The sequence below is a fragment of the Garra rufa genome, chromosome 4 (assembly GCF_049309525.1).
Source record: "Garra rufa chromosome 4, GarRuf1.0, whole genome shotgun sequence".
NCBI lineage: Eukaryota > Metazoa > Chordata > Actinopteri > Cypriniformes > Cyprinidae > Garra > Garra rufa.
The window spans coordinates 54,879,529-54,947,489 of record NC_133364.1 but is presented as its reverse complement, the minus strand read 5'-3'; the positions used below and the strand labels follow the sequence as shown (position 1 = coordinate 54,947,489).

At 38.1% G+C, this 67,961-nt stretch overlaps 2 protein-coding genes across 2 annotated transcripts; one reads left to right on the top strand and one right to left on the bottom strand.

Moving 5' to 3' along the window:
• The first annotated feature begins 8,906 nt into the window (after nucleotides 1–8,906).
• On the top strand, nucleotides 8,907–18,103 carry LOC141334163 (polyunsaturated fatty acid 5-lipoxygenase-like). Its single transcript, XM_073839294.1, has 13 exons — nucleotides 8,907–9,094; nucleotides 9,211–9,289; nucleotides 10,056–10,175; nucleotides 10,314–10,423; nucleotides 10,811–10,977; nucleotides 11,095–11,226; nucleotides 11,338–11,541; nucleotides 11,722–11,808; nucleotides 12,186–12,355; nucleotides 12,457–12,572; nucleotides 13,108–13,208; nucleotides 13,308–13,478; nucleotides 13,849–18,103. Exons 1-13 carry the CDS (start codon nucleotides 8,923–8,925, stop codon nucleotides 14,026–14,028), a joined length of 1,809 nt encoding a protein of 602 aa, XP_073695395.1. The 5' UTR covers nucleotides 8,907–8,922; the 3' UTR covers nucleotides 14,029–18,103.
• Nucleotides 18,104–55,584: 37,481 nt separating this feature from the next.
• LOC141334165 (uncharacterized) lies at nucleotides 55,585–58,175 on the bottom strand. Its single transcript, XM_073839297.1, has 2 exons — nucleotides 58,026–58,175; nucleotides 55,585–56,751 (listed from the first exon to the last, which is right to left on the bottom strand). The coding sequence occupies exons 1-2, from the start codon at nucleotides 58,108–58,110 to the stop codon at nucleotides 55,766–55,768; spliced, it is 1,071 nt and encodes a 356-aa protein (XP_073695398.1). The 5' UTR covers nucleotides 58,111–58,175; the 3' UTR covers nucleotides 55,585–55,765.
• Nucleotides 58,176–67,961: the final 9,786 nt, after the last annotated feature.

Sequence of the window (67,961 nt, the reverse complement as noted above, 5' to 3'; positions counted from 1 at the left end):
AATGTATACATACATTTTCATACATACATACATACATACATACATACACGCATATACATATAAATGTGGCAATCACTTGCTGCCACCTATTTGCATTTACTTTCATATTTAAAAGTATCTTATCCTTTACCATTTTACTGGAAATAGGCAAAAATGAAAGAAAAAAAGACCTGGAATTTAAATAATTTTAGTATGCAGTAACTCTATTCATATAAACCTCTCCTAGGTTACGTATGTAACCATGGTTCCCTGAGAAGGGAGCGAGACACCACGTCCCCTAGGGCTCGCTATTGGGGAACGCCGCCGCGTGACTCGTGTCTGAAGAATGCGAGAACGTCGCTGCTGGTACTTCTAATTCCTAGTTCTATGGGAACAGACCACAACCCTGATGGCGCGTTACGCACAACACCACGTGCAGACAAGCGGACGTGTCCGCAGGCAGATATGAACGTAACCTTCCCAACGCCCCACAGGGATGCCAGTTGTACTGAAGCAGGGGGGGGGGGGGGGCGGAGCACATGAGATATTTTACATGTGGAATGAGAGTAATTCGATATATCCATAGGAGTCTAGGGATACACGAGGGAGACCACGGCCTTCTGGCTGACTGAGGGAAAAAATACTGAGACATGTTGCCACAACCTGCGGGGCGAAGGAGAACTACTCCTTCTAGTCAGGAAATACTCCGCTCTAGGCTGACTGCGGGGCATGGAGGACCCAGGATGCCGGAGGGAACATCTGGGAAATAGCGCACAGATCCTCGTAGGAGTGGCGCAGCAAGCCAGCACCAGCCGGTCTCCCGTTCACCTGATGTCTATGTTAAGACACGGGAGGACACGGCCTCTACGCCGAGTTTATAGAACCTGGCGAAGGTATTGGGTGTCGCCCAACCCGCAGCTCTGCAGATGTCTGTTAGAGAGGCGCCATGAGCCAACGCGTAGGACGAAGCAACACTCCGTGTGGAGTGGGCTCGAAGTCCTAGGGGGCATGGCTCTCCCTGGTATAAATAGGACAGGGAGATGGCTTCAACCACCCAATGGGCCAACCTCTGTTTGGAGACAGCGTTCCCTTTCTGCTGACCTCCGAAACAGACAAAGAGCTGCTCGGTGCGTCTAAAGGGCCAAGTGCGGTCCACATATGTATGTAGAGCACGAACTGGGCACAGTAGCGCAGAGGCTGGGTCTGCCTCCGCCAGGGGTCCTGTCCAGGAGCCCGATGCTGCTTGCCCGTTGTATATAGCACCCCAACCCATGGTCTCATATGAAGCAAGCCCAGCGGCGTTACCACGGCTGCAGCTGCCATATGCCCCAGGAGCTTCTGAAATGTTTTGAGAGGAACCGCTGTTTTGTGTCTGGTTGATTCCAGACACTTCAACACTGAGAGCGCGCGCTCGGTGGTGAGGCGGGCTGTCATATCGACCGAGTCCAGCTCCACACCAAGAAAAGAGATCCTCTGCACTGGGGAGAGTTTGCTCTTTACTTGGTTGACCTGAAGGCCCAGACGGCTGAGGTGCTGAAGCACCAGGTTCCTCTGTTCGCACAACAGATCCTTCGAGTGTGCTATGAGAAGCTAGTCATTGAGATAGTTGAGGATGCGAAAGCCCGTCTGCCAAAGAGGGGACAGGGCTGCCTTCGCGACTTTCGTGAAGACGCGGGGAGAGAAGGACACGCCAAATGGGAGAACTTTGTACTGATACGCTCGACCCTCGAAAGCAAACCGAAGGAAGGGCCTGTGTCGAGGAAGAATCGAGACATGAAAGTATGCATCCTTCAGGTCGATGGCTGCATACCAATCCTGGGGGCGGATGCATGTGAGCATGCACCTTGTCATGAGCATTTTGAACGGCATCCTGAGAAGGGACGGGTTCAGGGCCCACCGCTCTTTTTGGGCACAATGAAGTAGGGACTGTAAAACCCAGACCTCATCTCGGCTGGAAGGACAGGCTCGATTGCGTCCTTCGCTAGTAGGACTGCAACCTCCATACGCAGGACAGCGGCATGTGTGTCTGAGTGAACAGTAGTGTGTAAAACGCCTCTGTACCTGGATGGACGCCTGGCGAATTGAATCGCTTAGCCGAGACGTACCTTCCGTGTCAACCACTGCGAGGGGCTGGGAAGCTGAAGCCAGGTCCCCAGCCGAGTCGACAGGGAGCGGGTCTCCCAACTGAGGTGGTTGAGATCCTTCTCCAATCCAGAGCTCCCTCTACGAGGAAACTGTATGGCCTTAAGTGGAACTTGTTTGCGAGATGCGAGGGACAGGCAGAGGCGGAGGCCCTGGTGGCAGGATGGTCTGCTTCTGGACCGTGGAGAACTGCTGGGCGAAGTCTTCCACGGCGTCGCCGAATAGGCCGCCCTGGGAGACAGGAGAGTTGAGAAAGCGAGCTTTGTCGGCCTCTGCCATCTGAGCCAGGGTCAGCCACAGGTGTCGTTCCTGGACCATGCAGGTGGACATCACCTGACCCAGGGAACGTGGCGTGACCTTTGTGGCCCGGAGGGTGAAGTCGGTGGCGGTGCGGAGTTCTTCAAATGTCCCTTGGTCAGGACCACTCTCGTGCAGCTGTTTGAGTGCCTGCGCCTGGTACTCAATGGCATGTAGGGCAGTGGTAGCCATGGCATGTAGGGCAGTGGCAGCCTGTCCAGCGGCGTGGAAAGTCCCCCCAGGTGGCAGCGGTGCACCGCGACAGTGCGCTCAACCTGGGGGATCGTCACGTACCCCCGGGCTGGCCCGCCATCGAGAGTGGTGAGGGGAGAGGAGCTGGAGTTCGACATCAGCCTCCGAAGGGGCTGCGTCCGCAGGGTGTGCTGCACCAACGGGGAACCAGGAAGTATAAAGCACGTGCGTTTGAAACCCGCGGCAGCTCTTTTAGGAATGAAGCGAGCGCCGCAGGGCGCGGGGATTATGGTCCGAGACGCGGCGTCTCGTTCCCTCAGGGAAATAAGGTTACGATAGTAACCCGAGACGTTCCCTTCCGGGAACTCGAGCCGCGTCAGGAACGCTATGGGGAACGAGACTACCAACGCCCCCATAATTTCCAAGCCCTGCGCAGTGTCTGTGCCACCAGGGTGGAAAGAAGAGAGCCATTGTCTAGCATTACGCGGACAAGAGGCCCTGTAGTCCTCGGCCCTCGGGCACACGAGGAAAGGTAGTCTTCCTCTGTCTGGTCGCCAGCCAGAACGAGAGGTACTCCGCGGCCCTCAGGCACATGCAGAGTCTTAGTCCTTTGTCTGGGAGTTAGCCAGAACAAGAGGGACCGAATGACCACTGTCTAGCACTCGGCGGACAGATGGTGTGTGAAATCCCCGGTCCGTAGACCCACGAGGACTGTGAGCTTGACCTCGAGGCTCCTCGGCCCTCGGGCACACGAGGAGTGGGTGATCCTTTGCCTGGGGGTGCAGCCAGAGCAAGAGGGATCCAAGGCTCGGCCTGTGCTACGCCAGGACGCGAGAGATAAGGCCATTGTCGGCATACCGCAGACAAGAGGGCACTGCAATCCCCGGCCCTCGGGCTCACGGGGAAGACAGTAGGGGCCTCTGCCTGGTAGCCAGCCAGTGCATGAGGCACTCCTCGGCCTTGTACTAAGGCTGACGAGGAGTCTTAGTCCTTGGTCAGGTAGTTTCCGGAACCAGAGGGACCGCATTACACTCGGTCTGATAGCATACTGCGTCAGAACACGAGGACAAGTAAGCCATTGTCTAGCATACCGCGGACAAGAGGGCTGTAAGGTTCTCGGCCCGCAGGCACACGAGAATAGAGACCTCCGCCTGGTTCGCCGGCCAGTGCAGGAGGCACCCCTCGGCCCTCGGGCACACGAGGAGTCTTAGTCCTTTGTCTGGGGGTTCAGCCATGACAAGAGGGACTGAAAGCTCGGTCTGAAAACAGCATCAGAACGCGAGAGTAAGAGCCTTTGTCTAGTTTCCACGGACAACAGGCTAAGTATTTCTTTGTTTGTTTTGCAGATCTCTTTATTTTGGCGAACTAACTTCTCTTCCTTCCGCAGAAAGAATGCGCCTTGAGAAGTCTTCTCCTGGCTAGGGAGGTGGCTGACTCTCTAGGCCTAGCGCACTAGGCCGAGAGCACAGCAGAGCCTGGAGCGGCTCTGAGGTCAAGCTCATAGTACCTGACAAATGTCAGGGGCGAGGACCAACCCGCAGCATTGCAGATGTCCTGTATGGGGACACCTGCTGTCAGAGCTCTCGAGGCACTCAGACCTCGAGTGGAGTGAGCCTTGAGTCCCAAAGGAGAAGGGAGACCAGCGGACTCGTAAGCAGTAGCTATGGCATCAATGATCCATCTACTAATAGTAGGTTTTGAAGCCGGGCTCCCCCTCTTAGGGGGGCCGTAACAGACGAACAGTTGCTCTGTTTTACGCCACATGGCAGCTTTCTGGACGTATGCGTCTAAAGCTCTGACTGGGCACATGCAATTTAACTTCCTGTGACTCGGCTCCACGAATGGAGGAGGATGAAACGCTTGCAGCGTTATCGGCTGCGGTGCTAGGGAAGGGACCTTCGGGACGTACCCGACCCTGGGATAAAGAAAGGCCTTGGCCATCCCTGGGGCAAACTCTAAATGAGAGGGGGCCACTGAAAGGGCCTGCAGGTCCCCAACTCTCTTGAGAGAGGTGAGTGCTAACAGAAGCGCTGTTTTTATTGTGAGTGTGCGATCTGTAGACTCCTCTATGGGCTCGAATGGGGGCTCACATAGAGCTTCTAGCACCACAGCCAGGTCCCACGTAGGGACCCTTGGTGTCACTCGAGGCCTCAGCCTGAGTGCACCGCGGAGGAACCGTATGACCAAGGGTTCTCTGCCCACTGAGAGGCCACCTAGAGGGGCGTGGTAGGCACTTATAGCCGCCACGTAAACCTTCAGGGTGGAGTGAGCTAGCCCTGCAGAAAGGCGAGACTGTAGGAACTCCAGAACTGTACCAACCGGGCAGTTGACTGGGTCTAAGTGGCGCTCGCGGCACCATCTCGCAAACAAGTTCCACTTAAGGCCATACAGTTTCCTCGTAGAGGGAGCTCTGGATTGGAGAAGGATCTCAACCACCTCAGTTGGGAGACCCGCTCCTATGAGTTGCGCCCCCTCAGGGGCCATACCCATAACCTCCACTTCTCTGGGTGGGGGTGGCAAATTGCGCCCCCAGCCTGAGACAGGAGGTCCCTCCTGACGGGAATCTCCCATGGAGAGCCGTCGAGGAGAGATACCAGGTCCGAGAACCATACTCGTGCCGGCCAGCGCGGGGCTACTAGTAGCAGCCGCACTTGAAACCGACGGACCCGTTCCAGAACTCCCGGGAGCAGAGCGAGAGAAAACTCTTCAGAGCCTGGAATATGGCCAGCATCTCTAGGCGATTTATGTGCCAGGAGAGATGGTGATCGCTCCACAGGCCTTGGGCTGAGCGGCCACTCATGACCACTCCCCATCCGGTAAGGGAAGCATCTGTCGCTAGCGTGACGTGGCGACAAGGAGCTCCCAGAACCGGACCCTGAGAGAGGAACCAGGGTTTCTTCCACATGGCCAAGGCACGTAGGCCGCGCTGCGTGACCTTGATCTTGCGGAATGGGTTTCCCCTCGGGGAAAACCCCCTGGTCCTGAGCCACCACTGCAGTGGTCTCATGTGCAGCAGTCCAAAAGGTATCACGTTGGAAGCGGCCGCCATAAGACCTAACAGTACTTGGAACTGTTTGACAGTGAGTGACTGGCCTAGCTTGACCGCATTTACTGCAGTCAGTATGGAATCGATACGAGCAGGTGACATTCGTGCCTGCATGGTAGTCGAATCCCACACCACGCCTAGATAAGTGGTCCTCTGTAATGGAGAGAGCACACTTTTCTTGGCGTTGAGTCTCAACCCCAACTCTTTCATGTGAGTGAGAACAGCACCTCGATGCTGAACCGCTAACTGCTCCGAACTGGCTAGGATGAGCCAGTCGTCTATGTAGTTGAGTATGCGGATACCCTGGAGTCGCAGAGGAGCCAGCGCAGCATCCACACACTTCGTGAAAGTTCGGGGTGAGAGAGCTAGGCCGAAAGGAAGTACTCTGTATTGGTAAGCTTTGCCCCTGAAAGCGAACCTGAGAAACTTCCTGTGTTGAAGAAGGATGGAGACGTGAAAATATGCGTCTTTTAGATCTATCGTGACAAACCAGTCCTCGGACCTGATTTGTGACACGACCTGCTTGACAGTGAGCATTCTGAACTTCAGTTTTCTGACTGAGCGGTTTAGAAGCCTGAGATCTAAGATGGGCCGAAGCCCCCCATCCTTCTTCGGAACAATGAAGTACCGGCTGTAGAACCCGGATTCCCTGTCTTGAGGAGGGACCACCTCAATGGCCTCCTTCCTCAGAAGAGTTTCTACTTCCTGTTCCATTACCAGACCCTGCTCTGGGCTTACTAATGTTGGAATTACCCCGCTGAAAGGTGGCGGCTTGGCGCCGAACTGAATAGCATAACCTTTCTCTACAGTACGCAGGACCCACATTGAAACATTTGGCAGTAGTTTCCACGCTGCCAGAAAGTTTACTAAGGGTACCAGCCTCTCGAGACTGGTGTCTGGAAAGAACTAACTCGGAGGCCTGTAACAGCGAACTGGCAGGACACTCCTGAGCTAGCTCCTCTGAGGACCCCCGCAGGGGTTGCGAACTCTCCAGGGCCGCTACGTTTCCGGGCGGAACAGCTAGAGGATGTTCGCGGGAGATCGCCGTGCCCTGTAACACTGGCAGGGTTAGCTGACTTATCTCCTGAGGGCCACGAGGGGGTTTGAAACCCGCACCTAAGGGTACGGTGCAAACCTGCTCGAGAGGGGCTGCCCTCAACGGGCCTGAGCCACAACTGTCAGGGCCGTTTAGCCGAGGACCTCTTCGACTGAAGAACGACCCTCAGGTCGGGCTTCTTTGAAGAGGCCTTTGGCTTAGAGCGTCGCCGTCCCCGCCCTCTAGGCTGGGCCGGAGGGGTACGGGTTGCGACACTCTGTTTTTGTGCCTCACGGTACGAGGAGCTCGTACACGGCTGGGGCTGCTCCCGTCCAGCAGCCCCAGAGGAGTACACTCGGCGAGGGAGGAAGGTCCTGAACGCCGCCGCCTGCTTGCGAGCCTCCTGGTGCCTGGCGACAATCGTGTCGACCGAGGCACCGAAGAGGCCAGATGGCTGCAAGGGGGCGTCCAAAAGTGTGACCCTGTCCTTCTCTTTGACTTCGGACAGGGTCAGCCAGAGATGCCTCTCAGAGCGAGATCTGCAGTACGTTGCATCTCTGACACATTCACTTCCTCACCATCGCTCAACTCCTTCAGCAGGTCGGCTTGGTAGGCTTGTAAAACTGCCATTGAATGAAGGCATGAACCAGCCTCACCTGCTGCCGTGTACGCCTTGCCCATCAAGACTGATGTAACCTTAAGCGGCTTTGTGGGCAAGGGCGGAGCCTTCAGGGACGACGCCGAGCCGGGTGAGAGATAGCCCGCAAGCGTCTGCTCAACCCGTGGCATCGTCCTATAACCGCACTCCTCCGCGCCCGCCACGTTTCCATAATTCTCGGCGGGGTTAAACAGGCGGAAGGAGTACGGCTTCTCCCACGATCTAGAGAGTTCTCTGTGTAGATCGCGGAAGAAGGGAAGACTCCGCTTAGGGGGTGCTGACTGTGTCCGCAGGAAGCGCTCATCCAAAGCGCTTCGCTGCGGCTCATAAGATCTTATCTCTTCCGCGGGCCAAGCGATGTTTAGCTTGGCTACAGCGTGAGTCAGCACCTCCAATAGCTCCTCGCAGTGAGGCGAACGAGATGGCGGTTGTGGCTCATGTTCCAGACCCCCGGTGTCAACCTCCTCAGAGGAAGACAGCAGGAGCTCTGGGATCCCCTCCCGGGGGGAAGTAACCGCAGTGCGGGCTTCCACATCCAGGAGGAGATCGCTCGATCCACTGAGTGAGGGCGGAGATAGGGGTTCACCCGTCTCCATACCCTCCAGCAGATCGAGCTGCAAACCCCACGAGTGCAGCCGCCGCTCCGCCTCGGCGGAAGCGGGGCCAGACCCGCGGGGAACGCTGGTGAAAGCCCCCTCCTCGAAGAGGGCTTTCCGGGAGCGAAGCACCCGCACTGGAAGACGCTCACAGTGCGGACAGCCAGCCTTTTCGAGGGCTGACTGTGCGTGCTCCGCCCCCAAGCAAACCACACATAGACTGTGTGTATCCCCACCAACAATGAAACGTTGGCAGGGAGGAACACACCGTCTATGTGGGCGCTTAACCGCCAAACTCTTTAAAGGTTGTTTTGAAGCCATTACTCAAATAAAAGTGTACCAAACTGGGCACGAAAAACAGCAATGACTTCGACAGAGACAGACACAGAGCGCTCTCGCTGAATGACATTCCTTTGTTATTGCTGAAGAGTGGACATTTTTCTTCTGCGATCTACAGATGTACCATGTACTTTTCTTTAAGCCTGAGGCTTTTGGTGTGAAAAGGCTTTTACATTGGCCAAAAATAGAACTTTTTATATTAAAAACAAACAAGCAAGCCCTGCCCAGATATAAAAAGTAATGCAAAAGTAACATAGTTACTTTCCATAAAAAATAACTAACTAACGTAATTACAGTAGTTAATGTTTTATGGAGTAACTCAATATTGTAATGCAATACGAAGTAACTTTTTCCCAACACTGGATATTGCGGTTAGTATCTGCCTATTTCTGCTTTGCCAATAAATAGATTTATCAAGGTTTTATTATGTTAACCAGTGAGACAGACAGACCTGTTATGAGACTGGTCTTGTTAGATACTTTAGGGCATGCCAAAAACAATGATACCGATTGCGCCATAGCTGGCTAAACTTGCTGTTTTGAGCTTTCTTGAAAAATCTGCTTTTTTGAATACCCCCACCCCACACTTAACATTTCTAATAAATGTTATCTTTAAGGAGTTCACCCTTTATATCAGTATGGAGAAGAACATGGGGAGAATTGTCTGGGTAAAACTTGAAAAGGATCATGGCAATCATCCGTGGTTTTGTAAGCGTATCAAAGTGCAAACACCCCACGAAGACTGTGTTGAGTTCCCCTGTTATTGCTGGTTAGATGATGAAAAGGAAGTGATGATCCGAGAAGGCACTGGTATGTGCAGATGTTTATAATGAATATAATTATTATTGCTATGTTTAAAATGTAGTTGTGATTAAATCATGTCTTAAATGCTGTCCTACAATTTATTTCTTTATGTGTTCATTTAGCTCAACTGCCTCAGGCTGACAGCGACTATTTTCAAGAGCACAGAAAACAAGAACTGGAATTTAGACAGAAAAAATTCAGGTTTGATACAAGATTTTTTGGGTTCTTTTTTCAAATACAGCTTCGAGTGCTTGACACAAAAATTGGTCTTGTGAACAAATGTTTTGTATGTGTTTTATGGCCTTATTTCAGTAACATAAAAATGTTTGTTTTTCACTAACCACGCATAACCATTACTTTCTCAAAAAATCAATCATGTTGCTCACATTATTGTAGCCCAGTTTGTGCTGAATACAGTTAATTCAAATATTAACCATGTATATGTTTATAAGCAATTGAAAAAGCACAGATGTCTCCAAAACACCCTCAGACCCCAGAGGGATAAGCACTGCATCTGTAATTAGCATTTAAGACTAGAAAATATTCACCTGTACTATATGAATTTGGAGTCAGTGGAAGAAAAATTCCAGGAGATGAGGAAAAAACACTTACTTTCTCACATTGCCCAACATTTTTCTGGGTTCCAATTAGCCAGTTTGACAAAGACACCACAGCCTTCGCTTACATATTTGCAGCTGTTGCTTTGACCTTTTCACAAATAATGTTCACTTTTCTATATCTAGAAATAAATAGTTCTGACTTTTTACAAGCTCTAACGCATAAGGGAATTTTGGGCTTAGACAAGGAGTATTTCCATTCAACTCAATGGAAGCACAGTATTTGAACAGGACACTGGCCTGGATCTTTGATTCTTAGGCACTCGGTTCTGGTTCTGGAAAAAACACCCCACCTTTAAATTTAATTCTTGGTGTAACTGTACAAGTAAATGTTGTTGTTTTTCTTGAAGATGGACAGAGTGGGGCACAGGCTTCCCGAGGAGCATAGATGCAAAAGTGGATGACCTTCCTAAAGAAGTTCAGTTTGATGCAGAAAAACAATCAGAGTGGAATTGGAATTTATTAGAAGTGTAAGTTTGGGGACTGTGCCATGGCCACAGTCCTTGTTGATTTGTTACAGAGATTTTTCCAGAATGAAATTCAGCACAATGCAATAGCATACCAATAGTGCTCATGTTTCTAATTATGCTGTATGAATTATGTTTCAGGTCTGTGGAACTCAAACTTGATAAATTAAAGGGTTTATTCAAGTCCTGGAAAAACATTGCAGACATGGAAAGCATATTTGGCCCTTTAATAAAGGAGAACACAGTACAAGGTTTGGATGATTTCATCCTCTGTCAAGAATGTTTGTTCCCTTTCAAAAAGAGCTTAGATATAATGCTAAAAGAATGCCTCTTGGAAGTGTTTACATGAACACTAAATCTGAACATGGACACACTGCACTAATATGTAATATGATATAATGATTTGCACATACTACTGCCAACACGGCCTCTTTTCGTTGTCTTAAAGAGCAGACTTAACATTTATCTGTTTATTTGGTCCTAACTCGGAGACGATGATTATATGAACCATTGTACTGTATTAGGATGTAAGAACAAAAAAAATAAATAAATAAAAATACAGTGCCCTCCACTAATATTGGCCCCCTTGGTAAATATGAGCAAAAGTGGATGTGAAGTTTCTCCTTTTGTCTGGACAGAGATTGTGATGCAGGACTGGAATAAGGATTCCATGTTTGGCTATCAGTTTTTGAACGGCTGCAATCCTGTCATGATCAGAAAGTGCATGCAACTGCCAGACAAATTCCCAGTCACCCATCAGATGGTCCAGAGCAGTCTGAATAAAGAACTACAAGAGGAATTACAGGTCAGAAACATTACGATATAAATCACTTGCTTGCTTGCTTGTATTGTGACAACATTTTACGCATTTCAGATTACATAAAAGACTCAAATCTGGGTTCTTTTGTATGCTTGTTTACAGGCAGGAAACATCTACATAGTGGATTATGAAATACTGAACAATGTGCAAGCAGCCAAAGGCCGCTATGTGACTGCACCCATCTGCCTACTGTACAAGAATGAATGGGATCAAATGTTGCCAATCGCCATTCAGGTATCTGTCTCATAATCTGTATCACATGAAAACAATTAACTAAAATTAAAAGTTGTCTTGCAGTGAATTTACCCACTAAAGTCTTGGTTGTCTTTATTAAATCCGATTCAGCTGAGTCAAACCCCAGGGGAAATGAGCCCAATCTTTCTCCCAAGTGATAATGAATACGACTGGATGCTGGCCAAGATGTGGGTGAAATCTTCTGACTTCGTTGTACACGAGCTGGTCATACACCTCCTCAAGACACATCTGGTGTCAGAGGTTTTTGAAATGGCCATGTACAGACAGCTGTCCACAGTCCATCCTGTTTACAAGGTACCTGTATTTTAGCTAAAGAGGTTGAGGTTTCATGTACGTCAGTTTATTGATGAAGGGTTGCTGGTTCTAATATCCTGCTTTTTCAACTATATGGTTTAATGTTAACCAAAAGCATTAAATATTTATTTTATTTTATAAATTTACTGCACGTTTAAATGCATAATTTGCTTCTTACAGTTGCTGATGCCTCATGTTCGTTTCACAATCGCAATCAACGCAGAGGCCCGTGAAAAGCTCATCAGTAAAAACGGGATCTTCAGCAGGGTAGCTTTGAAGCTTATGTATTATTTCTATACATAGACAACATCTTATTAGGATACAAAGAAATTTTATTTAGATTTGATTATTGTGTGTTTGTCTGGCAAGCCTTCATTTTTGTCTAATATAGATTACAGATGCACCCAATCTTCATCATGACAAAACTGAATCATTATCTGAGCTTTTGGTTTGGGATATTGTGACTTTTTGCTGAATCCTCTTCATACATACATAGGCATCATTAAAAGTTGTTAGCTGGTGTTTGCTTTAATAGACTCTGTAAACCAACAGATCTATGTAGCTTCTAAATCACTACAAATGCAAAAACATCCACCAGAATAAAATTTCACCAAAAGAGTTAACTGTATTCTTGGTATCCAAAGGTTACTAGCTTGAGTGAAGATGGGATGGGGACACTGATGCAGAATGCCATGAAGACTTTAACCTTCAAGTCCTTGTGCCTTCCTGAGGACATAAAAGCTCGAGGTATTGAAGATATACCCAAATACTATTATAGAGAAGATGGCATGAAGATCTGGAAGACATTAAACCGGTAGGTGGTTTCAACAGTTCAGTTTCCATGCAAATTAGTCCACATGCGTGTCAGTGAAAATATTTGACACCCAGAGTATTTTTCTTTCTATCTTTCTTTAGCTTTGTTTCCGATGTGGTCAACATCTACTACAAAAGCGATGAGGTGGTTCAAGAAGATGTGGAGATTCAAAGATTTGTTAAGGACGTTGCCTGCTCTGGCATGAATAATTCTGACAGTGAGTACTTGTTCAACTTATCAAAATGTCAGTGTGTGTTTGCCTGTGCAAGCCCGCATGGTTGTTTGTAATATATATTTGATATGTATCTTTGTGTGTATCAAGCAGTGTTAGGGAAGGTTACTTTTAAAAATACAGCATTATATGCAAAGACAATATTGAGTTCCTCCTAAAGAAGTAACTAATTATGTAACTTAGTTACTTTTTATGGAAAGTAATGCTTTACATTACTTTTGCATTACTTTTTAAATCTGGGCAGGGCTGGGTTGTCTGTTTTGAATTTAAAAAGTTCTATTTTTGCCTAATTTAAAAGCCATTTCATACCAAAAGCCTCAGGCTTATAGAATAGTACTACATTCCCATCTGTATAGTAGACTGCAGAAGAAGAAAAAAAGGAAAAAGTATTGCATTACTTTACTATTTACTTGGAAAAAGTAATATTATTTAACTTGCGTTACTTGCATTGCCCCAACGCTGGTATCAAGTCACCTTTAAATGTGTGCACAAGTTAAATGCATACTGCCACTGTTTACAGACTTTCCCAAGTGTTTGGAATCTCGAGAGCAGTTAGTCGAGTACCTGACTGTCGTCATATTCACAGCTTCAGCACAACATGCTGCTGTCAGCTTTGGACAGGTGAGGTTACTCACTGTCATATCAGTAACAAGAGTGTTTAAAATTGATCCTGGATAATATATGTAAGCTAATATCGGTGAGTAAACATTTATGTTCCAGTTTGACTGGTATGGCTGGATCCCCAACAGTCCTTCCACCATGCGCAAGCCGCCTCCCCAAAAGAAGAGACCAGTGGATATGAAGTTTATCATGGACACTCTGCCTGACCGTGGATGCTCCGTAGAGCTTCTGGGAACGGTTTGGGCCCTCACTCGGACTCAGAAGAATGAGGTTTGATGTCTGATTTGCACATACTTTTCACTTGAAATAGTAAAAACATGCCAGCAGTCTAGTCTAAATCGATGTGAAAAAAAAGTTGACCTTTTCCTAGCTGAGGGTACAGAGCATCAGTGTACAGGTTAAAAACAATAGACTGGAGATGTTTTGAAGTGTATTTGAGGGAAAAAAAAAATAATTTCAAAATCTTATTGTTGTAAATAGCAGTAAGTATTTTTCAGTCAGGCAGTACAACTATTTTAACTGACCCTTCGCCAATTTTGGGGGGAATAACAGTCTATTTATTTATTCACTGTGTTTAATTATATTGTTTAGAGACGAGTCTATCATTTTTGTGTTTTCTGAAGAACTTGTGTTTCTCCAGCGGTTCTTAGGAATGTATCCAGATATGTACTTCACAGAGCAAACAGTGGAGGAAGCCATAAAGACTTTCCGTGCCAAACTAAAAGAGGTGACCAACACCATCAAGAGCCGGAATATTGAATTAAGATTGCCTTATTGTTATCTGTCCCCGGACAAAATTCCCAACAGTGTTGCAATTTGAAGAAACATTTTGCCAGACCTAACTATAGTAATTTTGGCCAGTGCATGTTTGACATAGAAAGAGAAGAATAGCTCTACTTAAAGGTGCCATAGAATGCATTGAAACAATTTTTTTAATTGTTCTCGGATATCTACATAGAAGGTATATGGCATAGGAAAGGGCAGAAAATCTCCAGAAATGGTTTTACAGGTCCATTTACAACCTTAGGATTTGTCCCTAGAATAAAATGCTCTGTTATTGCCTTATTTGGAAGGCTCATGAATATTAATGAGCTCTGCTCTGATTGGCTGTTTCACAAAGCTGCTCATCTCAATAGCTAACACATGGAAGAAATATATATATTTAATTACAGAGATCTAGCTGCTTTTAATATGCAGTTTGTTGCATCTGCCGTTTTGAATTGGCGACAATTTACTCTCACTATAGCGATCACATGTGCTCTGTGTAACGTTATACTGCAGTGACACTAGGACTTACAGCACAAGTTCAGATGCTTGTTAGTGATGCTCAGGATCTGTAAATCATTGGCCATCATCAGCAGTTATTTCTCCATCATTCACCATCATCAGCGCAGTCATCTCTCTGTTTATGTGGTAAGTGAAATCTTATGTATTGCAATGTAACAGCCTAGCGCTAGCATTAAGCTAACCATGTCCTCTCAGTGGCTTGCCTTGTTTTACTGATGTGCTGACGTTACTGATGATTGGAGGATGCAAATGTTGGAGACGTAACTATTAACGATCCCAGGAAAGTTTCTAACAGTCGGTGTTATGTTGGAATTGACCTATTTTTCGGTGGTCTTTTTCAAACACCAGATTTATATAAGAAGGAGGAAACGATGGTGTTTGAGACTCATGGTATGTCATGTCCATGTACTGAACTGTTATTATTCAACTATGCCAAGGTAAACACAGTTTTCCATTCTATGGCACCTTTAAAATATAGTTTTGTGAAACAGACTATTCTGCCTTTTTAAGACACCTTTTTGAAATGATGTTTGATTGAACTCTGTTGTTGGGAAGTAAGGGATATTACAATCCATTTATTATTCACTTTCTTTTCAATTCTTTTCTTAATTAATATAAATGTGTGTATTCATGCATCTGTACTACGGTATTTATTAAGTCAGATTTTGATTCAATTATTCATACTCATTTCAACATCTCTGACTGCACTTTCATGTTTGTTTTGCTTTTTTTTCTCTGTGGGAGCATAAATATAATTATATTATATTTAATAATAAAGAATGTTTTCATTATATACAGGAATTTAAAAAAAATTCTGAGACTAAACTTTTTTCCTGGGGGTGGACACATAGGATTATTTGGCAAACAAAAAACAAACATTATTTAAACAAATAGAAAATATTAGTTCATCTGGTCTTGCTCAAAGTTGGAGGTATAGACCAACAGAATGTGCTTAAGTAAACAATTATAAATAAAATAGTATAAAATAGTAAACTATTTTAATCTTTCATGTCTTATCAATGTGCTGAAAAAAAATATTAAAAAACCCTAAATTGAGTGACTACAATTGTTGCCATTACCTGGAAAACTTACGAATGTTTTTTTTTTTCCATGTTTAGTTTCACAGATATTCTGCATAATAATGTTTTTTTTTATTATTATATATATATATCACTCAAATTTGCCAGACATAGATGAGTCATATATCAAATGAAAGCTCTCATTCTTTTTATATCTGAGAAAATAATAATAATTGTTTATCGTGTTAAACATCCATTCGAGAACACAGTATTACTAATACATATTGTCTAAACATACACTCAGTGTAAACCCTCATATTACATCCTATTGTTGTAAGATACATAAATAACTAAATAAATAATATGATCTTTTTATAGTCATAAACATAAGCATGCTTTGTGTGTATTATACAATACTTTATTGTATAGTCTATTAAAAGCATCCTGGCATCGTGAGACATTAAGATGCAGTGAAATGAAACATACTTTATAATGTTTCACTTGCTGTAGTCAGGAATTATAGTTGGCAAAAAGTCTTAACTGGTAAAATGTTTGCACATTCTGTCACAGTAACAACTAACAAGTAGGCTAATAAAAGAAAAAAAACTTACTCATGTAAATATCTCCTCTGCTGGATCGCGCTGTTTCTCACATAATGTTCATCTTCTGAAGTAAGTTTTATTCCTAACAGCGTCTTCTTCCAGAAAGGACCAAGTAGCCCGGATTCTCCTTTGTTTACCGTGATGTGGGCGTCTACTTTTGGCGCGGCGCCCTCACGTGGACATTAGAATATGAAAAGCGAATAGCTCGTGGGCGTGATCTAATTAAAAAATAATGAAGCAGACAGGAGAGACTGGACATCGTGTTGATTTCATATGGATTTGAAGTTCCTTTTGGGAAATACGCGTTTGTCGACCCCAGGGGGTTAATACCACCTTATATGAAATTTAAGACCTTAACATGTAATGGAAATACACATTATATTACATGCATATATGTAATATTTAATGTGTTTAATGTAAAAAGTAAATAAAATTTCATGGCTGTCATAAATTAAATTTATTTCTATGATATACAGTGAACTTTTCAAATCAGCAGATAAATGTCCTCATAAAAGTACCACTAGAGTAGCCTGGAAAAATCCAGACCCTAATCTATTAAGATTAAGGGTCTGGGATCGAGCAATGAAAACTGCCTAACTCGAGGGGCGGCACCAAGCATGCATTTGAAACTCTAACTGCACGCAATTGGATAACGCCACGACCAATCACAACAATACACGCTTAGCTACCAGCAGAACTAAATGATGTTTCATTAACAAAGTTCGGGAGAAGCGCGTCAGATGCTTAGCGTAAACATCACAAGTCAATCAGCGCCATAGGTTTAAATACAGCTGACTCACCTCAATTCACTCGATGGTTTATCAGTAAACCTCCACCACCCCATCTCATCACTCTGAGTTCTCGCTACTCCTATTGGGGGGTAACGTACTCTGGGTTCGGGCCAGAGCCCTTCACCGGACAGCACGCCAAACATGCACTACTATTCTCCGGCTAATTATATGTAAGCGTGAACTCGTGAACTTAAACTCTTGCCGTATCCAGTCGGCAAACCAGCAAAAACGTCCTTCTTGCAAAGGAACGATTCGAGTTTTCGGTTTTCTGTTCCTCTTTTATATGGAAAGCCAAGTCTAACTCGTTCATTGTAGCGGCCAAAGCCGTTTCAAACAACTTGTTGTTCATCTGTAGGGACAGCGATCTTTCAAAGTTTACTACATGATCCGGACGTCGCAGCGCTGTCGTCATCAGTTTAGCTCGCCTCTGGCCAGCCTACATCAGATACACCGATTTGATTGGTTCCCACAATTGCTTACGTATTGCAGTAACCTGCATCATTGCTCGATGCCAGAGTGTCTTGCAGAGACAATTCAAATTGTGCTCTCGCGAGACCTCTGGATTTCCAGGGTACCACTTAGAGATATCTGGTGATGTAATTTATTCTGAAGCAATATTTTCATCAGTGCTATATCAGCTTTTACATCTTAAATCTGCATATTGGATTTATCTTTATAAAGGCCTTTTTTTACTTTTGAAATGTATACATTTATCAATAAATTCTATATGGCTGTTAGCAGTCATATTAAATAATTTACACTTCAAAATTAAAAATGCAATAAATTAATGTTTTTAATACATTTATGAATGTACAAATTAGAAATGTTGGGTTGGGGATGTATACTTTTAAAGATAATAAACCACCAGCAGTTGGCGGTAAGTCACTTCATGAGTGAGTTATTGAGTTATTTCAACTGATTCCAGCAAAACACTGATTCATTTAGTAGTAAAACGTTGCTTGGAGAATGTGCTATACGTCTGTTACGATCCTTGTTTGGAACTATTTTTGTTGGTGAAACAGAACAAAACCGTAAATATTTTGTCTAAAATGTAAGTAACTACTTGACTAACTACTTGTTTATTAAACTAAAATGAATGTAACATTTGTAATCATGAGAATATTCAGCAAAAAGCTCCCTTGGTGTATTACTGAACTATATCATGTTATAAATAAACTAGACATTTTCAATTGTTACCTCAGTGTGTTTAGAGTTTTATTATGTGTGCTGTTAAACTCATTTGCTTTAAAGTATGTCACTATAAACACTAGCGGTGGGCATGGATTTTTTTTATCTAGATTAATCTCACTGTAATCTTGGAATTAATCTAGTTTTAAATGGCTAATATGAATTCTGCCGGAGGCATTCTGAATATGTGTGCTACCCATATAATGACTAAAAGTAAGTCTTTGAGAACGGGTTTCTCAAGCCAGGCGGCGCATTAGGCCATCTCCTGTTTCCAAAATGCATCACAAACTGCTTGACAATTGCATGTACAACACAATTAACTATACAAACTTGTGTAACCAACTATTCCTACACTGCATGTACTTCTGTGTAAAAGGCTGCGCGACGTGCGCGTTGCAGTTAAATACACAGACGCGCACGGGCATGGATATCTGCGCGCATAGTCTTCGTGCATAGTCTTCGGTTAAACTGCGTTGCTTTTAGAAGCGTCAATTTAGTTGTTGCATATAGTTTAATGTCTTTATCTCGGGATTATCAAAGTAAATTATAACTCACACGTGCCCCGGTAAAAAGGGTCTAGCAACGCCCCTGCCCTGAAGCAAACCTGGCGGCTTCATAGCTGCATCCATGTTAACACATAGACACGTCTCATTCGTAATTCCACAGTAGGCATACACACAGGTTCAGGACTCGTTCTCGCCCCCTACAGTGCAATTCGGCTAGGTATACATCCACGCTAAAATATCAAGGTGAAAGTCATTATAGTTTATGTAGTTTAGACCCAACTCCCAACCCAAATTTGAGAATAGATTAACGGGGATATATTTTTATCGCCCGATAAGAGTCTAACGTTAACGCCAATAACGGCCCACCACTAATAAATACACTATCCATTATCAAATGTTGTTTACGTTGAATGTATTAAAATAATCACATCTATACTTGCCAAAAGCTCTTCTCAGCCAAATGCGCAGTCACATTGGACACTGAACTTCACAGCACACAGCAGGGTATTTTTAGGCTGCACATCTTGCACAGTCTGCAGCTCTGTCTCCCACTCCACCATCACCTGCCCCTTTATAAACCCATCTATTGCCCCCTGCCCCGAACCTTCCCAGCCCAAATCTACCAGCTATGTCCCACACCTCATGGATACCCCTGACACGTCCACTCCCTCACCCCCTCTCCCAGGGCTGGACTGGGACAAATAATCGGCCCGGGCATTTTGACTAGAGACCGGCCCACCATGTATTATTGGAAAAGCCATAAAGCCTTTGAATGAAAACAAATGGTCTTGTGACAGTGATGTATACTGTCTTGTTGGTATGTATGTATCAATCTAATAAACTTAAATCTACACCATCCTCCCTATTCTGGTATTCTAAACAGTAGGCTACTTAGCAGAAACCAAAAGACTGCTTGGTTGAGTTAACCTCCTGAATAGAGCTGGGTATCAATTCAAATTTCAAGAATGAATTTGATTCCGATTCTCAAGAGTTAGAATCAATTTACACGATCCCATCTGATCCAATGTTCCAATTCAATATTGATATGGGTCAGTCTTATTAAAAACGTTTTTGTTTTTACTTTTACCTTAATTTTATGGCTGTATTGCAATGACGCAACACTAGGTGAGTAACAGTTCACTGGGAAAAACTGTACCTAAGCCTTAAAATGGCTGTCTGGACTTTATTATCAATAACTGATACATAATTAGGAAAGTTTTGATACAGGCAATTATCATTTACAAGAATTCGTTTTAATTTTCTGATACCTTTTAGCATTAAAAAGAATAAAATAAAAACACAACTTATCAATAAAATATATATTTATGTATAAAAGGCAAAAACATTAAAGTAGTTAGTCTACTTATAAATCCAAGCAACTTTTATTTGCAGCATCACATCTCCTGGTGAATCCTAATTTGAATCTATCTAAATTATATCAACAAGTGTAGAGGGTTTACAATTATTCTAGCCTATCAATTGGTTTCATCAATTTCTACGTATTGAACTGTCAATAATGAACACTCAAATATTAAACTACCTAATCAATATTTACATATACCTAACTAATAGAGTTGCCAACTCCCAGAAAAAAATAAAATAAAATAGGAACCACCCAATCAGAAATCAATTATTTTTCTACAATAATTAAATAGATTCAACATCTTTCTTCAACAGAATTGCAGACTGCACACATGGTACCTTCCCAAAGGAAAAAGTACCATAGCTTACTAGGGTATATATTAGACTTAATATTTACTATATACGATAATGATTTATGAATTTTATAACCACTAAATCCAAATGGTTCTAAGATTCAGATAATTTATTAAAAGCCAGACATTTTATATGAGAATTAAAAAGAAAAGTATTTCCCCTACAGTTGTAGAAAATGATCCTGGTGTTATTAGTCTCTCAGAAACAGTTCATAACTTCACTTCAACTCATTCATGTCACCTAAAAGGTAAACCTGTTTCTCCATCACCTGTTCAGCTCTGATGATTCAGTAAGGACATCTCCTGGTTTCATCTTCATTTTTCCCTCTCACCAGATATCCAAATCGATATTATGACCAGCAGCTTTTACAGCTTTTTAAAAAAAAAAGTAACATTAAAACAATTCTAACAACAAGTTATTAAACGTGCTGCTGCTGTTTAGCGCGACACCCGCTGGTTTCCTCTTTCTAGCGCACAGTGGGCGATAAATAAACGAGAGAGAGACGGGACTGGTGACAGAAAAGCCGATTATAGCTGATCATTGATCAGATTCATGATTGAAGGAGCATCAGGAAAGGGGAGGGGCAGAGAGTGAGAGAAGCAGCAGCAGCGCAGTGTAAAGACAGAATAACTCCAGCTTTGTCTTTTTTTTTCATTCTAGCTGAAGTATGGGACAAATAGCGTTCCTTCTCACCTCAATACAGAACACGTCATTTTTTTTCTGAATACGGGACAATTCTGTTTTTTACCGGACAGTTGGTAACCCTACAAACTAACCTTATGAACAAAATAAAATTAACTATCAGTAGTTCACCTGCCCAGTAGCATTGAAAATCCATCATGCTAGCTAGTACGCAGTACGAGTTATTGTAACTGACTGTAAAAAGTTAGCCAGTAAAACGAAAATAAACTTTGTCTGTGATCTGCAATGAGAGCCGTTGCCCAAGCAAGGGGGAGGGGTCATCCGACCTCCTCGGCTGTAATTGGTCCAGCCCAGAGTCGATCATAACCAATTGGCCCGGTATGCCCGATGGCCAGTCCAGCCATGACCTCTCCTAAAAGCTTTTCTTAATTCCATCCTTCAAGCCGTCTCCCCCAGGACCCTTCCGTCTTACCTATCAGCATGGAAGGTTTAAAAACATTTCACTCCGCTTACAAACTGTCGTTCCCCAATTTTTCCCTGCTATCCATTACCTCACTCGTCTCTTACCTCAAAATCTTCAAAAACCTCCAAATTGGCTCAATCCATTTTTTCCAGGAATCAAAAAAAAAAAAAAAAAAAAAAACATCCCACTGGCCAAACTATAAAACTAAAAATTTGAAACATTTGCATCTCCAATCTCTGTAAAGTCTACCAGTCCATCCACATCGTCCGTACCCTAGATGCCATGTTTATCCTGGCTTTTGGTTTCAGGATTTTTGGGAAAAGCTCACACGATAATTAACACAGCCAATTCATCATCAGTAATCACACTCCCTATCCAATCAGCACGAGAAAGAATCCCTGTAAATAACCAAAGCAGACCTACCTTCTTCATCTCTCGTTTTTTCAGGACCCTTCCACCACACCGTCTCCTCACCTTCAGCCCGGGCTCGGGAATTACTGCCGAGCTCAGAGCCCACTCCCGGACATCGTGCCAGATACACCTAGTTTATGATCCGTAAGAGTGAACTTGTAAAAGAAAGACTAAATTAAGTCACTATTGATATTAAAAATTGTTGATTTGTCTTTTGTTTCATTAATCTTATTAGTTTCTTCAAAATTCTTGTACTTAACTCACTCCAGATGAGTTTAAGTAAACTGCAAAAAATATTGGTTGGTGATAGATGCAATGAATAAGTACCCTGGAAATCCAGAGGTCTCGCGAGAGCACAATTTGAATTGTCTCTGCAAGACACTCTGGCATCGAGCAATGATGCAGGTTACTGCAATACACAAGCAATAGTGGGAACCAATCAAATCGGTGTATCTGATGTAGGCGGGCCAGACGCCAGAGGCGAGCTAAGCTGATGATAACAGCACTGCGACGTCCGAATATAGTAAACTTTGAAAGATCGCTGTCGCTACAGATGAACAAGTTCAGCTGCACTGTAACAAATTGCTGTATTTTTTACAGCAAAATTATACAGAAATTTACTGTTTTGTCATTTTACAATTTATTGCTGTAATTTGCAATGCATTATGGGTTATACAGGGTTTTACATGTGTTAACTGTATATTTCACTGTTAGCTGTAATTATTTACAGGTAGGCTTTCCTTTCACTGTATCTTAAATATTTTTACAAGAATTTACTGTGCTGTGGCATTATGGTATTGCGCGGGCTGATATGGTTTGAAATCTGGTGACGTACGTTAGACTGATGCACAGCGACAAAAAACTGAAGATAAACGGCAATTGATTTTTTGGTAAGTTCAATTTAATTTACTTCTATAAGTATTAATATTATTTTAATGTTAAGTAATATCTATCTATCTATCTATCTATCTATCTATCTATCTATCTATCAAGATATTCCCTCTAAACGTTATGTTGAGCTGTTTTTTTAAAGGGATGTGTAACTTAGTTAACTTTATTTATCTGTTGCTTCAGGCGATGAGGAGAAATGTGGTGCGCGCCATTTCAGAAAGCAGCCTAAACCAAGGTAAATCGTTATCGTCATGTTAATGTTGATAAATGCTGCAGTTTGGTAGCTTTATTTGCCTTTGCTTTCTAGAGAGTAACTTGTTATATGTAGTTTGGCAGGCACAGCATTGCTATCGAAGTGCGTGTGAGACAACACTAACGTTACATGACGTGCAGTTGTCTTTGCTGATAGAAAAACATTAATATTACCATCGCTGGAAGAGTTCTCTTGAAACGTTAAGTTTATTTTGTAAAGGAATGTGTCGTTAATTTTTTTTTTTCTTTATTTTATTTTTGTCAGGCAAGTCTAAACATCACGTGCGATCCGAGGCTAAAAGGTAAAAATATGTCATGCCGTGTTAATGAATACTGCCTTTTGCTACCGATTTATTCTTTTTTGTTCTCAAGAGATTATCTTAGGCACACCATCGATCTAACTTAACGTTAAGTGCGAGACAAAACTAACGTTACATGAAGTGCTCAGTTAACTCAGTTGTCTTTGCTGTTTAAAAACGTAAATATTAACAACATTGGATGAGTTTCTCTGAAACCTTTAGTATATTTTGTAAGGAAATGTGTCGTTAACTTTTTTTTTTTTTTTTTTTTTTGGTCAGGCAAGCCGAAACATCACGCAAGCCGAAACATCACAGAGCTAAAAGGTAAAAACATAATGTAATGCGGCCGCGTGTGTTGATGAATGCTGCTTTTTGTTGCCTATTTATTAGCCTAACTCTCGATAGAGTATTTTGGAAATTATTGCATATCAACAGACACAACATATAGACTGAAATGCTGGTTTATTGAGAACGTGTAATGCCAAAAGGCCTGAGTCAAAAACAAACGTAATGTAAACTATTTTGCTTCAAACGATATAAGCAATGACAAAAAAGTTATCATACTTGTATAAAGCTTGAACCTAAATCTAAATGAGAAATGTATCACTGTAAATTCTGTCAATATGAGAGCAATACCATTGTAGGTTTTACTAGACACGTAAAAGTACACAGTAACATTCCTAACCGCTCTTTCACCTGTGGAGTACCTGGCTGTTCCCATGCTTTTACAAAATTTTCAGCATTCAAGTCTCATCTATATAGAGACCATAAGGCTTATCAGAAGTCACGTAGAGGTGTCAGATTTGAGCAAACAGAGACAACACTGATATGCCAGATTGAACATTGTAATTTCACATGTACAGTTCTGAGTGATCTATTAAGACATTTAAAAGGCCACATAGATGAGGGCAGAGAATTAAAATGCCCTTTTAAGGATTGTGAAAGGACATTTACTGTAAAATCCACATTTGCATCTCATGTCTCAAGAACACACAAAAACAGTCCACCTGAGCTTCTAAATGAAGCAGTTTTATCAAACCCATTACAACATGTGTGTCAGCCCAGTACATCTCAAGATGAGAGTGAGGGGCCTGAGCCAAGTGAGGTCTTTGAAAGTGTAGATGAAGATGTTTTTTTGAAGAATTTGTCACTCTTTTATTTGAAACTGCAGGCAAAGCTTCTTTTACCTTCATCTGTAATTCAGACCATCATAGAGGAAGTCCAAGGAATTCATGATCTGACCCAGGCACACATCTTCTCAAATCTAAAGGACAGATTGTCAGAACTTGGGCTGTCTAGTGACGCAATAATTGACGTTATTGAAGACCTTAAAAAGAATGACATACTTAAAGCAGGAAATTCTATCTTGCGCACAGATCAATGTCGCAAAACAGTCTTTAAAAACTCGTTCAACTATGTTGAACCAGTGCCTGTGTATTTAGGCGCTAATAATTCAGGGAAAGAATGCTTTGCCCAGTATGTACCAATAAAGAAAACTCTTAATGCCCTTTTTGAATCAGACACATTCAGAAAGCAATATGAACAATCTCATTCTCAACAACCAAACAAGGATGTGTTTGAGGACATTTGGGATGGATGTAATATCGCCAATAATGCCTTATTTCAAAAAGACAAATCATCTATGGCCTTGGTTCTCTATCAAGATGCTTTTGAGGTTGTAAATCCTTTAGGATCCGGCCGAAAGAAGCACAAGATTTTGGCAGTGTATTTGACACTTGGGGACATTTTACCCTATAACAGGTCCAGTATTGATCAGGTGCAGCTTGTTCTACTCTGCAGGGAACAAGATTTGAAGTATTTTGGTCAAGAAGTTGTTTTTAATCATTTGATTAAAGACCTAAAAGAACTAGAGGAATGTGGCATTGAACTGAAGGATGGGAAAGTTGTTAAAGGAACTCTCTGTGCAATTGTAGGAGACAATCTCAGGTCACATAGTATTGGTGGCTTCCTGGAGAACTTCAGCAGGAGTACTTTTTTTTGTAGATTTTGTGACATAGACCGACAAACATTTGAATGTAGTCCATTGTCAGCTGGTTCAAAAAGAACAAAGCTGTCATATCAGCAGCACGTTGAAGACCTAAGAGAAAACAACAGAGAATCTGTTTGTGGAATAAAATTTGACTCCATATTCAACCAGCTGCATTACTTTCATGTCAGCCAGCCTGGTCTCCCACCATGCCTAGGTCATGACCTTTTTGAGGGGATTGTTTCCTGTGATGTGGCATTATGCATCAACCACTTGGTTAACAAAGAGAAGCATTTCACTTACGAAGAATTAAATAGAAGCATAAGTCAATTCACTTACCTTGGAAATGAAGCAGCCGACAAACCTCCAGAGTTTTGTCCAAATAGTGAGAAGTTGAGTGGGCATGCTGTCCAAAATTGGTGCCTATTAAGAGTCCTCCCTTTGTTGGTTGGAGACAGAATAAAAAACCCAAGCGAAAGTGGTGTATGGAAGCTGATTTTGCTCCTAAGAGAAGTAGTTGCACATGTGTGTTCACCAGCTATTACTCCTGATCAGGTTGCCTATTTGGGTGTCCTCATTGAAGAATACATCCAGTTCAGAGTGGAATTATTTCCAGAGGTTCCCCTTAAACCAAAACACCACTATCTGTCTCACTATCCAGAGCTAATCATCCAGTTTGGACCTCTGATCCGTCTTTGGTCGCTCAGATTTGAAAGTAAGCACACTTACTTTAAACAGTGTGCAAGAAAATTGCACAATTTCAAAAACCTGTGTGCTACTTTATCAGAGCGACATCAGCTCCTTCAAGCATACTTAAGTGCAGGGAGTCTTTTTCCACCTGTAGTTCAGGTGAGTAGAGGAGATGGATTTTATGCTGGTGACTACAATGACAGCATTCAGGCATCAACTGCAGCATTTCATTTCACTCATGACTCCACTTTAGCGGCAAATGAAGTCATTTACAAAGGCACAAAGTACAAGAAAAACATGTATGTTGCAATAAAACAAGATGATGACGGTCTACACATGGGTGAAATTAGGCTGATTTTAATACATTGTAATGATTCTGTCTTCTTTGTTGTGAGGAGGCAGAAAGCTGTAGAGCTTGTTGATATGGGTGTCCACTTACTGACTGACATAGATCAAGAGTCAAACTACATTTGTGTAAAGCAAGAGGATCTCCTTGATTATTATCCATTAGTGCAGTATAAGATGAATGACTTACCAGTGATTATTTTTCATCACTCTCTCTCAGATTTGTAGAAACATGTCCATGTTAGGGGAGGATGTCCGAGATGCTGTGTTGGCAGTTCTACCTGGCCTGCCAGAGGAGAAACTCCTGTCTCTCCTGAACAAGTTGGCAAGCATAGGAGTTGAGTCCAAGTCTGACCTTCAGTTCGTTAAAGAGGAAGATCTCCCTGATCACATTACACCAATACAGTGCCGTCGGCTCCTCAATGCCTGGAATATAGACGGTATGTCATAATCATCTACCTGATTGCTGCTGCAAAAACACTTGACATGTAGGATTAAAAAGAAGACTTCACTGATTTTTTTGTTCACCTTTATGCTTTCTCAAAACAAACTCCTACAACTTTTTTTTTTTGGGAACATTAACAAAATAAATTTTGATGGTGTGTGATTTTGTTCATACAATGTATGTTAGTGTGGCCCAACACTTGAAAGGACTTAAAGGCATTATAGAGATAGGCCATGCAACTGAGAGGGTTAAATAAATGTTTTCTCATGTAGTAATATCAGTTTTTAGGTAAGTGCAAAGTAAAATGCAACTTTAACTTCCCTGGAGTGATTATGATTTTATTTAAATTTTATTACATATTCCTTGGTTGCACTGGATTCATATAAATTAATATCATTGTCCTTCTAGGGCCTGAGAGTTTCTGATATTAAAGGGACAGTTCACAAGAAATGAAAATGCAGTAATCATTTAATCACCCCCATGATGTTCCAAACATGTAAGAGCTTCTTCTGTTAAAGGCAAAAGAAGATATTTTTAACAATGTTGGTAAAGAGACACTTGTTGGTAGTCTTTGACTTCAATTGGACATACAATACAATACAATGGAAATCCATGGCTACTTTCAACTGTCTAGTTACCATCATTCTTCAAAATAAGATATTTTTTGTTCAGCAGAAGAAAGAAGCTCATACATGTTTGGAATAACATGAGGGTGAGTAAATCATGACAGCATTTTTATTTTTGTGTGAACTGTCCCTTTAAGCAAAGATACTAATGACTTGCATTGTATGGTTATAAACATCACAATTATAAAAAAAAATATCTTGTGTGTTCGGCTGGAGTTGTCTTTAAGACAACATAAAGGTAAAGCTGAGAATAATTTGAATTTTAACTACTTCAACATTAATTGTGATTGGTACTGAGTTGTATCATGTTTTTTTTCCCTTTTCAGACCAAACAGGTTATGACAAAGTAAATCCACAAGAAGCCACAAGAATGCCCCATCGTACCACAACAGAGGACTCTCCATCATCAAATTCTAGTTCCTCATGCACACCAAGTGTCTCCAGCACAAACAGTTCCAGTACAACTGTGGACTTAAGTGTATGGCCAGAAAACTTTGAAGTTCCCTGGAACAGGATGCCTACAGGTATTAAAACAGCCATTGCAGTTGGAAGACGCCCCACAGCTAAAGATCGCAGAGAAATGGTAAGAATTGTCATTGATGAGATGAGACTGACAGAGTTAAATCCATCAAAATTACAGTGCCTGACTGTTGCAAAAAAGATTGTTAAACAGTATCCACAAAGCTTTGCTGATGTCCTTTTATTAACTTATTAAATCTGTAAATTATTTAAAAACTTGGTTTGTTGTATTTTCAGTTTTTAATTTTTATAACATGTTGCCTGTATTTATTAATTTAGGTGAAATTCTCACTGCAACTCAGTGGATGCTGAGTATTGAGGGCCAAGTGGTCGTGAATCCACACCCCAACTTTGTTACAGGATTTGCTGCTTTGTTTGCATCCTACTACATCTTCAATCTGGTGTACCAGCATGAGGCATCCTGCACACTTGAGTTCATCCAGAGGTAAAAAAAAATTAACTAAGCATGTGTGTTATTATATTATTTAAATATAAAAGTTAGAGGTTTCGTTCACCCAAAAATGAAATTTCAGTCATTAATCGCTCTCCGTCATGTCATTCAAAAGCCATAAGACCTTTGTTCATCTTTGGAAAACAAATAAATATTTTTTAAAGAAGTCCAATATGATGATTTTCCCCTTTCATAGACATCAATGCAACTGTAATTTTTAAGTCCCAAAAAGGTAGTGAAGACATCAGTGGTGCAATCATAACGTCATGAAGCGACGATTTTTATGAAAATAAAACAAAAACATCAACTTTATTCAACATTTTGGCATCAAGTCCCTTTAATTTAATAAAGTGACAAGAATACTTTTGTGCACCAAAAACACACACCAGAGACTGAAATAAATTGTTGAGTAAAGTAATTTTTATTTATTTATTTATTGTGCACAAATGTATTCTCATCGCCTCATAAAATTAAGGTTGAACCACTAGAGAGTCACATGTATAACGATTCAGACCTGCCAACCTGTATGCATTTCCCAAATTGTATCTGATTTAATAAAAAATATCTTAATTTGTGTTCCAAAAATGAACAAAAGTCTTACAGGTTTAGAACAACAGACATGACTCCACTTTAGCGGCAACTAAAGTCCACTTTTTTTTTATTATAGTAGAAGAAACTCATTTATTCAGGTTTAATAAAGCTTGACATTTTTCTTTTTTGGATGAATTATTCCTTTGTAATGCATCATATAGTTCAGCAAATGCTTTTAAACTATTGAACAAGTTTGAATCAATTCTGCACATGCTTATGTTTGTCTGAATGATGTTTGTGCAGATGTTTTCTTGGAATCAACCCACACACCGGCACCAAGACAGGCACATCAAAGGTTGGAGCAAAAAAAAGTGGGAAGGTCTCCGAGAAGAGGAACAACACAGTCAATCCTCATGTGTGTTCTCTTCTCAGAAGGCGAATGGACTTTGAGTGGCTAAGCATGTAAGTTTACATATGTATCAAAACTAAACCTACAGGAGAAGCCATCTATAAAAGGACACTTGCTTTCAGACTTGTTCTATGGTCATGCAAAAAAAAAAAAAAAACTTGTCAACAAACAAAAATGTTAAAGAATGTTAAAGGTTTTAAAAAATGGCTAAATGTTTGTTAGAGTGTTCTATGTTTAATGAATCAGCAGTTAGTAGCATTTGTGACAGTGTTAAACATTTATTTCTTTTAAGCAGAAATACTGTCACTTGCTGTGAGTTTTAACTGAAGTCAGATCCGTTTTTGTACCAAAATGCCTTTGTTTGTTTTTTTATCTTAAAGGGATTGCAATCATTTAATTACCTTCAGTTGTTCCAAAATTCTGAGTTTCTTTCTTGTTTTAAGATATTTTAAAATTTAGGTAACCAGACAGTTGACAGTAGCCATTGACTGACATATTCTTTCCCTATTATGGAAGTCAATGGCTACCATTACTTGTCTGGTTATAAACTTCATTAAAATTTAATCTTTTGTATTCAACACAAGAAAGAAACTAATAGTTTTGGAACAATTTAAGAGAGAGTAAATAATGACCAATTTTATTTTTAGGCAAACAGCCCTTTTAACTTTTATTTAACTATTGCTTTATGCTTTAATCTTGAGGTGTTTGTAGTTGTTTTGTAAAAGCTGATTCTTTTCTTGATTTTTTCTTTTCTTTTTTTTTCTGTAGTTAAAAAGTAAAATTATGTTACCAGTGACAGTGCTGAAGTGTTGTCAGCTTTAATAAACAGTTTTCTTACAACAGCTCAGAATTTGAGTGATTATTTTTTTAAATCTTTGTTTTATTGCATTCACGTCAGAATAATGGTAAAGAGCACAGTACAGTTCACAGTTAAAATAGCTATTTACAGGAATTTCATAGTAAAAATATTACAGCTACATCTTGGCTTTTGCTGAATTCACAGGATTTTATTGGCAACTTTTGTTGCCAGGTAAGTACTGTAATTTACCGGAATTACAAAAAAAACCTGTAATGCCTTTTTACAAGTTTAATTTAATAATCCTGTAAAAAAAACAAAAAAATACTGTATTCTGCAAACATTTATTTACTGTAAATTGCTAAGCAGTATTATACTGTAATCCATTTTACAGCAATTAGCGGCTATTTTACAGGATTTTATTGGCAACTTTTTTGCCAGTAAATTATTGTAAATTCTACAGTATGTTCTTTACAGTGTGTATTTAAACCTATGGCGCTGATTGACTTGTGATGTTTACGCTAAGCATCTGACGCGCTTTTCCCGAACTTTGTTAATGAAACATCATTTAGCTCTGCTGGTAGCTAAGCGTGTATTGTTGTGATTGGTCATGGCGTTATCCAATTGCGTGCAGTTAGAGTTTCAAATGCATGCTTGGTGCCGCCCCTCGAGTTAGGCAGTTTTCATTGCTCGATCCCAGACCCTTAATCTTAATAGATTAGGGTCTGGATTTTTCCAGGCTACTGTATGTCTGCACTTCAGTAGTAAATTTGGACTGTCTGTATTCTCTTCTGCACTGGAAACTGTCGCTAAAACAAGTTCCTTACTTGGCAATGAAGCTCTTTCTGATCTTCGGGAAAAAAAAAAGATTCTACTCATAATAGTTTGAGCTGGATAATAAATGTGTAAATGATTTGTTATGGTCTTATTTTTAGTTTTGTATATTGAAGATCTATTTTCTTTTCTAAGCTGACACTTACTATTACTATTTTAGATAATATGTGAAATATGTTTTTGTCAAAATTCATTGATTGGATATGAAAGTGTTGGGTTTGTTAGAGGTCAAGGAGGTAACAAAGAAATCTCAGTCATTTTCTACCGTTTCTATTTATGATTAGTTGCTAATTTCTGAATGATCAGCAGAAGATTGCCTTACACTGGCATTTAGAATGAATGCTGACATCTCTGTTTTTGAAATTCTGTGTTTTCAGATTGCCTCTGTTTCTGTTGTTTTTGGTTGAGTTTTTGTAGTTAGAAAAGCACACTTTTGATTGTAAGTATCAGTTTGATCAGTCCCAGAACTGGTCCTGCTTCCTGATCAGATTCATCTAACATGCATCTTCTTGATCACTCAGTTCATTTGGATACTTCTCATCTTTTATCAACAGTTCCTTTTCTGATGTGTCAAGCTGTAAAGTCTTGTTGAATAATTAATAGATGTATAGAAATATCCACAATAAAGGTAAAATCTTTTAAAAATCTAGTTTATTAAACAAATTGATGACTTTTAAAAAAGTACTTAAATAAAACGCAATAAGAGTAATTTTAAGACAAAAGTGTAAAAAAAATTGGACCATACATTTATCAAATTTTCTGGTAACACTTTAGAATAATGGGCCGTTGTTAACAAGTAACTATGCAGGAAGTAATAGGTAGTTCTACATTAACACTTAATTTAATACTATTAACTAATATAGAAGCAAGATTAACTAAGCAGTAGGTAATTGCTCATTTTGGACAAAGGTAGTCCCTTATTAGATATTTGATAATTACTAAAGAAAAAATTGTCATTGAGAACTACTTGTGAACTGTGACCAATTCATAAAGAATAACTAATTAATTATCACAACAGTAACATTTATAAAATGAACAATTAGGTTCTTTGTGCAAACTAATTTATGAAAACCACCACCATCACCGGTTGAAATTGTGACTCTGACCAAAATATGAATGGATTTGTTCTCTGTTCATTTCAAACAAACATATAATTTATTTAATTAGGATGTAATGCCAGCAATGATTGGATTCTCATGATTGGATTATTTCACTATTGTGAGCTGCATTTAGTTCAATGTTTTGTTTTTGTTTTTGTTTTAGTTTTTTTTTTAAGTATTCTGGGGCAGGCTTCTCTTTAGTGTGATAGTAAATATGTTATTTTGCTTCCGTAATGAAGACATTAACTGCATTTATTTTGTTAAGCACAAACACAACATTTTCCACATTACAATGTCTGTTAGAATATCAGTATAGTGCTTCAAAGAAATGCATGGCTGTACAGTATGTCATATAAAATATGATAAAAACTGTTTATTGTAAATTACTTGCAAAATCCATCTTAACCCCTCAATAATAACTCAAGTGTTACCTTGTCAGTCCGCATGAACTACTAGTGTGATCTGGCCCATTATTTTAAAGTGAAAAACATCTTAACCCTTCACTAATAACTCAAGTGTTACCTTGTCAGTCCGCATGAACTACTAGTGTGATCTGGCCCATTATTTTAAAGTGAAAAACATGTTAACCCCTCAATAATAACTCAAGTGTTACCTTGTAAGTCCGCATGAACTACTAGTGTGATCTGGCCCATTATTTTAAAGTGAAAAACATCTTAACCCTTCACTAATAACTCAAGTGTTACCTTGTCAGTCCGCATGAACTACTAGTGTGATCTGGCCCATTATTTTAAAGTGAAAAACATGTTAACCCCTCAATAATAACTCAAGTGTTACCTTGTAAGTCCGCATGAACTACTAGTGTGATCTGGCCCATTATTTTAAAGTGAAAAACATCTTAACCCTTCACTAATAACTCAAGTGTTACCTTGTAAGTCCGCATGAACTACTAGTGTGATCTGGCCCATTATTTTAAAGTGAAAAACATCTTAACCCTTCACTAATAACTCAAGTGTTACCTTGTAAGTCCGCATGAACTACTAGTGTGATCTGGCCCATTATTTTAAAGTGAAACACATGTTAACCCCTCACCAACATGTCTATATGCAACGTGATCTCATTATAATTCGTATGTATTTACATAAAATGTGGTTCTCCAAAACGTACATTTACTTACGTTTTTCCAGACACTAAAACATACAATACTGACGTATTTATAGCATCTAAACGTACAAATACTTAGTATTTTTAGCATTTTAAGGTCTACAAAATGTTAAACAAGACTACACTTTAAACCATTAAAATAAATGACATTTCTGCAATCGTTTAACCATTCATGTAATATTAGCTTCGTTTGCCGTGGTGGGACACAAAAGGCGTTTTCTCCGACATGCTGTGACTAACAATACAACCATAAAATGCACCGAACACGCATCATAATCATAAAATCAAACAATTTTATTTGTACGCTGTAATCCAGATCTTCAGAATTCATACGATTGGGAGGAACAGACCCAAATTCAAGCCTTTATATGACGATCGTGACATCTCCATCCCGAGCAGCGACTCCAGCAGCAACAGCAATAAACCCCCGCGCTGCAGTGCATTTAACAATTCAAATACAAACGCACCAGGAAACTACAGGCTTTACGGCAGGAAAATCGAACGTTCATTGGCTCTTGCCAGCATTCGCTACAGATTACGACATGCCGTGTTTCTGGTGAGATTTGTATGAACGATGCGCAGGCGCCATCACGGAGAGGATCAGGATAATATTTTCAGCCATCAGCAACCTAAATCCTACTCTGTACCTCAAAGAAACCTACTGTCTGTATTCCGCCAGAGACGACTGCGGCTGCAAACGCATAGTCATTTGGATTACTTTTTGGTTCGGCTGTTGACATTTTTGCAATGAATAAATGATTGCGATTGCACATTTCCATCTTTCATGTTTTTCTTTATTACTGTACAGAGAGAGTTATGGTTAACGTTAGGTTTAGAGGTAGGAGTGTGATTAGTGACTATAATTTTTTTTTATGCTATATTGTTATCAAAATGAGAATTTTCCTGCATATTTTGGTCAGTTAATGTTACGTTTTATATTTTACATTTTAAATCACTTATTAATATAATGAAAAAATGCATATTTGCTGTAAAATGGTTTAGGTTTGGGGGTAGGTTAAGGGGGCTATCTAAATCGCTTATTAATGAATTGATAAATTTGGATATTTGCTATAAAATTGGTAGGTTTATGTTTGGGGGTATTATGTTTGGGGGACATTTTAAAATTAAAGTAAAATTAAACTCTTAAAATAAATTTGGCACAGTAAATATACCTAGCCACAAGCAAGGTAACACTTGAGTTATTAGTGAAGGGTTAAGATATTTTTCACTTTAAAATAATGGGCCAGATCACACTAGTAGTTCATGCAGACTGACAAGGTAACACTTGAGTTATTATTGAGGGGTTAACATGTGTTTCACTTTAAAATAATGGGCCAGATCACACTAGTAGTTCATGCAGACTGACAAGGTAACACTTGAGTTATTATTGAGGGGTTAAGATGTTTTTCACTTTAAAATAATGGGCCAGATCACACTAGTAGTTCATGCGGACTGACAAGGTAACACTTGAGTTATTAGTGAAGGGTTAAGATGTTTTTCACTTTAAAATAATGGGCCAGATCACACTAGTAGTTCATGCGGACTGACAAGGTAACACTTGAGTTATTATTGAGGGGTTAACATGTGTTTCACTTTAAAATAATGGGCCAGATCACACTAGTAGTTCATGCAGACTGACAAGGTAACACTTGAGTTATTAGTGAAGGGTTAAGATGTTTTTCACTTTAAAATAATGGGCCAGATCACACTAGTAGTTCATGCGGACTGACAAGGTAACACTTGAGTTATTATTGAGGGGTTAACATGTGTTTCACTTTAAAATAATGGGCCAGATCACACTAGTAGTTCATGCAGACTGACAAGGTAACACTTGAGTTATTAGTGAAGGGTTAAGATGTTTTTCACTTTAAAATAATGGGCCAGATCACACTAGTAGTTCATGCGGACTGACAAGGTAACACTTGAGTTATTATTGAGGGGTTAAGATGTTTTTCACTTTAAAATAATGGGCCAGATCACACTAGTAGTTCATGCAGACTGACAAGGTAACACTTGAGTTATTAGTGAAGGGTTAAGATGTTTTTCACTTTAAAATAATGGGCCAGATCACACTAGTAGTTCATGCGGACTGACAAGGTAACACTTGAGTTATTATTGAGGGGTTAAGATGTTTTTCACTTTAAAATAATGGGCCAGATCACACTAGTAGTTCATGCAGACTGACAAGGTAACACTTGAGTTATTATTGAGGGGTTAAGATGTTTTTCACTTTAAAATAATGGGCCAGATCACACTAGTAGTTCATGGGGACTGACAAGGTAACACTTGAGTTATTAGTGAAGGGTTAAGATGTTTTTCACTTTAAAATAATGGGCCAGATCACACTAGTAGTTCATGCGGACTGACAAGGTAACACTTGAGTTATTATTGAGGGGTTAACATGTTTTTCACTTTAAAATAATGGGCCAGATCACACTAGTAGTTCATGGGGACTGACAAGGTAACACTTGAGTTATTAGTGAAGGGTTAAGATGTTTTTCACTTTAAAATAATGGGCCAGATCACACTAGTAGTTCATGGGGACTGACAAGGTAACACTTGAGTTATTATTGAGGGGTTAAGATGTTTTTCACTTTAAAATAATGGGCCAGATCACACTAGTAGTTCATGCAGACTGACAAGGTAACACTTGAGTTATTATTGAGGGGTTAAGATGTTTTTCACTTTAAAATAATGGGCCAGATCACACTAGTAGTTCATGCAGACTGACAAGGTAACACTTGAGTTATTATTGAGGGGTTAAGATGTTTTTCACTTTAAAATAATGGGCCAGATCACACTAGTAGTTCATGGGGACTGACAAGGTAACACTTGAGTTATTAGTGAAGGGTTAAGATGTTTTTCACTTTAAAATAATGGGCCAGATCACACTAGTAGTTCATGCGGACTGACAAGGTAACACTTGAGTTATTATTGAGGGGTTAAGATGTTTTTCACTTTAAAATAATGGGCCAGATCACACTAGTAGTTCATGCAGACTGACAAGGTAACACTTGAGTTATTATTGAGGGGTTAACATGTTTTTCACTTTAAAATAATGGGCCAGATCACACTAGTAGTTCATGGGGACTGACAAGGTAACACTTGAGTTATTAGTGAAGGGTTAAGATGTTTTTCACTTTAAAATAATGGGCCAGATCACACTAGTAGTTCATGGGGACTGACAAGGTAACACTTGAGTTATTAGTGAAGGGTTAAGATGTTTTTCACTTTAAAATAATGGGCCAGATCACACTAGTAGTTCATGCGGACTTACAAGGTAACACTTGAGTTATTAGTGAAGGGTTAAGATGTTTTTCACTTTAAAATAATGGGCCAGATCACACTAGTAGTTCATGCAGACTGACAAGGTAACACTTGAGTTATTATTGAAGGGTTAACATGTTTTTCACTTTAAAATAATGGGCCAGATCACACTAGTAGTTCATGCAGACTGACAAGGTAACACTTGAGTTATTATTGAAGGGTTAACATGTTTTTCACTTTAAAATAATGGGCCAGATCACACTAGTAGTTCATGCGGACTGACAAGGTAACACTTGAGTTATTATTGAGGGGTTAAGATGTTTTTCACTTTAAAATAATGGGCCAGATCACACTAGTAGTTCATGCGGACTGACAAGGTAACACTTGAGTTATTAGTGAAGGGTTAAGATGTTTTTCACTTTAAAATAATGGACCAGATCACACTAGTAGTTCATGGGGACTGACAAGGTAACACTTGAGTTATTAGTGAAGGGTTAAGATGTTTTTCACTTTAAAATAATGGGCCAGATCACACTAGTAGTTCATGCGGACTGACAAGGTAACACTTGAGTTATTAGTGAAGGGTTAAGATGTTTTTCACTTTAAAATAATGGGCCAGATCACACTAGTAGTTCATGGGGACTGACAAGGTAACACTTGAGTTATTATTGAGGGGTTATGATGTTTTTCACTTCAAAATAATGGGCCAGATCACACTAGTAGTTCATGGGGACTGACAAGGTATCACTTGAATTATTATTGAGGGGTTAACATGTTTTTCACTTTAAAATAATGGGCCAGATCACACTAGTAGTTCATGGGGACTGACAAGGTAACACTTGAGTTATTATTGAGGGGTTAAGATGGATTTTACAAGTAACTTACAGTAAATTTGCACTGAAGCACTAGTGATATTCAGACATTGTACTGTGAAAAATGTTTTTGTACTTTACAAAATAAATGCAGTTAATGTCTTCATTACGGAAGTAAAAGAACATAATTATTTACTATCACACTAAAGAGAAGCCTGCCCCAGAATACTATTAATACTAATACTAAAAAAAAAAAAACATTGAACATTGAACTAAATGCAGCTCATAATAGTGAAATAATCCAATCATGAGCATCAAATCATTGCTGGCATTACATCCTAATTAAAGAAATTATATTATATGTTGGTTTGAAATGAACAGAGAACACATCCAGTCATATTTTGGTAAGAGTCACAATTTCAACCGGTGATGGTGGTGGTGTTCATAAATTAGTTTGCACAAAGAACCTAATTGTTGATTTTATAAATGTTGCTGTTGTGATAGTTAATTAGTTATTCTTTATGAATTGGTCACAGTTCACAAGTAGTTCTCAATGACAATTTTTTCTTTAGTAATTATCAAATACCTAATAAGGGACTACCTTTGTCCAAAATTATCACTTACCTACTGCTTAGTTAATCTTGCTTCTATATTAGTTAATAGTATTAAATTAAGTGTTAATGTAGAACTACCTATTACTTCCTGCATAGTTACTTGTTAACAACGGCCCATTATTCTAAAGTGTTACCAATTTTCTTTTACACTTCAGTTTAAATCAGTTTTTCAACATTGTTGTCATGATATTTCTCCATTCAAAAATACATTTATTGTCATTTCATTGAGTGTCTGAATTTGTTAGTCCACGTTTATCATTTTTAATTGTACAAGAAAGTGTGCGATAACTGTTTTTTTTTATTATTGATATGCCCATGTACACAGTTGCGTATTACAAATCACACAACTCACTGTCTTCAGTACAACAAACTTTAGGTATGGAGCGGGTTAACAACTAAGCTCCTCTGTGTTCACATCAGTGAGGATCTCACATGGTCCGCTCACACAGATTCAGTGCTGAAGAAGACACACCATCGCCTCTTCTTGAGACGGCTGAGGAAGTTTAGATTGAGCTCCAGCATCCTCAGATCATTCTACACCTGCACTGTGGAGAGCATCCTGACTGTTTGGAAACAGCACCGCTGTCAACCGCAAAGGCTCTGCAAAGGCTCTGCAATCTGCCCGCCACTTTGTTGGAGGTGATCTTCCCTCCCTTCAGGACATCTACATCAGGCGGTATATAAGGAAAGCCAGGAGAATCATATGTGACTCCTGCCACCCGTCCCACAGACTGCTCTCTCTGCTGCCCTCAGGAAGAAGCCTCTGTAGCATCCGATCGCGCACTAGCCGACTGAGGGATAGCTTTACCCCCACACCTACCAGGCTAATGAACAATCAGAACTAATACACCTAGCAGCATACTCCCATCATGCACTGCACCTCATCACTGGACTCTATGCACACATCGCACTTAATACAATAATATATCTGTTACACTGTAAACCATCCAATACACATCCTGGTCTTTTGCACTGTTGACAATCTTCCTAAGTGGAAACTGAGTGTGTTACACACAGGTGAGTGGGCCATTCAAACCACCTGTGGCATCACACTCTTCTCTATTTGTACATTCATAAAATACGAATAATAAATGTTTATAACTGCACTGAAATCTTTGCACTATGTGCTACCCTATACAATCTCTCTTCTGCCCAATTTCATGTAAAAAATACCTCTTTTGCACATTTCTTGACAATACAGCTCAAATTGCACTTGTATTGTTAACTGTAAATATGTCTAATCGTACACTGTATGTAAATATGTATATATACACTCTGTATAAACCTGTAGGTTTGTAACTGTCTATATGTTAAATATCTCTGCTCTGTCTGGAGCTCGCTCCCAAGAATTTCACTCACCTAGGCAAAGGTGCTGTGGTGATTTGACAATAAAAGTGATTTGATTTGATAAAGAACACAGAAATTCATGGTCTGCTGTATTCATAAGACCAAGGGTGTGATTCTTTATATGTTTATAAACTTTAGACACTTTATACATATTTTCAGCTGTAACACTTGACTATAAGCAGTGAACCAAATGTGTCTTTGTCACATTGGAGTGTTTCTTGAATAATCCTTTATATTTGCAAAACAATAAGTGCATTTCTCTGAACTAATGCTACTCATTACTGCATGCTGGAGATTGTGTACAATTCACAAACAACAGAAGAAATGGTCAGTGGTCATTTATATAGGATTTGAATTGTGACACGTATTCAGCCAGTAATATTGGGTTTCACAAAAAAAAAAAGCTTTTTGGACTTTTTCAGGTTTTGGAGCCAGCTGGAGATGAAAATGAACTGTAACATGACAATGTAAATTTCTGTTTTAAATTTTAAAACAGTTTAAAGCTACTGAATGCAATCCATTACAGGGGCGTAGATTTAGGGTGGACGGAGGGGATGTGTCCCCACCAATATCCTCCGACCATTGAAATGTCCCACCAATAATTTAATCCATAAATTTTTTTTTGATCCAAAATAAGCGGGTGCCCGCGGTTGCGAGTCATCCAAAAATATTTTTAATGATATTCGGATCGTTTGAAATAAAGATGCCAATTAAACCTTTGTACTTTATATAGTACTAGACAATTTTCTATGAAATACATAGGCCTACACTTTATTGGCTGAATAATATTTATGATTGTTGAGCGTTATTAACTGTTGAATAAATGCTGACGCGGGACAAAATGCCCGATTTCCCAACACGTTGAACTGAGCAACGCCATTGTACAATTTTATTAGGCTGCTTTTAAACGCATATAGCTCAGTAATGTCAGTTTTATGTATTTTCTGAGAGGGGTGGGATTTTTGTTGGGAAAGTCAGGGATTAGACTGGATAAACACATGCAGCATCTTAATTGTTAAGAAAATGGTATTCCTAATAAACATTTCACTATGTCTTTTCAAATGCCTAGGTCTGTTTTATTTCCTTAATTATGAAATTTAGCACTATTTTTTACGTTTATTCAAGCAATAATATATAAATTATCTCATGTATATGCTTGTTTAAAACCAGGGATTAAAAACGAATTCCAAGTAAAAACTGTATTTTTTCTTTACATTTCAAGAGAGCGAAACGAACGAAATTAAACATTACTTAATAAATTCAAGCCACTATAATTTCCTTATTCATTTGATACAACTTTTATACAATTAATATATATAAAATAATATTATTTTGTTATATTCGTGATTCCTGAATTTATATATGAAAACTTTGTTTTGAAGTGCATTCGTTATGTTTGTGTAAGAAAATTCGTTAACCTAGCCTATTAAGGTGATTTGATATTCTTGATCATTTTTAGAAGAAGTTAAAAGTTAAGAAAAAAGGAATTAGCTTTAGTCTCTAATATTTCGGGCTATAGGCTAATCTTTTTCTTAACTTTTATTACACTGTAGATCGAAATAAAATAATTCTTGATCATATTTAACATCGGAGAATCACTGACATACTTCGAAAACGAAACTATTTAAATCTGTATAAAGGCAAGACAAAATAAATCACAAAGAACAATCTGTATTTTTCTTGTAATCAATAACATTTCTTTTGACAAAATTATCTAATTCATGCCGAATGATGTTTGACAGTGATATAGTTTAGTATATATATATATATATATATATATATATATATATATATATATATATATATAGTATATAGATATAGTATATGAATAACACATTAGTCAGGGATGAAAATGAACTGTAACATGACAATGTTTTAAATGTAACAGTTTTAATATATATATATGGCACATTATAATATGATTTTGATATCATAAATGACCATGTAATTTTCTCAGCTGTTTCAAGATACTCAATGCACTCCATTATATGCATATGACAGTTTCTCGGCAAGCAATAGGGTGTTTTGCTAAGCATTTTTTTTTTCAGGTTTTGGAGCTAGCTGGGGATGATGATGTAAGTTTATCAGTCATTACATTTTAAGATAAGAAAAGCTTTCTAACATGATCAAATGTTGAGCGTAGTAGATAAATGGAACAATCAATAGATAGATGGACACATTGACAGATTGATTTAATGCTACGGGGAAATTTGGTTTGCTGAATGTTTTCCAGATTTTGGATATTAACAGTTTGAGTGTGCTCTGTGCTACAATTTAAGATGATCTCAAATTTACCATTTATATTTTATGAGCTATTTTTAACATATTTCTGTTTTTCTTTTTGCATTTTAATATATGGTGGCTAAATATGCGCGATTCATTGCTATGATTGACAGTAATAACTGGACCAAACATCTGACAAGCTGATGGCAAAAAAGAGCTTAAATGATTCAGACTAAATATAGAGTAACAAAACTACAGTGGGAACAAGTATGGTTAATAGATCAATAGATTTTAAGAGTTCAAGATAAAACTTAAAAGATGTTATTACATTTTATAAAATATTTAATATTCCTATCAATTCACATTGAGTGCATTATTTAACTATTATACCATAATTATTTAATGTATTTGTAGTGAACTATATATTAGTATTTAAATAATTTACCCTTATAGGCTATTTGTGTGTGAGCTTAATGGTTTTCTGCACTTCCTATACTATATACTTAAGGACGGTAAAAGTACTACAATTTATTATAGGCTACTAGTAATTTTATAATAAATCGAAAAGCAAGACGTCTTGAAAAATGTAGGGAGTTTAAAAGGCCGCTGCATAATAAATAATCCTGTGCTGCCATCTTTTGGTTATATTGGGTAATTCCATAGTATGCTCCAAAGTCAATTGTCTTCTTTCTGTTTCATATTTCCTGCACTCTAATATGAGGTGTTCCACTCTTTCTTCATGCCGGAAATATTCACATTTCCCTGTGCCATGTTTACCTATTTTCAGTAATGTTTCATTTAATCCCGTGTGTCCAAACCGAAGCCTTGATATGATTGTCTCTTCTCGCCTATTCCTCTCTGTACACCTTATTTCTCCCACTCTCCTTTGAATCTTATGAAACCATCGTCCTTTCCTATTTTCTTCCCATTGTTGTTGCCATTGTTTCTTTAATTCATTTTTAATAATAATTTTTGTTCCTCTAATAATAACTGTAAAATCAATTTGATTATTTTTAGTAACTTCCTTTGCCATTTTATCTGCTATTTCATTTCCCTTAACTTCATAATGTATTCAACGTCATTACTTTGCCACCAATGAGATGAGTTGTGGGAGTAACGTTATCTCGACATTATTAATTTACCTACAACCAATGAGAAGGCATGTGGGCGGGGCGACACGTGCAACCCCGCCCCAGATTCAGCCCCGCCTCGATCTGCAGGCTGCAGACAGGGGCTTCTCGGCATCCATCATTACAAACACCTTTTCACCAGTCACTAGATGTGTAAAGAAGGTCTTGTGCGGGTTTGCCATGTACCATGTATTTGTGATTTGCGTGTGTATGTGTTCGTTTAATGTTAGTCCATCAGAGAAATGGATGATGAGAAACTAGGAAAGTTTCTGAGGTTCTGCACAGGATGTCACTTGATTGTCTCAGACTGCATCTCTGTCGAGTTTGTTTTCACAAGGCTGTGTGAGAACTATGATAATTTTCCAGACTTCCGTGCAGAATTTAATGCAGTTCTGGAGAGCAACATCTGGATAATGCACATAGTTTAACATGTAGTTATCAAAACCCTCATTTTTATTTCTGGTGGCTTTATTTGTTTGGTTTTGTAAATGCTGGCAATCTTAGCTTGACGACAATTGGTCACCCAGGTAAAAAAAAAGTGCACTAAAATGCACTTTATTTAAGTATACTTAGTACACTTTTCAGTAATGTACTAAAAGTGCTCTATTTTCGCACACTAATTTTGTACTTAATGTACTAAAAGATAGTATTAAGTATATGTTAAGATAAACTTAATACCATCTAAGTGTACTCAACTGTGCTATTTTGAGACACCCTGAAATTGAACTAAAATGTGCTTTTAACATACTATATCTGTATTTTAAAAAATATATTTAGTTAAAACTAGAAATACACTTGAACCCTATTTTTAAACATTTATAAATATATTTATGACTAATTTAAAGTATAGCAATAATATATTAAAAGAATATTCAAAATGTGAAAAAAGTGTGCTAAAATACAATTTAAGTACACTTAGTGCACTTCCCTTAATGTACTTAAAGTGCTCTATTTTCGGGCACTGATTTTGTACTTAATATACTAAAAGTTATTCTTAAGTACTCCTTAAGATAAACTTAAGATCATCTAAGTGTACTCAACTGTGCTATTTTGAGACACCATGAAGATGAACTAAAACGTGCTTTTAACATACTATCTCAGCATTTCCAAAAATGTATTTTGTTACCACTTATAATACATTTGAAACATATTTCATAAACCTTTAAATATACTTATTATACATAAAAAATAAACTTACTGATTATTTAAAATACAATAATAATATATAACAAATGTATACAAGGCGTATTTATAATGTATTGCCCACGTTTTTTATTAATAAAAAATACACTTATTAATTATTTAAAATACATGAATAATATATAAAAAATGTATACAAAGCGTATTTATAATGTATTGGCCACATATATTCATTAATAAAAAATACATTTGTTGATTATTTAAAATACATGAATAATATATGACAAATGTATACAAAGCGTATTTATAATGTATTGCCCAAATATTTTTATTAATAAAAAATACACTTGATGATTATTTAAAATACATGAATAATATATGACAAATGTATACAAAGCGTATTTATAATGTATTGCCCAAATATTTTTATTAATAAAAAATACACTTGATGATTATTTAAAATACATGAATAATATATGACAAATGTATACAAAGCGTATTTATAATGTATTGCCCAAATATTTTTATTAATAAAAAATACACTTGATGATTATTTAAAATACATGAATAATATATAATAAATGTATACATAGCGTATTTATAATGTATTTTTTATTAATAAAAATATGTGTGCAAGACATTATAATTACGCTTTGAATAAATTTATTATATATAATTGATATATTTTAATTAATTAATAAGTGTATTATAATGAATAAAAATGTATGGGCAATACATTATAAATACGTTGTCACGAAACGTGTAGGAAAGCAAAAAATAACGTCTTCAATAAAAAGTCTTCAATAAATCCTCAGGCAGAGTAACAATAGACAGGAATGGCGGGAGAAGACGTGCACACAACGAAGGAGCATAGGTGTAACGCTTGTAGCCGGACAAAGAAACAAGGAAATCAAACAAACTTATAAAGGGGAGATAATTACAACAACAGGTGGAGGGGATCACACTAATGAGCAGGAAGACCAAAAAAGGGCATCGGAGAAACCAAACAGACAGTCCAATGGGGGAAACACTGGGAAAAACCAAGACAAACAGTTCAAGGGCGTGACATACACTTTGTATACATTTATCATATATTATTCATGTATTTTAAATAATTAAGAAGTGTATTTTTTATTATTAAACATTTGTGGGCAATACATTATAAATATGCTTTGTATACATTTATTATATATTATTCATGTATTTTAAATAATCAACAAGTGTATTTTTTTGTAATAAAAATATGTGGGAAATACATTATAAATACGCCTTGCATACATTTGTTATATATTTATGTATTTTAAATAATCAACAAGTGTATTTTTTATTGATAAAAATATCTGGGCAATACATTATAAATACGCTTTGTATACATTTGTTATATATTATTCATGTATTTTAAATAATCAGTAAGTTTATTTTTTATGTATAATTAGTATATTTAAAGGTTTATGAAATATGTTTCAATCCTATTAGAAGTGGTAACAAAATACATTTTTTGGAAATGCTGAGATAGTATGTAAAAAGCACATTTTAGTTCATCTTCATGGTGTCTCAAAATAGCACAGTTGAGTACACTTAGATGATCTTAAGTTTATCTTAACATATACTTAAGAATAACTTTTAGTATATAGAGTACAAAATTAGTGGCTGAAAATAGAGCAATTTAAGTACATTAGGGAAGTGCACTAAGTGTACTTAAATTGTATTTTAGCACACTTTTTTCACACTTTGTATATTCTTTTAATATATTATTGCTATACTTTAAATTAGTCATAAATATATTTATAAATGTTCAAAAGTAGGGTTCAAGTGTATTTCTAGTTGTAACTAAATATATTTTTTTAAATACAGATATAGTATGTTAAAAGCACATTTTAGTTCAATTTCATGGTGTCTCAAAATAGCACAGTTGAGTACACTTAGATGGTATTAAGTTTATCTTAACATATACTTAATACTATTTTTTAGTACAATAAGTACAAAATTAGTGTGCGAAAATAGAGCACTTTTAGTACATTACTGAAAAGTGTACTAAGTATACTTAAATAAAGTGTATTTTAGTGCACTTTTTTTAACCTGGGAGAATTACCACACTCAAAATCAGTTTAAGTGTTAGTGCTAATAATGCATTCATATTAAGTGTACTTAAGTACAACTTTTGGGAAAATGTACTTCTACTACAATACATTACTAATAGATTTTTAATAAAATCAATTTAATGTAAACTTAAAATTACCACACTCAAAATCAATTTAAGTGTTAGTGATAATAATGCATTCATATTAAGTGTACTTAAGTACAACTTTTGGGAAAATGTACTTCTACTACAATACATTACTAATAGATTTTTTATATATTAACTTATTTTAAACTCAAGATTAGTATGTAAACAGTGTACTAAAAATCAACTAATGTTTAAAGCATTTAAAGCACACTTTTGAAAAACACTAATAAAACTCTTTTGGATGTTTTTTCTGTAGTGTACTTTATTGTAGTACACTAAAAAAATATTTAAGTATTACTGGTATTTAGTATACTTTTGTCAAGTGTACTAATGTCCTACTGAAGTATAAACATACTTTTAATTAGTAAATTTATAGTGTATAACCATCAAACTTTTATTTAACACAAAAAAAAAACAATGTACTAAAAATGTATTTGCGGGTATTTAAGTGTATTTTAATTGCATTTAAGTATATATTTTTTTCACCTGGGCAAGCAAATATTCAGGAAAAAAAAAATTTAATTATGCAGTGAATTGTTAAAACTTCTGATTTTAATATCCAGGTTAATAAGAGCATCAACATTGAACTCTGCTGTCCAACTTTATACACTGTGATGCATATATTTGTATGCAAAGTTTTTTTTTTTTTGTTAATTTCAGTGCATACTTCGTTTAGTAACATGTTGTCATTAAAATCCAGAAAGTTATTCTAAGTGAAAACTGGAGTTCTGTGCCAATTTGACATCTTTAAAAATTACAAGATGTTTTCATGTTGCTCAGTGCTGTTTATTGGTCAATTTGTTAAACATTTTACTGAATAAACATTTCAAAAACATGACATGCAATTGTGAATATACCAATACAAAATGATTTCATAAATTAGACAAAGTGATGTTAATTCTGCATCCGTTTGTCTAACTCCACAGGTGTTAAATTTAACACTTTTCTGGTGTATATATAGGTCCCACCGGTTTGGGGCTTAATGTTTCATGTAAAAAAAAAAAATCAGGTTTGACCATTCTCATGAGACATCTTGAAGTTTGGCTAATTTGAGTAAATTGATTTGTTTTTACTGTGAATTACTAAATTGTTTGCTTTATGTTGTTGATGGGTTTATATTCATTTACAAAACTACTTGAAATTTAAGAGTGAATATTTCATGAAGATAAGTAATGAAATCCAAATTTTAATTGAATTGAAACTAAATCCATGACTTGAAATTAATTATTTTAAACTTGAACATTTTAATGGTTATTGTTTTGATACTGGTGTTAAAATTCAAAGTAGTTAATGAATTAACACACAAGTAATTTTGCCTTCAACTATGCATTCATAGTTTTAAGTCAAAACATCTAAATTTTTTGTTTTTCAAGTTTTATTTATTTTTTTCAGGATAGAAGTGTTTAAGTGGTTTTCACTTTGATAAACAAGTGTCAAACTCCTGGAGGGCCACAGCCCTTCACTGTTTAGATTCAACCCTAATTAAACCTGATTTGGACCTCTTTGAAATCTTTATTGTTTGCTTTTCATTTAGTATGCATTGTTTTATTAAAGGTTATTATGTTTTTACTTTTATAGCAGGGATCCTCAAATCTTACCCTGGAGGTCCAATGCGCTGCAGACTTTCGCTCTAACCCTAATCTAACACACCTGAGAATGCTAATCAAGGTCTTCAGGATCATTAGAGAATCACAGGTAGGTGAGTTTGATCAGGGTTGGAGCTAAACTCTGCAGCGCATTGGACCTCCAGGGTAAGTTTTGAGGAACCCTGTTTAATAGTAAAGAAAATCTTGAATATTGAAAATGTCGTCAGCTAAGCGAGCATGCTCCGAGGTAGAAGGTTACATTCTTCAAGTTTTACCGATATTAGATTCAGCCAAAATGAAATACTTCATGCATTACTGCAGGAGGCTGAACGCAACACTCGTATGTGTTGGTTTTGATCTACAGTGCCACAATGTCTTCGAATGTGGAGAAAGACAGGCAAGTGACAGAACTATGAAATGTATGCCATTGTACAACAGCCTGTGTTGTTTGCTGACAATAGTGTTTGTGTATTTATTGGCCATAGCAAATCCACACTTGGTCTGCAGCAGCACAGCAGTGGTATTTTGCGAAGACCAAACATTAACCTTGTCATCTCCATTACCATGCCAAATTCTCAGATGTCATAATAGAACTTGTTAATGGGTGTTATTGTATTATATAATGGCTGTGTCAAGTGGAATAGCCGTTTTTAATTGTTAATTTTAAATTGATTTTTTTTTTTTTTTTTTTTTTGGTAGGAGTCCGGTAAAACTGTATGGTGTCAATTTAAGCCCGTCTGTTCAAAACAAGGGAAGAGATGACGTAATCGTGAAGAAGTGTGACTTTTGCTTTTGACGATGTTCTGAAGGCCAATAGTGACAGTCGAACACTGGTGGACATCAGCACAGATGTCAGGGAATATCAGAGGGTAAGTGTTTTCATGCTAAGAGGTTTAAAGTTCGTAGACTTTACTGCAAAAAGTAGGGATATGAGGTTTATCCCTAAATTTAGTGAGATCTGTGTAGTTGATAAATGAGCATTTAATTTTTATTTATTTTATTTTCTTGTCACAGGTGACTGTCCAGGTCAAAGTGGTGAGGCATTTATTTGAGAAGGCATCTGTGACTCGCAGCCACCAGAGAGTAAAACGGGAAACCTTTTAAGTTGCTGACAAGACCTCCAGTATGGCCTTAACATTGTGGGGTGATGGCCATCTTGAAACTGGTAAATGGTATCGGCTTCGCAATGTTTCTGTAAGGCAGTTCAATGGAAAGCCATGCCTGTCTATGATTTTTCAGACAGAGATTGAACAGTTAGAATATTGTGGTAGTTGTGTTGAGGTCAATCAGGATGATATTGTGATTGTAGAAGATGAAATTGTTGACACTGAAGTAAAGGTAAATTATCTGTGTCCAAAATTCCATTCACCGGACAAGGTAAACTGTGGGGCCTTAATGAATCGGTGCATCCAATGTGATGCTTTTTGTAAAACTGCCAAAATAAATGTAGTCTTACATGTTCACATAACAATTGAAATTAACTCAGAGCAACAAAAATTATCATGGATGATGGCCTTTTCCATGAGCATTTAGGTATGTCACCAAATTTAATGAAGACACTGACATTCTTGCGTCCCGAATTTTAAGCCGGGATCATCTCCGAGTTCAAATGATGGACAAAATGGTTTTAAAGGCTGAGTTTGTCAAACCCACTGTACCTAGCGGAGCAGAAGTGCTTGTTTGTAGCAGCACAGAACGGCCTGGTTGTAGCAGTGCAACAATGGCACAAGAATCCATGGCTGAATATGAAGGGGTTGCCTGCCTTTTTTCAGGGGAAGAAGAAAATGTGTGCATCTATCCTATTGCAGACTTATCCACATGTGATGTGTGCTTTCAAAGAATTTTGATTTTTTTTTTGTGTGTGTGTGCCTCCATCCTTTTTTTTTTCATTATGTATTTTGTCTGGAGGTGTGCTTTTTACTTATTTTGTGAAACTGAGAACTTGTTTCTTGTAGATCTGTGCGATCTATATCTGTGATTTGAATACTTGTTTAATAAAGATTTTTATTTTGATACTTGTAGCAAGTGATTGTCACGTGAGAGAAAGGGAGGTCTGGGTCCAGGTGCAGGTAAGTTATTGTTTAATGATAATAACAAAACTAAACAAACAAAAAGCCAACACGGCGTAACTGAACATAAACTCAAACATAAATTGAACAAAACAAGAACAAGGTCAAAAGCCAGGATCAAGAACATAAAAAACACTGAGGACAAAAGACAATGCAGCCATGAAGCAGGAGTGAAAGTTGAGAAGTTTTTAAAGATCAGATAATAGTGAACAGATGTGAGTGAATCAGTGTTAATGACAAGAACAGGTGAATGCAATCAGAAAGTGCAGTGTGAACAGCGACCTCAGAAGATTGAGGGGAGACCCACAGCCCCGATCATGACAGTGATTAGTTGCTTCTGATATTTGAGGGTTTACTCCGGTTTAACTTGAATGGGTTTGAAGTTTTATGTAAATATGCTTGAGCCTCTTTAGCTATTGTACTTTTGACAAGTAAGCAAAGAAAGCGTAAACTTAGTGCTGTCATTCATTCAGAGAATCAGGATTTTTTTTTTTTTATATATTTAAACTAAAGTTATTGGGTTGTGAACTGAGAAAATCATGTGTGTTTGGAATTAAATGTGCCATATAGTTTTAAAATTGCATTTTTATTGAATGATGCTAAAATGGGTTTATAACTTGAATCCTATTAATGAATCTAGTATATATCTAAACCTGTGAGCTAAATAAGGAATTTGTATAATTTTAACAATCTAAAAGTTTTTGGTAACTTGTGCTCTAGAACTGAGCAGTTTAACATTTTATTAATTTCATATATTTCCTATAAGTACATAAGAACAAGTTGCTGGAGTTCAGAGGCAGCCAAAAGATGCATGGTCATACCTGTCACTGTAATTTTAGAGAAACCTGTGAACCCTCTGGTGCTCTTCGGTCACTTTAGACCGAACATTTCTGTTTTGATTTTTAAAAATCACAGCTTAATCGGAATGATATGAAACTCTGTGACTTTTATGCCATGTGGAATGTAAACACACAAAAAAAAAAAAAAAAAAAATTGAGGGCATGACTCAAGCAGGCTAAGTGGTCGTAAAAAAAATAAAAATAAAACATACTTGTGCTCTTCGGTCTAAAATGATCCGACCATAGGAAATGAATGGGAAATCAACAAAAATACAAATATTCAGAGAATATTTGTGTGTACAATCTACAAATCCTCCACAATGCTGAAAAAAAAGTACACAGCAGTGAAGGGGTGACACTCAAAAACACACCTATTTATAAACACACACACACACACACACACACAACATTAATTAGGCTATTGCATCAAATTAGCACAGAATCAAGCAAGTCATCATATCAAGGATAAGCTAGATTTACATGTGCATCATCATCAATTTAATGTCAAAGAACCTGCTTTAACCAGCTCAAGGAATCACAATGCAAAAATCAACAGCTTTTTCCTTGGAATAAAAATGTAAGAACAACCTTAACACATAAAAAGACATTTTCCTCTGTCGTCAATTTTTTTGTCTTTTATATTTTAAGAAAGAACTTTAAAGGGATAGTTCACCCGAAAATGAACATTTGTAATTATTTACTCACTCTCAGGTTATTTAGAAAACCTAAGATTTTCAAGAAAGGGACAGAAATCTCTCAGGTTTCCTTTAAAATATCTTAATTTGTGTTCTAAAGATGCACAAATTTCTTATGGGTTTGGAATGACAGTTTTGACAGAAGAAATGTGGTTTTTGATGAAATATTTTACTGCCTTCAAGTCTCGATTTCCTAAAACTTGAGCTTCTACATCAATACATCTGATTCTACATCTGATAGTCCATTTTCCCATTTTTTTGCCTAATTATATGTGTGTGTGTGTGTGTGTGTGTGTGTGTGTGTGTGTGTGTGTGTGTGTGTGTGTGTGTGTGTGTGTGTCCAATTTGATCTCATAAAAATCCCATAGAAACCATTTGACAGAATATGTATGTCTTGTCAAAAAATCCTAAAGATTCCAATAAGAATTTTGTACAGGATTCTTATTGGAATTTCTATCATATTTTTGAACTATTTCTATTGGAATATTCTTACAAGACATAAATATTCTGTAGGATCAGTCCTTAAGGATTTTTTATGGGATCTAATTGGATGCTTGATCATGTCTTTATAGAAACTTTTATCTGAAGGTGCACTTTTCCACTGTTCTTGTTTTGCTAACAAAAAGTACTTTCAGTTTACTGTTGACCTCACCTCACCCTGATGTAGACGTTGTTCATTGTATGTTGCTTATCAAAGAATCCTAAAGGATTCTGATAAGTAACTTGTATTACATTGTTATTGGAATAGGAATTGTCTTATAAGATTTTCTTATGGGGAAAGACATAAATATTCTGTAGGATTATTTCTACAGGATTTGAATGGGATCCTGTTTCATTTTAAAGCATCTATATATAAAAAAAAAAGAATCCTAACACTATTCCTATCAAAATCCTATAGGAACGGTTCCAAAATATTAATGAAATTTTAACTGGAATTCTGTAGAGGATTTCTATTGGAATGTACATCAAGGTGAGTTAAAGTAAACTGCAAGACACTAACTATTAGATAGTGTTATAAAAAAGAAAAAAGTGTAAGGTTAGGATTCTTCAAAATTCTTGAAAGGTGCTTTAAAATAAAACCCATTAAAATCCTGTAGAAATTATGCTGATGTCTTGTATAAGAAAATCCTAGAAGACAATTCCTAATGGAATCCTTTAGGAACGGTTCCAAAATATGATAGAAATTCTAACTGGAATCCTGTAGGATTTTTTTTGACAAGGGTTACTATAGTATTACTACAATATAACCATAGTAGGGATGTAACGGTATCAAAACTTCACGGTACGGTAATACCTCGATATGAATGGCACGGTACGGTATTTATTGAATCATTTACAGGAAAAACAAAACTAATGAAGAGACTCGAAAAAAAGTTCCAGAAGTGTTTATTAAACAGTTTACATGAACACTGAACATATCAATGGCATAAAAATTAGCCATCTATCTGTAAACTTTGAAACAGGAACTTCAATTTTTCAATTTTAATAACAAAAAAATATTAAACCATGTAACCACGTTACTTTTTTTCGCAGTACTTTAGCCTACTTTGTGTAATAACGAAAACATTCATTTCAGTGGAAAAATAAGTCCAAAACTGTCTATTTTAACATTTTGAACAATAGGGCTCTACTATCTTTTTTTTTTTTTTTTTTTTTAATTCTTATGTATTTTAATTTGTCTGATAATCAAATGAAAGCATAAACATTTATTTATTTTTAATCAAATGAAAAATAAACCCTTTTAATTTTTGGCAAACAAACAGGTTTACTGTTAAAATCCATCCATGAAAGAAAAATTATATTCAGTTTAAAATGTTTAAATAATAATTGTAGTATTTTTTCTACAATTAAGTGGTTAATCTTCTTGTAATATTTATTTTTTATTATATATATTGTTTTATGTAAATTATTTAAATAGGAATATATAAACACCTGCATTATACTGTACAAAAGAAATACAAGACTAATATTGTTGTGTTTCATGTTTAACCGTACTTTTATTTTGACAGGTTGCCGTGAAGTTTCTGTGTGTCCATGATATGCGGATAGTTTTCTTAGATGAAACGGTAAAAGTGACACTAACAGCAGCTTTGGAGAATGAGTTTATCTGTTCATGTGAGATGCAAATGCCAAAAATTAGCGGGAGCATCAGCGTGCTTCAGTATGAGTGTAGTAAAGAGAAAAAAACGCGTCTCCACCATACAGACAGAGGCAAACGGAACATGCAGGATTCATATTAAAACAGTCTTTTTGCATTTCAGTTTTCACAGACACTAGTCCATATCGCGATTTGAATGAAGAAAAATCAACAAATTCCGTGGCATTCCGCGCTATAGTAAATTCCGTTTTTATGAATGGAGTCCTGTGTGTTTTCACGGAAGAGACATAAACGCGCCATCATGTAGAGATAGAGATGACATGCCTTCGTGTAAATAAGATAAATAACATAAGGCAATTTAGTTTGTTTAATAAAAGAACAATGTATAGACCTGTTCTATAGGGAAGATAACCTTAAATGACTTCTATTGTGATCTGGCGCTATATCGAAAATAAAATGAACTTGACGTTCAAGGCGGGCGGGGAACAGACCGCAAAGGATTATGGCCACGCCTGGGCTGATGGGAATTGTAGTTCCCGCTACCTCCCGCTCGCTCCATTCGCCTGAGCAAACTTTTCTCAGAAGACCTTTCGTTTTATCGAGTCATGCGACCACGGTAGTATCGAAAAAATGTGCTATTGCGGTACGACGGTATTTACAATACCGTTACATCCCTAAACCATAGTAAAACCATGGTATCAGAACCATGGCTTTTTAAAACAAAAACAAAAAAACGCACCAAAAAAACACAGTTACTACAGTCATGCTTAACTACAGTTTTACTATAGTATTACTACAATATAACCGTAGTAAAACCATGGTATCAGAACCATGGATTTTTAAAACCAAAAAAACACGGTCACTACAGTCATGCTTAACTACAGTTTTACTATAGTATTACTACAGGTGGGGACCAACATGGTGGAATACTTGCAAAATGCAGAGACCAGCGATGTATTCTGGCATATTTTGTACCTTGTAAATGAGACAACGACATCTTAGACATTTGTCATTGTTTCTCCTTTGCTGAGGTGATCCATCCACCTCACAGGTGTGGCATATCAAGATGATTATTATTATCAGTGTGTCTTAGGTTGGCCACAATAAAAGGCCACTCTAAAATGTGCAGTTTTGTCACACAACACAATGCCACAGATGTTGCAAGTTTTGAGGGAGCATGCAATTGGCACGCTGACTGCAGGAAAGTCCACCAGAGCTGTTGTCCGTGAACTGAATGTTAATTTCTCTACCATAAGCTGTCTTCAGAGGTGTTTCAGAGAATTGACAGTACATCCAACCGGCCTCACAACCGCAGACCACGTGTAACCACACAAGCCCATCATCTGGGTGAGCAGTTTGCTAATGTCAACATTGTGGGCAGGCATATATGCATAATTGCATGGTCAGCATACTCACCGGATATGTCACCCATTGAGCATGTTTGGGATGGTCTGGATCGGCGTATTCAACAGCGTGTTCCATTTCCTGCCAATATTCAGCAACTTCGCACAGCCATTGAAGAGGAGTGGACCAACATTCAGTCCACAATCAACAACCTGATCAACTCTGAAGGAGATGTGTTGCATGCGTGAGGCAACTGGTGGTCAAACCAGATACTGAAAAAGGTAACACGGTAAAGCACACGGGAAGGGCTTCCATGAAGGATATAAATGGAGGATATAACGCCGATAGATCATTACAAGTAATGACTATGAGCACTTGTGGTGTGAACAGCTTTATTGTTTAGACATGCTGCTTATTTTATTTGCAAATGATAAATTGGTGCCTTCATTGTCTCAGAGTCTATTTAAAACTAAGCCGCAGTCCTCAATTTGAATGGCTTGATAAAATGAACATTAGTGTTTATATAATCTGCATATATTTAGTAAAAAAAATCTATCAACATCTCAGCAGATAATGAAAAAACTAATTCAAAAAAGAGCATTATCAGCTTCAGTGACAGTTTATTCTGTCGTATACGTATGGCTACAAAAGTTTTTGAAATATGAATGCATCACGGCAGTCCTGATAAAAACTGCAGGAGCAGAGGTAATTCAGTCCTTCAGCCATCGGCTCTGGTACAGCATCACAATGCTCCTGACACTGAGAATGAGTTGCTCTGGTGTGCTGATACTTCACTGAACCTTACTGATGAAAAATTACCCATTTTGCCCACCATTGAAGATTCCAATATGAAATCAAATGAGTAAAAGAGCTCAGGTGAGAACACAATACTCTCTAGTCATCTGTAAGTATTCAGCTTTTTACATTTCCTCCTATATTCCCATGTTCACTCTTAATGGGACCCCAGTTATTACTCCACATACCCATACTTTATTACCTATTTGATTGAAACTTACAGTCATTGCTCACATACCATTTTCATTTTTATCACTTTATTCCGCTGCTATTAACTATTACATATTACCATCAATGCTCCATCTTCAAGTACTTTTGCACACTTGGTGTTATTATAACTCACATCACACTGATAACATAAACATACAAATCTCTCATGTGTGAAACCTCATGTGGTATTGAAGTGCTGCTTTATTTCTGAAACTCTTTCCACAGTGATCACATACAAATTACTTCTCTCCAGTGTGAAGGTCCATGTGTCTCTTAAGGTGTCCTTTTAGGTTGAAACTTCTTCCACATTGCTGGCAGGTGAAAGGCTTCTCTCCAGTGTGAATTCTTATGTGCTCTTCCAAGTGTTGTTTTCGAGAGAAACTCTTATCACACTGAGGGCATGTGTAGGGTTTTTCTCTATGAGTTCTCATATGAACTTCAAGGTTTTGATGTTGATCAAAACTCTTTCCGCAGTGACCACATATAAATGACTTCTCTCTAGAGTGAACTCTCATGTGTGTGTTCAGGGTAACTTTTTGCCTGAAACTTCTTCCACATTGCGGACAAGTGAAAGGCTTCTCTCCAGTGTGAACTCTTTTGTGGTTTTCTAAGTGGTGTTTATAATTAAACCTCTTTCCGCACTGAGGGCATGTGTAGGGTTGCTCTCCGGAGTGAATTCTCAAGTGGACTTTAAATGGTTGTTTTTGACCAAAACTCTTTCCACACTGATCACACATGTAAGGCTGATCTCCATTGTGAATTCTCATGTGACTGATAAAGCTTTCTTTTTGAGTGAAACTTACTCCACACTGTTTGCAGGTGAAAAGCCTCTCTCTATTGTGAACACTCATGTGTTGATCAAGGTTTCCTTTTCGGTTGAAACTTCTTCCACATTGTTTGCATGTGAAAGGCTTCTCTCCAGTGTGAATTCGGAAGTGGACTTCAAAGCATGGTTTATTGTTAAACCTCTTTCCACACTGTTGGCAGCCGTAAGGTTTCTCTCCTGTGTGAACTCTCATGTGTCTTGTAATGCTTTCTGTTTGATTGAAAGACTTTGCATACTGATGGCAGGTTAAATAACTTCTTACCGTCTTTCGATTTATTTCTATTAAGGAAGTTGTTTCAGTCTGTGAACAACTAAAAGTTTTTTCTCCATTCATGAAATCCTGATCTTTCTCTTCCATTTCATTCAGTACTTCACTCTCCTCTTTCAGTGCCATCAGGTCTAAGGTGAAAAAAGATAAGTACAAGTTAACCTCAGTTTATTGACACAAAGCAACAGATTTCAAAACATTCAAACATGTAAATTGTAAAAACTAACATATAACTACATCCTATCTGCCCTAAGCCAGTGGTTTTCAATACCAGTCCTCAAGCTCCACCCACTCTGCATATTTTGCATGCCTCTCTTAGTTAACGCAACTGATTCTGACAATTAAGTCAAACAAGTTGAATGAAAGTGACGGCTGTCACCAGATTTTAGGTGTGTTCGAGCTCATGCTGCGCTGCGCAGATCGATCGGCGAGATTAGCCGAAAGCAGTCGGGGAGGAGCTGAAAACCGAGCCGTGAAGTCGGACAAGTTGGGGATCTCTTTGCTCCCTCAAACATGGCAGATCACGTGGCGTTTGCCTACTGTATTGCAGATGAACTGGAAGCTATAGAAATACCTTTTTTGTTGGAAGAAATGCAGCACATGCAAGTGAAGCAGCAACTACAGATTTCAGCATCAATCAATGTTGACCACATTAGATTAAATGTCTGTGACATTTTAGTTATTCCATAAAAAATATTACTTAAATATGCAGCTGAATACTATAAGTGGTATGTACGGAAAAAAGTACAATAATAAACTTATGCACAAATCCAATATAAGGAATTTAAGGGAATAAAATGTACTGCAGTCAAAAGATCGTAAACTATTTACGAAATGGCATGCAAATTGATTTGTTATGCAGGAAACACGCGTGAGCATCGTCATGTGGTGAATGTGGCCAATCGTGAGAAGCTGTGACGTCATCACAGCCTGGCGCAGTCCCTTCTGAAATGCTGCGCTGGCTGAGCAAGCCGGCTGTTCTCGAAACGCTCTCGCGTTACTTTGATGCCACACGTGAACGTCACGTGGCATCGGTTCAAGTCGGACAAAATTTCTAACCGGCATGCACTACTTTAAGTCAGCCGCCGATCGGTCTGCGCAGCGCCGCGTGAAGTCGAACGCACCTTTTATTTCACATACACCATCATTACATCAGAGCAAGACCACATGCACAAACTATTATGTACCTGTTTCACATGAAAAATATTACTCAATCCTAGCAGTGAACATTAACATTTAAATATCAAATGACACAATTCTTTAAATGCTGTTTTCTGTTTTTAAGAGAACTTTAAGAAAAACATTAAGCTAAAATCTGCAGGAAGGTAGACAGTTTAGAAAAACACCTGCCGAAAGACAAATTAAATGAGAATAGGATAGTTTAGCTTTGAGAATGAAAACCAACCTGTTTGTTCCTCAGTATCTTCATGTTTAACTCTGAATGTTTCTTCAATCTTCATGTCTTCACTCTCCTCTTTAATAAACTCCATCTTTATAATAGTGTGTCACGTGGATCTCAGTTGCTCCACTAGGAGTTTTTTTTCTGTTTGGAAACTTTTTCCTGTTTAAGAAAAAGACAATTATCAGAAAGAAAAAAAAATCTCAGTCAGCTCTAGTTCAGTAGTCAGTGCACTAGTGAGGGAATCAGAGTGATAGTTAATGGACTTAAATGATCTGATTAGACAAACAATCAAAACTTTAACTTTTACTATTCAGGTATTTAATGATTATAACATTTAGTATATTACATACATTATTATAGTATATTACGTTAATCTTTCTAAATGCTGTTGTATTTAAGATTGTCATAACAACAACAACAACAACAACAACAGAAACATTTGCAATTGTTTGTCAAAGTTGTCATTACTCATGTTTGAGTTGGTTCTTCTCGTTGTATTGATTGTTTTGAGCAGCAGGTCTCTCAGCGAGCAGCGATTGAATCATTTTGTGAATCAACTGACTCAATTGACTCGGAGTTTGTAATTCGTGTTTCTGATCTGAATCACTAACAGAGAGAGAAACCAGGCGCTGTGTGGATGCGCTTTAATAACGTTCATCATTAGATAAAATATTAACATGTTGCATGCAATAATTATTACGTTTACATCGCATATAAAACAGACTAAACGTATGGTATGAATTTAAACACTTCAAAGTTGAAACAGTAAAGACTACAAACCTTTCTTCAGCTGAAACACAGATGCAGGAGCGCGGAGCAGACTTATGACGTCATACACCAGATCAAAATAAAAGTCCGGTTCACGCGCTTCTGTGTCTACAATCCGAAAAGTGCACTGATATTTACAAAAAAGAAACATATTCGAATAATAAATCATGAAAGTAGTATTCAGAGTTTTATTTTTGGTGAAAAACATATTGAAATGTATATAGAAACGTTACAAATCTTTACAAATTGTGATATTTATAGTTTTTATGTATTATTAGTTTTATTTTTTCCAAATGCATTAATGCATTCTTTCATTTATTCATTCATGTATTTATGGCAACATCTATTTCCACAAAATTATTTAAAATGTAATACTCTGTTTTTGTTTATGCATTATGTTGACATTTATTTATTAGACCTTTCTTTGTTAGCAAGGGCCACAGTAGCACCTTGTGAATGATTATGATAAACTCACTTCTGAAAAGGATTTGAGCAGAGATTGTTTACCACTTCCAGAACAACCCCCCTATCTGAGTCCTCAAACATGGTTATATTGGAGGAACTCAAGAGAGTAGGAAACCTCTTTTCAAAGATGTCCTCTTTGTCCTCACATGGCACTTGTTTTTTAATGCAAAATTTAATTTATTCACTTATTTGACTAATTTCATAACTCAAAGTTCTCTTTCATCATCTTGTGTTGTGTGTATCGGGTAGGCTTCATGCACGGCTGTCCCATTTGCTCAATCGACCACCAGTTGATATAGTTTTTTTGGAGTTTGCCTGCTCCCAGGAGATTTTTTTAAGTGCACTCTCAAGCCAGGAGGACTTTTTTTCACATGCTGCTTTGGATGGACTCTAAGAGGTTGTATATGATTGATGAGATCCACCAAAATCAGCAGTGTTCACACAACACTCTGGACTTTGAATCTGGCAACTTTGGGTGGCCCAGAATTGTTATATCAGAGGTATGTTTGGAGGAACTGATAGCCATGTCTCTTGTACCCTTTGTTGCAAAATTGCTGGGAGTGAGCACAAGGACCATACGCCAGAGAATATCAAATGGGGCTGAAAATGAACACACACTTTATAGTTTTTATTCTTAAAGATTTTGTATAAAAGGTTTTAAGTGTATAGTTTAGCATTAGCTCAATAGTTTAAGCAGGTTTTATGATATATTTAGTATTTAAATGAAAACTGCAAACCAATCAATGTATTACATTTTTATTTTTTTTAACACTAACTTGAAATTCTGAATGCACAGATGGGAGTCCACTTAATGGTATACAACGTGTGTAAATATTACTTATACATGCATATAATTATATTTGTGTATGTGTGCATTAAGAGTACCATTGCTGCGGCGAGGACGATGCTGAGCCAAATAAAGATAAAGATATCTTCTGGCGCGCAGCACGTTAAATTAACCAATCAGATAAGGGTACATAGACAGTCTGAAAACCTCATTTGATTGACTAGGAGATGAAGGTTATCCCCCAGTGCTTTGTTATATGGAGCAGTTTGGTAGATTGGGGTTTAATTAGTTTGCCTAAGTACACGGGTTACACCATAGTTCAAATGCAGCAAACTTTAATGGGCAGCAAAACAAAGGGGTAACAATTTAGTATAGGGACCAATTCTAATTATTAACTAATTGCTTATCATTAGGCCTATTATTAACATATTGGGTTTCTTTGTACTCATAAAGCATTTATTCTGCATGACCATATTCTACACCCATAATCCTACCAAATACCTACATAACAACTGCTTTACTATCAATAAGCAAATTAGGAGTTTATTGTGGCAAAAGTCATGGTTAATGGTTTGTTACAAGCAAGAACTGGACTGTATACTGCGGTGCCCCTAAAAGGTCAATAAAAATTTAGGGGTGGGTTAAAAAAAATCGAGGTGGTGGAAACAATTTTGGGGTGGTGGAAAAAAAAATGTGGGTTGGTAGAAAAAAAATTGGGGTGGTGGAAAAAGACTTTGGGTGGGAGGAAAAAAAATCGGAGGAGAATTTTTGCGTTCTCTCGCAAAACCTGTTGTGTTCTCTCGCGAGAGGTCTCTGCGTGGTGCTTCTGGTTTGTGTTGATACGGTATATCATAACATCACTTGGATGAACGCAACTGCATGGGGAAAGGTCAGCCTTTCGCGGTAAGTTATCATATATTAAAGTCTTTTTCTAACTATTTAAATAGAACAATAAACCAAACATTGACGTGATTACACTTACCACAATTCAATAACAATAATTGTTGTAGCTTTGCGATGGAGGACGATCTACAGAACTTTTTAAGGTCACGAGATATTCCAGAGGAGGACATCAACCTCATGAAAAGGGATAAGGTGGGTATTGTTTCATTAAAGGCCAATGGATTGGTTATGCAACCAAAGGTGTTGACGTGTATCCCCGTGTATTTCTAATATTAAACAATTAATATATACTTAAAACCCACATATTGGCCTAGACTTTGTTTTAATTATTGCTAGCCAAGGCAACCATAGGCTGTCAGTATATCACCTCATGCAATTTTCCACATGCCAAGTCTCATGTTGAATCAGAAATAATGTACATACCTTCAATAATTAATTGGTTCACTAGTTATAAAAGTTAACTTATAGGGTCCTTATAGGGAGTGTATACCTTTGCAAAAATAAAAGATAGTTTACACTGCATTGTTTTTTAACTGTAAAATAGCCTGTAAAGGTATAACAGAAGATACTTACATTACAATAACGTAAATGAACTGAACCGGTTTCAGAAATGTGCACCCCCTGGTTGTTTTTATAATCCTTGACTTCCTGAATGGTCATTGATCATTGACTGCAGTTTTTGAGTTGTTTGCGAGTTCCTGCTTTGTCCTTAGACATAAAAGTGCCCACCGTTGTTAAGCAAAGTCCTTCAGTTTACATATTCTTAGTTCTTCCAGCATTTTCTGCACATTTTAATTATGTCCTACATTGCCTAATGCTGAGAACCATTTTTTTCACTCACAGTAGAACAGTAAGGGACTCATACACAACTATTACAAACAAATACACATATCCATTGATAATCAAGAAGTCAACACACTATATTAAGAACCCAGAGAATGTATTCTTTTGATCAAGTTATAATCTGTGTAAACTGTAATGATTAATGTGTAGAAATAAAACATAAAATATTTTCTCTCATATAAATTACACAGACCATAAACTGATGAAAAATGAGGAAGATGAGCAACTGGCAGGGTATATCGGTTCATTTGGTGACCGACTGGCTGTCGTCAACTAACAGCTGCCTGCTCTAACAAAGAATCTCTGTTAGGAAATTTGAGAAGTAAAATAAAAGCAAGAAAGCTGTGCTCAAAGTCTGGTAAAGCTCTCCATGGAAAAGCAAGTGTCTTTCCTAGGGAAAGTAATGTAATAGCAAGACAAAAATGTTTCCGCAGAAAAAACAGCCAGGAGAATTGAAATTGGATGGCTTCACTTTGGCCGTAATGGATACCAACAAGTGAGGACCAATAATGGTGGTGGCACTCGGCATTTGACAGTTCAAAAAAGACAACAGTTTTACAAATTATGGAAATGGGAAAGAACCTTTTATTCCCAAATGGAGAGTCACCAAAAGGTCCAGAAACAGACTTTTCGTGTTTGTGATTTTAAAAGAAACGACATTCCCACAGACAGCAATGTTGGAGATCTGAATGAGCAAACCAAACTGAAATTGATGAGATTTTACATTTGCACTAAACAAGAGGTGTACCTCACAGATGTAGAATCTTTATCTGATGGTGATAAAGAAGAATGTAATGAATACTCAGTGCAGGATGGATTAGATGGTGATACTGAGAGAACTGCTGCGAAAGCGTCATTGCATGGACATGACAGTGATCTTGAGGATACAAGCATGCATTTATTGGATGACAGACTTTTATCTAACAAAGACACCAAGAGGAAGGTTAGTAAAATCATGAAGACTCTGGCTTGAATATATTTAAATTCTGGGTTTCATTTGTAAATATACTGAAAAGGTTTGTTAATGATCATTTAGGGCTGAAACAATTAGTCACCATTATCCACAACGTTGACGACATAAAACTGTCAACAAATGTTTTTGTTATGGTTTGCTGATGTTTACAAAAATCTCAATGTTGCTGGACGCTTTCCTCTCAATGACAAAATAAACATACTGAGTAATCTGAAACAAACATTGGTTAATTGATTATCTAAATCAGTGGTCCTCAAAGTGTGGTTCTCCGGCTCCCTCTAGTGGTACGCAGAGGAATCACTAAATTATATATAAATTAATGTTAAAACAACACAATTTAATTTAATCCTAATTTGAGTAATCTTTTTATTATTTTTTTTTTTTTAACATTTAACAAAATTGATATTTAACTTTTAGGTACATCACATTTTAATTTAATCATTAATCACTAATCTAAATAATTGTTTATTGTAGCCCCGAAATAATTACATTTACAATTAAATGTTAATCAGTGAATGTTATATTCAATGTTTTTCAAAGACAACTAAGAAACTGAAGCCCAAAGAACAAGAGGAATGGAGTAGGTTCCTCAGAGTGGTTTTACCTTGGAGACACCCAGCACTTCATATGACTCTCTTTTACCACCCAGAGATATCCAAAGAAGACACACCTTCCAAAGTCTCACAAGAAGCTTAAGTGAAGAGGAGACTGATGAACTGTGTAGACAAAATGCAAATCAATTGAAAAGTCCACAGCATTCACTTGAGCTCTCTGATTTTCAGAGAAGCTTTGAATTAATTGACTTGACCAATCACACTCCTCCGCTACACAGCAGCGTAGTTGAGACCCTTCAAGAGGACAATGATAAGGAAGACACAGTTAAATTGAATGAAGGGGATGAACTTGAACAAACAGATGAGGACCAAGCAGTTGTAATAAGATGGAATCTAAATGAGAACATCATACAGGTAACGTGGTCCTTTTTAAACGTTTTTTGTGACCATGTGTTTTAATTTTCTGCGTATTTATTAATCCTCCAGAGTTGAATGATGCTGAAAATGAGGTGCCATCACCGCCCTCAAGTAATAGCAATGTTGCACTGCTGGTAAGCCAAAAAGTTTTGCATGTGATTAGACCATAGATGATCAGTTCCAATATACCTGCAGCCGATTTAAAATACTTTTGTGTAAGATTTGGCTTTGCTTGTATAAATAGAAAATTAAGCAAGGGACAAAGTCTGTATAGATCATATACATAGAGACAAACGTTTGAAATTTGATAACTAACAAATTTCTACATTGAGGCCCTAAATTAATCTAATTAATCTGAGAATCAAGCTTCTTCTAATACCTGTAAGTAGGCATTTATAAAATTTGTGAACAAAAGTAAAAACACATCACAGAAGACTAAAGTTCCATGTAAGTTACACATACTGACCAAAATTATAAATGCAACAATATTGTTTTTGCCTCCATTTTTCATGAACTGAACTCAAAGATCTAAGACTTTTTCTATGTATAAAAAAGGCCTACTTCTTTCAAATATTGTTCACAAATCTGTCTAAATCTGTGTTAGTGAACACTTCTCCTTTGCTGAGAAAATCCATCCAAGCCATCAAGTGTGGCATATCCAGCAACTTCGCACAGCCGTTGAAGAAGAGTGGACCAACATTCCACAGGCCACAATCAACAACCTGATCAACTCTATGCAAAATAGATGTGTTGCGCTGCGTTGGGCAAATGTTGGTCACACTAGGTACTGGCTGTTTTTTTACCCCCACCAATACAGCAAAAAGGCCTTTTGTGTAAATAGAAAAAGTTTTAGATCTTTGAGTTCAGCTCATGAAAAATGGGGGCAAAAACAAATGTGTGTTGCGTTTATAATTTAGGTCAGTGCAGGAACTGTTTGTATGAAAATTCTGTGGCTCATGTAATGCCAAACCAGCATGACTTTCTTTTTCTGTTGAATACATTTTTCATGTAGTTACAAAGAATGGGGACTGGACTATGTCAGGAAAATATGTCTAAAATCAATTTTAACAGAAACTACATGAACTCATTATAGTAGACGCAATAGGAAACCCTAGAACTAAACTTAAGGCACAGAGACAAAGTTTAACTGTTGCATGCAGTAGCTGGAGCCCGGATGCTCAGTGCAGCTAAGCAGTCCCAAGCCTGGTCAGTATATCGATGGGAGACCCTTTGTGGAAATCTAGTTTGCTTCTGGAGGTAGTTTCAGTCCGGTCAGCAGGGGGTGAAATCCCATTCCTCTATTATAAATTTGACCTAATTTATAGGGGTGGTAGATAATTCTGCCGGCTGGAATGAGCCTTGCAGGATGCACTACCCCTCTTTTAGATCAGATCAGCTTTCTTAAGGCACAGTGACCAACTTCAACTGTTGCATGCAGTAGCCAGAGTCTGGTTGCTCACTTTTTAATGGAGCCTTAAACTGGACCCTGTAAAAAGGAGCATCCTTTGCATCAGGCATTAAACTGCCCTCCTGACCTTCTGTGTTCATAAATTCCCATTCCTAAATCATGAATTTGACCTCATTTATAGAGGTAGTAGCGCAATCTGCCGGCTTCATTCAGCCTGGCAGGATGCGCTACCCCATCTACAGTATTAGATCAATCAGCTTTCTTAAGGCAGAGACCAAGTTTAACTATTGCCTGCAACAGCCAGCGTCTGGTTCCTCACTAAAGCTAAGCAGGCTGAAGTCTGGTCAAAATGTGGATGGGAGAACCTTTGTAAAGAACTAGTTTGCTGCTGGAGGTAGTTTTAGTCCAGCCAGCTGGGGGTGCTCATTCCCTGACATGTACTGTGTGGTTCCAAAACTTTGGATTACAAAAAATAGCTACTTTTTAATGTAGCCTTAAACTGGACCCTGTAAAAAGGAGCATCCTTTGGATCAGGCATTAAACTGCCCTCCTGACCTTCTGTGTTCATGAAATCTCCTCTCTTCAATCATGATTTTGACCTAATTTATAAAGGTGGTAGCACAATCTACTGACTGCATTCAGCCTGGCAGGATGCGCTACCCCATCTACAGTATTAGATCAAATCAGCTTTCTTAAGGTAGAGAACAAGTTTAACTATTGCATGCAACAGCCAGAGTCTGGTTCCTCACTTAAGCTAAGCAGGCTGAAGTCTGGTCAAAATGTTGATGGGAGAACCTTTGTGGAAAATTAGTTTGCTGCTGTAGGTAGTTTTAGTCCAGCCAGCGGTGGGGCTCGTTCCCTGACATGTACTGTGTGGCTCCAAAACTTTGGATTACAAAAAACAGCTACTTTTTAATGGAGTCTTAAACTGGACCCTGTAAAAAGGAGCATCCTTTGGATCAGGCATTAAACTGCCCTCCTGACCTTCTGTGTTCTTGAAATCTCCTTTCTCAATCATGAATATGACCTAATTTATAGAGGCGGTAGCGCAATCTGCCGGCTGCATTCAGCCTGGCAGGATGCGCTACCCCTCTATTAGATCAGATCAGCTTTCTTATGGGAGAGACGCAATGTTCAACTGTTGCGTGCAACAGCCAGAGTCTGGTTCCTCACGGAAGCTGAGCAGGCTGATGCCTGGTCAAAATGTGGATGGGAGAACCTTTGTGGAAAACTAGTTTGCTGCTGGAGCTAGTTTTAGTCCAGCCATCTAGGGGTGCTCGTTCCCTGACATGTACTGTGTGGTTCCAAAACTTTGGATTACAAAAAAAAAAATAGCTACTTTTTAATGAAGCCTTAAACTGGACCCTGTAAAAAGGAGCATCCCTTGGATCAGGCATTAAACTGCCCTCCTGACCTTCTGTGTTTAGGAAATCTCCTTCCTCAATCATGAATTTGACCTAATTTATAAAGGTGATAGCGCAACCTGCCGACTGCATTCAGCCTGGCAGGATGCACTACCCCTCTATTAGATCAGATCAGCTTTCTTAAGACACAGAGAGCATGTTTAACTGTTGCATGAAGCAGCCAGAGTCTGGCTGCTCACTGAAGCTAAGCAGGCCCAAGCCTGGTCAGTATGTGGATGGGATAACCTGCGTGGAAAACTAGTTTGCTGCTGGAGCTAGTTTTAGTCCAGCCAGCTGGGGGTGCTCGTTCCCTGACATGTACTGTGTGGTTCCAAAACTTCAGATTACAAAAAAATAGCTACTTTTTAATGAAGCCTTAAACTGGAGCCTGTAAAAAGGAGCATCCCTTGAATCAGGCATTAAACTGCCCTCCTGACCTTCTGTGTTCATGAAATCTCCTTCCTCAATCATGAATTTGACCTAATTTATAGAGGTGGTAGCACAAAATGCCAGCTGCATTCAGCCTGGCAGGATGCGCTACCCCTCTATTAGATCAGATCAGCTTTCTTAAGGGAGAGACACAACGTTCAACTGTTGCGTGCAACAGCCAGAGTCTGGTTCCTCACGGAAGCTAAGCAGGCTGATGCCTGATCAAAATGTGGATGGGAGAACCTTTGTGGAAAACTAGTTTGCTGCTGGAGCTAGTTTTAGTCCAGCCATCTAGGGGTGCTCGTTCCCTGACATGTACTGTGTGGTTCCAAAACTTTGGATTACAAAAAAAATAGCTACTTTTTAATGAAGCCTTAAACTGGACCCTGTAAAAAGGAGCATCCCTTGGATCAGGCATTAAACTGCCCTCCTGACCTTCTGTGTTCATGAAATCTCCTTCTTCAATCATGAGTTTGACCTAATTTATAAAGGTGGTAGCGCAATCTGCCGACTGCATTCAGCCTGGCAGGATGCGCTACCCAATCTACAGTATTAGATCAAATCAGCTTTCTTAAGACACAGAGAGCATGTTTAACTGCTGCATGAAACAGCCAGAGTCTGGTTGCTCACGGAAGCTAAGCAGGCTGATACCTGGTCAAAATGTGGATGGGAGAACCTTTGTGGAAAACTAGTTTGCTGCTGGAGCTAGTTTTAGTCCAGCCATCTAGGGGTGCTCGTTCCCTGACATGTACTGTGTGGTTCCAAAACTTTGGATTACAAAAAAAAATAGCTACTTTTTAATGAAGCCTTAAACTGGACCCTGTAAAAAGGAGCATCCCTTGGATCAGGCATTAAACTGCCCTCCTGACCTTCTGTGTTCATGAAATCTCCTTCTTCAATCATGAGTTTGACCTAATTTATAAAGGTGGTAGCGCAATCTGCCGACTGCATTCAGCCTGGCAGGATGCGCTACCCCATATACACTATTA

What these genes read in the sequence shown, in the direction of transcription:
- LOC141334165 (XM_073839297.1), bottom strand. Translation starts at nt 58,110, where the DNA reads ATGGAGTTTATTAAAGAGGAGAGTGAAGACATGAAGATTGAAGAAACA. An exon ending in AGATACTGAGGAACAAACAG is followed by an intron (nt 56,752 to 58,025) that starts GTTGGTTTTCAT and finishes TTTTCACCTTAG; the next exon opens with ACCTGATGGCACTGAAAGAG.
- LOC141334163 (XM_073839294.1), top strand. Translation starts at nt 8,923, where the DNA reads ATGGAGAAGAACATGGGGAGAATTGTCTGGGTAAAACTTGAAAAGGAT. An exon ending in ATCTGGAAGACATTAAACCG is followed by an intron (nt 12,356 to 12,456) that starts GTAGGTGGTTTC and finishes ATCTTTCTTTAG; the next exon opens with CTTTGTTTCCGATGTGGTCA. An exon ending in TGGCATGAATAATTCTGACA is followed by an intron (nt 12,573 to 13,107) that starts GTGAGTACTTGT and finishes CACTGTTTACAG; the next exon opens with ACTTTCCCAAGTGTTTGGAA.